The sequence below is a fragment of the Rhodamnia argentea genome, chromosome 4, assembly GCF_020921035.1.
Source record: "Rhodamnia argentea isolate NSW1041297 chromosome 4, ASM2092103v1, whole genome shotgun sequence".
NCBI lineage: Eukaryota > Viridiplantae > Streptophyta > Magnoliopsida > Myrtales > Myrtaceae > Rhodamnia > Rhodamnia argentea.
In genome coordinates, this window is record NC_063153.1 from 30,622,073 (window position 1) to 30,694,161 (window position 72,089).

At 41.1% G+C, this 72,089-nt stretch overlaps 5 protein-coding genes across 5 annotated transcripts; 1 reads left to right on the plus strand and 4 right to left on the minus strand.

The window, feature by feature from the left end:
- Positions 1-3,048: 3,048 nt before the first annotated feature.
- On the minus strand, positions 3,049-5,876 carry LOC115756154 (cytosolic sulfotransferase 13-like). Its single transcript, XM_030695840.2, has 2 exons — positions 5,704-5,876; positions 3,049-4,281 (listed from the first exon to the last, which is right to left on the minus strand). Exon 2 carries the CDS (start codon positions 4,190-4,192, stop codon positions 3,128-3,130), a length of 1,065 nt encoding a protein of 354 aa, XP_030551700.1. The 5' UTR covers positions 4,193-4,281; positions 5,704-5,876; the 3' UTR covers positions 3,049-3,127.
- Positions 5,877-22,872: 16,996 nt separating this feature from the next.
- Positions 22,873-23,364, plus strand: LOC115756138 (uncharacterized mitochondrial protein AtMg00810-like). Its single transcript, XM_030695826.2, has one exon. The coding sequence runs from the start codon at positions 22,873-22,875 to the stop codon at positions 23,362-23,364; it is 492 nt and encodes a 163-aa protein (XP_030551686.2).
- Positions 23,365-29,970: 6,606 nt separating this feature from the next.
- On the minus strand, positions 29,971-31,086 carry LOC125314720. Its single transcript, XM_048277653.1, has 3 exons — positions 30,961-31,086; positions 30,826-30,882; positions 29,971-30,748 (listed from the first exon to the last, which is right to left on the minus strand). Exons 1-3 carry the CDS (start codon positions 31,048-31,050, stop codon positions 30,581-30,583), a joined length of 315 nt encoding a protein of 104 aa, XP_048133610.1. The 5' UTR covers positions 31,051-31,086; the 3' UTR covers positions 29,971-30,580.
- Positions 31,087-31,351: 265 nt separating this feature from the next.
- LOC115756139 lies at positions 31,352-31,990 on the minus strand. Its single transcript, XM_030695827.2, has one exon. It carries the CDS (start codon positions 31,988-31,990, stop codon positions 31,352-31,354), a length of 639 nt encoding a protein of 212 aa, XP_030551687.2.
- A 25,673-nt stretch (positions 31,991-57,663) lies between these two features.
- LOC115756155 (uncharacterized oxidoreductase At4g09670-like) lies at positions 57,664-60,344 on the minus strand. The gene is made up of 2 exons (XM_030695841.2): positions 59,847-60,344; positions 57,664-58,576 (listed from the first exon to the last, which is right to left on the minus strand). Exons 1-2 carry the CDS (start codon positions 60,306-60,308, stop codon positions 57,953-57,955), a joined length of 1,086 nt encoding a protein of 361 aa, XP_030551701.1. The 5' UTR covers positions 60,309-60,344; the 3' UTR covers positions 57,664-57,952.
- Between the last annotated feature and the right edge of the window lie 11,745 nt (positions 60,345-72,089).

Genomic DNA, 72,089 nt, shown 5'->3' on the forward strand with positions numbered 1-72,089 from the left:
AATGTTCTTATGTTGCCTTGAACGATGCACTAATCCTTTGAATCCGGTACCAACGGGTATCATCCCCCCTATAACAACGTTCTCTTTTAGGCCTTTCAACCAATCGATACGGCCCCGGAGAGCAGCTTTGGCTAAAACTCGAGCAGTTTCTTGAAAACTCGCTTCCGATATGAAACTTTGAGTATTCAAAGATGCCCTTGTTATTCCCAATAGGATGGCCCGGTAACAGATCGATTCTTCCAAAGCGCGCCCCGTTCGCGCCGCTCGCAACAATCCAATTAGTTCTCCAGGTAAAAAAACATTAGACATTCCATCCTCTGAAACCAACACCTTTGATGTTATTTGGCGTACAATAATTTCTATGTGCCTATTATGGATTTGCACCCCCTGGGATCGATAAACCTTTTGGATCTTATTAACCAAAGATATACGACTTTGCACTATAGTTAGCTCAGCCCCAATCAAGGACCCCCAAGGAATTCCAAGAATTTTTTTTATATGCTCGTTCCAACCCTCAATTCTTTTTTCTAGGTTCATCGATATTGAATCGATTGAACGCATTTCTAACACTTGTTCCACTTTTGGAAGACCCTGGGTTATATCACCGGATCTCGATTTTTCATATATAAATGTAACTAATGTACCTCCTTCGTAAAGGATTTCTCCATAATGACCATGAACAGTTGCTCCTGGAGTGGCCAAATAAGGCTTGGCGGATCTTATTACTACAGAATCCACTTGAACAATCAAAACTTGACCCGATTTGAGATGGGGTTCGTTTTTGGCTAGACATACATTTTCACAAATAAACTGTCCAAGACTAATTATTGTGGATCTTTCTTCCAAATAATTATGATGGAGAAAATACCAATTCAAATTGAATGAATTCAAAACGATGTTACTGCATGAATCGGGATTCAAAATTCTCCCATTTTCATCCATTAAATAATAGTTAATTACTTGAAAAGTCTGTTTTAAATTTTCAAGTTGCAAATATTTAGTTACCAAAATAGGATTATGAGTTATTAAATAGTAAAATGAATAAAAATTCACAAATTGAAGGACTGTTCCTAAAGGGCCAATCAAATTCCTAATTTGAATTATAGGATCTTTTTTAATTGATTCTTTTATCACATTGTGATATTTTCCAGCGTTGAATGGACCCATTCGGAAACAATTAGATGATGACAAAATTATCAAAGATGGGCATTCCTTATTTTTTTTATTTTTATTTAATAACGTGCGAATAGTTCCTTGATTTTGGCTAAATGATTGTTGCATTTTTGTCTTGGAATAAAAGGGATTGCTATTGGTGTGATCTGACACATTATCTGAATCTGAGATCAATCCTGAGCCGGAGGGATCATTCCTTTTTCTGAGATACGAAATAGGGAATTTCACTAAGTCAATTCTTAGGAAATCTCGAATCAGACCATTTGTACTTACTTCAACAAAGGAAGTATGAGTCTCTTCTATAGAAGAACTTTTTTTGTCTTGGTCCCAATTCAAAATTAAACAAGTCCGAACTAATTGAATACTTGTATCAGAAATTTCCCGAATTGGTTTGCCATTTCTGTAAACAATATAATTGACAACTCGAAGTTGCATATTATCCCTTTCTTGTAACAGATCCGGGGGGAAGAGTGTTGCTAAACTTATACTGTCCGATATTTCATATGTCACTACGGGTCGAACTAAAACAAAATACTTTTTCTTAGTAGGTGTGATCCGTTGGACATAGATCCAATTTTTCAATTTTTTGGATTCCTTAGAATTTGTTTTTCCTGTTCCTGGGGGTATCAAGATGCCACTGTGTCGGGATATCTTATCTGTCTCTCCAGGAAAATGGATATCTCCAGAAAAGATTTTCAGTTCAATCCTTTTTTTTTTTCTCTCCACTCGGACTAATCCGCCCACTCGGCTTCTTGTATTTAAAGCGATTCGTGTATCTACTCCAATCAGACTATTGTTCCGTACCATTATCGAAGAAGATTCAGGTAAAATATGCACTTCTTCGGGAATGAAAAAAAATCGATTTAGTTTCATTTGGTATTTTTGGTTAAATTCTTTGATTCCTCGATACTCAATCAAATCCTCTTTTTTAACGATTGAATGAACCTCTAGAGTCCCATATTTAGTAATTCCCGAACTCTTTCTTCTGTATCGAGGATCATCGAAATAAGCAAGAATACTATTTCTGCGTAAAATGCCATTTATCGGTAGTTCAATCGAGATACCTGAATGGGGCAGTGGAATGAGAAATCGATTTCTTCGCCTTTTTGCCAAGAAATCAGAATTCTCGTGGAAAGTAGTAGGATATTTGAGATTACAATGAACAATCGATGTAATTCGATTAAGTTCTGAATAATCCGGAATCCTATCTTCTTTTGGTTTACCAGAAAAAGAAGAACTACATAATTCGTATCTCATTTGATCATTATTCATTGAGAGACTCGAAATATATCTTCGTTTGACAGAAAGAGAACGAAGATTCGTTTGGTCTTGATCCTTGTAGAGTGAAAAAGGGACTCCACTGGATCTGCACGAACCCCCTGATAATATCCATAAATGGCTTGTTTTTGGTAAAAGATGGACATTACTATATGTAAATTCAGGTGCATGGTACACATCGGTACTCCAGTGCATTTCTCCCTCCGATTCAGAATAAATATGTTTTCGAACCCGCTCTTTCAAATTGAAAGTGTATGTTCCCGCGCGAATTTCAGCAATCACTTGTTCTGATTCTACATATTGATTATTTTGAACCAAAAGAAAACTTTTTGGTGGAATAGTCACGTTATGTAGAATATCTTCACTCTCAATAGTTACATACAAGTCTATAGAACATAGAAAGGCAGGATGCCCATGACGCGTACGTGTGGGATGAACCAAATCCTCATTGAATTTGATTTTTCCATTAGAGGGGGCTCGTACATGTTCGGCAGTAGAGGTGGTAATTTTTTATCAACTTAACGACACATGTACATTTGTTTTTTTTACCCCACAAAAGTCCGACATTAGAGGCACATTTCAACTATGGCTTTTACTCCTCTCTGTCTAAATTTTGGCTCTATACTAAATTAATAGCAAAGCAAAGTTTTATTACCTGCCTCAAAAGCTTAATCAGCTATAAAGAAAACTCCAAATCAGGGCCACCAAACCTTTCCTTGGTTATCTTGTTTAGACTCTCCGCCATTGTTGGAGTGAGATGGTTCCTCCAATCTCCAATCTGCCCTTTCCTAAAGAAATTGCTATTTGGCACCATGAACTGAGCAGTGAATTGCTGTACCCCACTCTTGTTCACTTCCAACCTGCTCAAATTCTCAAAGCTACACAAGCTCACCATCCTCTCCACCACTCCTCCGCTCTCTTCCTCCGGGTCAAGAGGGTGGCCAACGAAGTCAGCCAATCTCTTGATATTGAATGCTGGATCCGTCATCATGGCTTCGTAAGTCAATACCATCACCTTCTGAGGTGACTCTTGACTAGCCCCGTAATATCCCAGGGCATGGTCCCAAAAGGGTCCAAAATGCGAGACCCCATCACAGAACAATCCAAACGCTTCTTCGAGCGGCAAAGGTGGCATTTCTTTTGGCCTTAGTCTTTTCAGGTACTGCCATTGGGAAATGAGCGCGTCTTTCGGGTCACGGCACACGTACACTATTCGGCAACAAGAGGTTTTGACGGAATTTGGTAGCAAGGAGTACGGCATATGAGTTGAAAGCAACCTCGAAGATGAAATGCCGTCCTTAACGGGACTTGCTGTAGGAGCTTGATCGAACATGGCTTCTATGAAGAGTACTAAATCATGGGGATTGGTGGTAAGTAGAGGGTGTGAGGAGAACTGGTAAATTCTTCTGTTCATGATTGTGAAGAGAAGTGCCTTGAACCATGTGGTTCCGGCTTTCGGAGAAGTGGATAAGATAATGTCGGTAGGTAAACACGTGAAGTGGTGTCTTGCAAGCATGACTCCTTTTAGACCTGAAGGGCTTAACCAAACTCCTTGGTATTGGACAAGATGATCGGCCATCCACCCTTTTTGCTTGGGCAGTGTTGGCAGTATGGCCTCCCATTCCATGCATATGTCCTTGTGATCAATTTCTTCTGGATCGTTTCCTTCCTCGTCCATTATCACCTCTCCGTTTGGTTTCGAAACGAGCAGTTGGTGAAAATCGCACGTCGTAGAGTCCATCGAGCGGAAACACAATGACAAGGACAGGCAAAGCTGCAATAAGAGGGAGTGATGAGATTCGAACACCTCACCTTAGCAATGATACCGTGCTGCAATGTTTGGACAGGAGATGTGTTTTCTTGTCTTTATCAGAATACACAAGGGAGATGTATAGTACACAGGCTAAATTAAAGAGGTAAATGAGTGATAGAACCAGTCTTGCCAAATCTTATGAGGCTAAGTATGAATCAATAAATCTTAAGGACGAATGTTACAATCCCGTCCAAACCCTTGCTTTAGCTAACAAAAAATCCCAACTAATTTATGGACAGGGTACTGATTAATTCTAAGACTGTATCACAAAACCACTTTTTGGATGCAGCCGGAATGGAATGAATCAAACTATCAGTAACTTGATGCCAGAATGAGTGATAGAACCAGTCTTGCCAAATCTTATTAGGCTAAGTATGAATCAATAAATCTTAAGGACGAATGTCACAGTCCCGTCCAAACCCTTGCTTTAGCTAACAAAAAATCCCAACCAATTTATGAATAGGGTACCGATTAATTCTAAGACTATGTCACAAAACCACTTTTCGGATGCAATCGGAATGGAATGAATCAAACTATCAATAACTTGATGCCAAAATGAGTGATAGAGCCACTCTTGCCAAATCTTATTAGGCTAAGTATGAATCAATAGATCTTATGGACGAATGTTTCAGTGCCGTCCAAACCCTTGCCTTAGCTAACAAAAAATGACAATCAATTTATGAACAGTGTATCGATTAATTCTAAGACTGTGTCACAAAACCACTTTTCGGATGCATTCGGATTGGAATGAATCAAACTAGCACTAACTTGATATCAGAATGAGTGATAGAACTAGTCTTGCCAAATTTGATTAAGCTAAGTATGAATCAATAAATCTTATGGACAAATGTTTCAATCCAGTCCAAACCCCTGCTTTAGCTAACAAAAAATCACAACCAATTTATGAACGGGGTACTGATTAATTCCAAGACTGTCTCACAAAACCACTTTTCTAATGCAATCGGATTGGAATGATTCAAACTATCAATAACTTGATGCCATAATGAGTGATAGAACTAGTCTTGCCAAATCTTATGGACAAATATTTCAATCCTGTCCAAACCCTTGCTTTAGCAAACAAAAAATCCAAACCAATTTATGAATGGGGTACTGATCAACTGTAAAACTATGTCACAAAATCACTTTTCAGATGCAGTCGGATTGGAATGAATCAAACTATCAGTAACTTGATGCCAGATATTACATTCTAGACCATCACAGTCAATTCTAGTTGACTTACCAAAAACTTATCAAAAAAAGGAACAATAAAATTGAAAAATCAGCATATAATCAGTTTTTATTCATGCATTCATCCAGTTTGTCAAATAAACACAGATATGATCAATACAAAATCCGTGAAGAAAGTATACCGCTTGACTTAATTGCAGTTAACATCACTTACAAGCTGCTCAAAGTCAAAAGAGGTGAATTGAGATTACCTGTAGAGTTCAGACCTGTATCAAATGAGTCACCGCCGGATGAAATCCATGTCTAACTTTCCCCAGTTGCAGGCGTTCGCAAGGTTGAAGATGGTTTCGAAGTGTTTCCTTTTCAGGATGTCATCTTCAGAATATAATTTGACTATTTCAGCTAGTTGCGAGTTTGAGCCAGGGGCTCGATAACAAAATATGAAATACAAAAAGTTTTGGCCACACGAAGGTTAGGATATTTCTCTAGGATATTTCTCTGTACCAGAGACAACTAGGCTATTTTCCTATATTAGAGGAAAAGGATCCTTTAGTTGGTTGTCCGGGTTCCTCAAGATTGTGCATGTGTTGTCCATTCATTGTGCTTATGTCAATTGATGAATTATCCTAGATAGCCGTCTAATAAAACCTACAAATAGGTTCATATTCTTCTTCAAAATATACGAAGATATACAGAAATTTTGTATTTTTATTTTCCGCATACCTTTTGTTATACTTGTGCACTAATAGGCAATAAATGGTCAATCGTCACAACTGGAGTTATGAACAAAATATGTCGAACCAGACTTGATTGACAACGGCGGGCTCGGGTGCTCATCAATATGAGATGAGCTATTGTCATCGAGGGTCATTGCTTGTGGGCGCATCTGCGAAGTGCGCGTTGGAATGCTTGTTGCGATAGCTTCCCAATGAGCCTAATATTTCTAGGTCAAATCAAGAAATCATGAGGTCGAGTTTTTGAGCATAAATTGGAGAAATTTTTTTTCGCTTTGGAAGTCTATACCAATTTTGAATTCTGGCACCTATTTCGACAATTGGAAGATCCAACCGAATTTTTTTTTTCTTTTTCGAAATGAAAATCTTCATTCCATATGAAAGAGAGGTACATAACTTTAACATAAAGATGCAAGCTCCACAAAGCAGCTAAAACAAGTAAATCTGAAAAGTACCAAGTTGGTCCAACTGAAATTGGCCAGTGATTACTTACCCATCTAACAGCCAATTGACCCAATTGCATGAAGTGCAATTGAAATCCGGAGATCGCATACTTCCTGACACTGTGAAAAAGGATTAAAAAAAAAAAAATTGGCAGTTGAATTCCGGTCTTAAAATGGGCATCAAAATAATAATTTTTACGAGCATAATAAGCCAATTTTTTTTTATCTTTATAAAACATAATGGAGTGGAAGAGCGCTTTCAGGACTCAAATGATGGAGTATATGAATGGACCATGACGTGGACTTGCCTTTCAAGTGTTCCGGGCACCTTAATCTGATAGCTAGCTAGATTTCCCTTTCTCTCTCTCTCTCTCTCTCTCTCTCTCTCTTTTCGGTTATGTTATAACTTTCACTTTTGTCATACTTTGGAATCATATTTCAGCCGGAGTTCAGATTGCAATTAACTTAGCGATTAACTCCAGTCAAGTATAGTTTGAGCTTGAACATTCATACTCGTTGAAATCGAAACATTGTGTATGTCCGGTTTGTGTTTGGTGTCCAATGTGGGGTTTCTCTTATTTTTTTCACTATGCTTTCGTTTGGCGAAACATGCTAAAAACAACGATGGGATGACCTATCAATAGCGTGATTGGGACATAAGAATTAGGGTAGGAACTTCTTTGATAGCTCTCGTCTAAATTCAAAGTGCGGTCTAACTTATCTTTCTGGATGAGGACGTAAGGTTGAAATTGATGGTGTCAGCTATCAAGTGTTTGGTATTTTGATGGTTCCTTTCTCTCTCACTCCTTGCATGGCCTACTTTCCCACCAAATTTCCAAATAATCTAGAGAGAGAGAAGGCAACCCGATGCAAATATATGATCTTCTTGGCAGGAAATCTTCCCATAGATCATTCTGATCGGGTTGCTTTCAGTGTCATGTCACCTATCCAAGGGGAAAAGTACACTAGAAGTGCCATAACTTTTGTACGGCGTTCACTTAAGTGCCATAACTTTCAAAAATCGTTTACTTGAGTGCCATGTTGACGTGGCAGTCGGAAAAGCTGACGTGGCATGCCGGAAAAGTTACTGTAGTACTCAAGTGAACGATTTTGCTCCGACATAGCACTTAAGTGAACGATTTTGAAAGTTATGGCACATAAGTGAACGTTTTGAAAGTTATGGCACTCAAGCGAACGCCGTACACAAGTTATGACACTTCTAGTATACTTTTCCCCCTGTCCAAAACAAAAGTTGGGTGATTAGTCATTCAGGCCTCCGGTCTCTGGCAAAGGCGATGAAACGATAGGGGTCGGTCCTGGTTTGTCCACGGGAGTTGTCCAACGTGACCTAGAAGACAAAAGCAAGAACGCAGCGTCCCTTTCTTGAAATGAATTAGGTCTTGATTTCTTCTCTCTCAAGATGTCAAGAAGCGAACTGCAAGCCATGCGCCGTGGTGGCTTTTTGAAACGTTCAAGTGATCACTTCACCTCGAGGGACGCCGGGAACTTGACGACGTCTCTCTAACACTTGAGATCAGGTGCTGCAAGATCTTATTGACTAAGCAAAGGCCGTAATCCGACCGTCTTAAGACTTGTTTAGAATGTATCTCGAACTTCAATTATCCAGGTCAATCTTGTACGGGAAAATCCTGTATTAGTATTGATATTCACGTCGAAAATACTCATTTAGACCGTCTTTCTCAGATGACTCGAAGAGTATCTTGAAAGGTTTCACTGCTATTTCTTTTTGCATGAGTGTATCTTTTGAAAAGATGTACTGCTTAACTTGGCATGAGGTTGACCCACATGAAAAATGAGCTTAGTGTTGCTGGAATCAGTGATGAATGGTGATTGGAGATGTTGCACGTCTTCGGTTCAGGGAACCGAAATTTTTAGGAGTCCCTGTAATCACTAGAAACCTAAAACAGAGCTGATGACAATGTACCATTTCATTTGCATCAATACCAAGCGAAGCTATATCATTTACCATCGATTCATTGCACAACCATTGTCATGAGGTTGATGAGATCTGTTGTGGCATTGATTTGATGAGATCTGTATCTGAAGGAAGGATAAGGGAGAACACACTATGCATCTGCAACAAGTGATCTCACCACTAAGATAGCAAAATTTCTTTGCTAATCTCAAGAAATGTCAATTTTTGACTGTGTGAAGTTGGTTATTAGACATTGCGCAAAGCACAGGCTGACATAGCAGGAAGCCGAAGCTTCCCGTTTATGATTCTAGGCCCGGAAGGCCACTACACCTGCCTACCCAACAATTGTCAGCTAAAACTGACCAGGGATCTACCTTCTCCCGTAAAAAACCCCCAAGTTCCCTGCAATTATTTTTCTTCCCTAAAGAGAGGAAATACATAAAGAACTTACGGGAAGATTCCTCCATCATATCGGGAAGTTCCTTTCCCTATCACCCCTTGAGCCTTTTTAGGTCCAGATCGGGTCTAGACTGGCGATTTCTCTTGGATATGTGGTGACTAGTGAGGGGATATGGATGGATCCCAACAAGATTTAAGCTATCCCATCTTGGCTAAAGTCTCAAACACGTGGTTCTCTAAGTTACTTGGAGCGACTATTTGTCAATGAAAGAGTTAAGCATCCGAGTTCTCAACGGAAGTCTAGTGTCCATTTATTTCATCGAAAATCTCTTGACAAAGAGAAATATTTTTCAAACAAATCATTTTCAATGAAAAGAATTATTTCTCATTTATTTAGTAATTTAGGTAAAAAAATTTCGTAAATCGATCATTTTTTTGTCATCGTAAACACCGAAAAGTCGAAAAATAATTTCTCCAAAACAATCTTCCTTCAAGCAAATGAATCCTTAATGACTCACAAGCAACTTGGAGTGAATTTTGTCAATCAATTATGTTTCTCCTCAAACATTGATTTGGCGCTTAGGATGTAGGTTGCATTTGGTTTAGCATTGAAAATGGACTTTGACACAATGCAAATGCATTCCGCCTTAGAAACTTTGAGGAAATGCAAATGATGTTTTGTAAAAAAAAAAAATATCCCTTGAAAAGCAACTTTGGATTAAGTAGTGTCCGGCAAAAAAAAAAAAAATTGTAAAGAACTTTGGCTGCATTATTTTTTTTATTAAAAAAACCAACCATTCACCGACTCTATCTTACGGCTCAACCCTCTGGCGAGGGTCGCTTGGGGTGCACGACCCAAGCGACCATAGCTCGGGGTCGAGTGACCCCAAGTGGCCTTCACTACCCATCGCCAACCGGATCCGCCCCCCTCAATCCCCCATGCTCAAGAAGGAAGATGTGATAAATACTGAAGAATATTTGAGAAATTCTATTATGTATTATTCACACTTGTGTGTATGTAATTATAGTACAATGAAGAAAGATGGAAATAGAAAGAAAATATACAAGATTACATTTACGAAACTAATCAGTCCATAATCGTAATCGGTATCACAATCAAATCCCTTCATATCTTTAGTCGTGTCCTTCATATCTTCAATCATATCTCCAACACTCCCCCTCAAGCTAGCGGCTTGTATATGTCAAAAATGCCTAGCTTGCTCAGTAGCTATGTATGTTGTCTCCGACATAGTGGTTTGGTGAAAATGTCTCGCAAGTTGTTCGAAGTCCCAATTCCTTTTGTCGTAAGTATCCCTTCTCGGATTTTATCTCAAGTGAAATGGCAATCAACCTCTATGTGCTTCGTTCTTTCATGGAAGACTGGGCTTGCTGCTAGCTTGAGTGCAGCATCATTGTCACAAAATAATTCGCTTGATCCATCAACTTCTACTCCAAAGTCCGAGAGTAAACCTCGTATCTAAACTATTTCACAAACGGTCTTCACCATTGCTCGATATTCTAATTCGATTGACAATAACAAGACAGTTGACTATTTCTTTGTGTTCCATGAAATCAATGATCTTCCCAATTTGATGCAAAAACCAATGATAGATCTTCTGGTCATTGGACAAGTGGCATAATTCGTATCACAATAGGCTCTCATCTTCATATCACAATCTTGAGATAAAAATATACCAAGTCTTGGACATCCCTTCAAGTACTTCATGACCTTTAGTGCCGTGTTCATATAAGATTGTTTCGGATTATGCATAAATTGATCGAGTATCTGCACCGCATAGCATATATAAGGTCTTGTGATGGTGAGATATATTAGTTTCCCAATGAGCCACCGATATTCTGACGGATCTTTTAGCAATGAGTCTCATGAGATGATGAACCTACATCATATTCATGCGTTGTTAATTTGACATTCTACTCAATCGATATAACAGCTGGCTTACACCCCGACAATCCAGCTTATGAGATAATTTCTAAAACGAATTTCCGCTGATTGAGACAAATTCCCTTGTTGGATCGAGCTATCTCAATGCCAATAAAATATTTGGGAAGTCCCAAATCCTTGATGCGAAAGGTAAAGTGCACATATTCTTTGAATTTTTCAATAGCAAGCTCATCATTTCCCATGATTAGTACGTCATCAACATATATCAATAAGTAAATTGGCAATGTACCTCTGGTCCACGTAAATAGAGCATAATCATATTTTGATGCTGGAACCCTGCATTTGTGAGTGCAGTAGTAAATTTGGCATACCATTGTCGAGAAGCTTGCTTGAGTCCGTATAGGGATTTATGGAGACGATACACTCGAGACTCACCCTGCTTGCGTAAGCACTATGGAAGCTCCATGTAGATTTCTTCATCCAAATCTCGATGTAAAAAAGCATTATGGACGTCCATTTGATGCATTTGCCAGTTGTGAAAAGTAGCAATAGATAAAAATGATAGACCAATTACTTCCTTGGCAACTAGAGAGAAAGTCTCGTGATAATCAAAACCTTCTCGTTGTGTGAATCCTTTAGCAACTAGGTGAGCCTTGTAGCGCTCAACAGAGCCATCTGCTTTGTTTTTTAACTTGTGTACCCACTTGCAGCCAATGAGTTTTCTATGTGAGGGTAATCGGACAATGTCCCAAGTATGATTTTCTACAAGAGCTTTTAACTTAGCTTCTATAGCATGTTGCCAACGTGGATCACGTGGTTCCTGTTCTCAGAAATGTGACTAATACAACGCATGTGTTTTGACGATAGTCGACTAAATGAAACGTATGAGGACACTGGATAGTGTGTACCTAAAGAATCCAATGTAGGACATATGTAATCTTTGGTTCATGTAGGAGGACGAACTCGATGTCCAGAATGGTGAGGTGGCTAAGTAATCATCTGTTCTAGAACTCCTGGAGAAGATTCATCAATAAGAGGTGGTGAAGATGCCATAAAAAAATTATTCTCCTTAGATAATAATCTGGGGATTCAATTGCTTGGTCCATTGAATCAACATTTACTGGCACAAGTGGCTCAGGTGCAACGAAGATGCATTGAGGAGCCACATATAGATCTTCTTCTGACAAAAAGGGCCTATAATCAGGGGACAAGAAGGATTTTTGTGATGAAGCTGTCATTTCTTGGAATGGGAACACATCTTCGTGGAAAATGATGTCCCGACTTACAAAAAAGCATCCTGAGGATATCTCCATGACTCGATATCCTTTCTGTAGAGAGAGGTATCCTATAAAAACACATTGAAGGGCACGAGGATCCATTTTATCCTGAGGGCCCACAGTCGTCACCTGACATAGACAGTCAAATACTCTTAGATGATCGATCTCGGGCTATTTCCCAAAAAGCATCTCAAAAGGAGTTCGTCCTTCAAGAATTCGAGTTGGCATGTGGTTGATTAAATAGGTTGTCGTGACCACACAATCTCCCCAAAAGGTTTCAGGAATTGAAGCTTGATATTTTAGTGCTCGAGCTACTTCCAAAAGATGTCGATGTTTGCGCCCAACAACCCCATTTTGTTAGGGATGTATGTGCAAGAGCTTTCATGGAGTATCCCATGAGAGGATAGAAAAGAATTGCATTTGCTAGTGAAAAACTCGCGCCCATTATTTGTACAAATTCTTTGGACAGGATTGTCGAACTTATTTTTAACTAAGGAAATGAAATTCAACAAATGTGAAAAAATTTGACTCTTTGATTGCATAAGAAAAATCCAAGTAGCTCGGGTATAGTCATCAACAATAGCGAGGAAAAAACGAGACTCATCACGATGTGGAGTGTGGTAGGGACCCCAAATATCTATATGAATCAATGAAAAAGGACTAGTAGCTCGAGTTGTACTAATCAGAAATGATGTTCACATTTGCTTAGCCAAAGGGTAGATTGGACATCTTGGATGAGGAAAACGAGCACTATGACCCAGAAGTTGATGAGAAACAAGATTTTTATTAATGGTGATAGAATTACAAGAGACATTCTTATCGAAGAATTTCAAAAAATTGGTCCAGAAATATAATCCTTGTGCGATACTACCCGAGCCCATCATTTTGCCAGTCGAATGGTCCTAAAAGAAGCAATTTTCAGAATTGAATGTGGCGCAACAAAAATTATCCTCATAGATTTTGGACACAGAGATGAGATTGAATTCAAAATTAGGAATATAAAGAACATTTTTTAGAATGATGTATGGGCTGAGATGAGCCGTACCAATTTTACTAACATGAGTGGTGTTTCCATTTGGAAGACGAACTGACATAGAAGAGTGAGGTCTTTTGTGAACATGAGAAAGAATTTCTCATTGCAAACTATGTGACCACTGGCACCCGAATCAATTATCCATGCATCAACCGAAATTGGATTACTTTTTGAGAAAAGAGTACCTGAAAAAACTCCCAGTCTTGTCGGTAATTTTCAACTAACTATGGGCTTTCATAATATTCTAGTACTGATCTTGGGAAATTGTTTGGTGTACTCTTTCGGTCCCTTGTGCTGAAACCTGATAAATTGAAAAAAATTTCTCTTTCTTTTCTTTTTCACTTGGCTTTCCATGTAATTTCCAGCAAGAATAGATAGTATGATGTGGACATTTGCAATATTCAGTAAATTTACCTTTGCCTTTAGAGATTTGCCCACTCCCCCTTTGTGATGACGTCCTACCATGTAGAACATTGAATGGCTTAAAAAATGGGGATGACATGGCCTGATTAGATTCAGCCAATTGAACGGGCGTATAATGGCCGTTGAATCCATGTCTTTGATCTTGGCCTTCCAATGGAAACCCTTTAAGGTTTCGTTCTTCCTCCAGGTGCACATCTGCTGCTTGGTGAGGACCAAAATTCACGACACTCCCGAGGCTTCAATGTAGTGGTTCTATTGGAGCCATGAAGGCGGCGCCTTCTACGTGTGCGCGGTCAGCCATAGCCATACGCTGGCTCTCCTCTTGGACTACCAGTTGATAAATCCAGCCAAGCGGCGGTAATGGCTCTATTGCAAGAATCTATGACCGAAATATTGAGTAACTCCCATTTAGGGTTAGGAGAAATCGAGTCACCTTTTCTCGGTCTTTTATGGCTTTGTATTGTCGGAGAGTCGCCTCGGGTCCCTCGAGTGGTTCCTCCGCTGTTTCGAGTGCATTCCATAGGGCGGATAGCCGGTTGAAGCAAGCAGTAACCGAGAGGTTCTCTTGCTTCAATTCCGATAGGGCTTGAGTCAGTGAGAAGAGTTTGGCCTGGTCGAGTTTCCCATACATCTCGTGGATGTTGTCCAATATAGTCTTCGAATCCTCGATTGGTGGAAGTCCAGCCGTGACGTCTGGAGTTAAGCAATTCCCTATCCACGTGCGAACTAGCTGATTGCACTTGTGCCAGTGTCGCTGTAATTGATCATCGGTTGGAAAAGGGACGGTTCCGTCGAGGAATTCGTCTTTATCTTTTGTAACCAAGGCTTGCCGAAAATCTTGAGCCCAAATCGTATAGTTGTTTGCTCTGGTAAGTTGTAGATTGATGAGTCGTAGCTCGGGCCCATCAGCAGGCGATGTGTAGAGTGGGTCCCCGGGTTCTGGGCGACCGCTACTAGTTGAGATGGTGTATGGCGCAAGCCTGGGTTGATAAACCGGATAGGGATTCGTTCCCAAACCCGGAATTTCATGTCTTTGACTTGCTTCTTCTCCCGATGCGCCATGTTGAGTCCACGTCTGATTTGGCGTAGCTGTCCATTGGCCTTGAACCGGAAACCAGTGAACTGGTGACCACTGGACCAGAATGGGAATTTGAACTGGACCAAAAGTAGATCCAACAGGGTATTGGGCAAAAGAACGCTCATGTTGGGGCAGATCGTTTTGATCCGAGGTTTGATTTCGAAGTGAGTTTGACATTTCTTTCAATGAAGGGTCATGGATTTCACTGGAGTAGGTGTTTTGATTTGTTGTCATGGTATCGTAGGAGTGGATTCCTACTGGGTTGCTGACTTGTTTTGCAAATTGTAGGGTTGCAACAATAGATCAGAAAAACAAAAAACGGAGGCAATACTATAAGATATTTTGTGGAAGCTAGGCCGGGATATAGGACTCTGACACCATGACAAAAATTGAAGAATATTGGAGAAATTCTATTATGTATTACTCACACTTGTGTGTGTACGTAATTATAGTACAAGGAAGAAAGATGGAAATAGAAAGAAAATATACAAGATTGCGTTTACAAAACGGCTTAAGTACACTACAAGTGCCAAAATTTGTGTACGACGCTCACTTTAGTGTCAAAACTTTCAAAACGATCACTTAAGTGCCAAATTTTTTGAAAAACAATCACTTGAGTGCCAAAACTTTCAAAATGATCACTAATTTTTTTTAAAAAATGATCATTTAAGTGATAATTTTAAAAAAAAACGATCACTTCAGTGTCAACTTCACCGAGCCACGTCAGCTCAAATATTAATAATAAATAGTACGTGTTGGATTTCCGGCAAGCCACGTCAACTCAAATTAAAATTGGCACTAAAATGATCATTTTTAAAAGAAATTGACACTTAAATGATTGTTTTTTTTTAAAATTGGCACTTAAATGATCGTTTTGAAAGTTTTGACACTAAAGTGAGCGCCGTACACAAGTTTTGGCACTTCTAGTGTACTTTAGCCTTTACGAAACTAATCGATCTGTAATCATAATCGGTATCACAATCAAATCCCTTCATATCTTCAATCATATCTCTAACAAGATGAACAATAGATCTATTGTTTTACTTTTTAAAATGAGAAAATTAGATTTTTAGTGAGGTTTAGAGAGCAAAATAGGAAATTGACTCATTTTTATTAATAGGGCTTCAACATTCCGAAAATGCTGAAAACTGAATACTGGTTCCTACCATTATTGAGCTTTCAGCTTTCAACCCGAAGCCCTAGCGAATGGTTGCAAACACCCCAAATTTTCCCAAGGCATTTTCAAAATGCTGAACCACAGGTACCTTCTGTGGCAAAATGCTTTTGAATCATGGATATGGCCTTTTCTCTGCTAGGTAAATTAAGGCTGTCAGATTTGAAGCAATGAATGAGTCGTATGAAGAGGATCCAGATTTTGGGATCAAAATTCCACCAGCTGGAAATTGATAATAACTATGGCCAAGAGTCGCCCCTTCTCTAGAATGGATGAGGCACGATAATCCAATCTTTGGACGTTTAAAAATTCCCCAATAACCTATCTAAAGTGGATTGGATACTAAAAATTCAAGGTCTCCGGAGAAGTCGACCAAACTAATCCTAAACCTATTGTGCGGATGCTAATTTGGTATTAAACTTTTCAATTTTGCTAATTTAGGCCTAAATTAATATTATCCTTTCAATTATATTTTTTTTAAAAATCAGTAACATAGCGATCCGATAATCATGGTCATTTTACGTGGCATACTATCACGTCAACAATTCTTGGGGAAAATAACCCGGAATGACTATATTAGAATCCCGCGCAAATGTTCAAGACTGAATGGAAAAAATTAAAAAGTTTATGACTGAATTGAGATCCTTACAATATGTTTAGGCCGCTTGGACAATTTTCCCAAAGTCAACTAATCACCGTCACCACCTCTTCGGAAGTGAACAACCAAAAGGAAAGCTAATGAATTACTAAGATTATACTTAGCATGAACTTTCCCAAGCCTACACCAACTGCAACTTTGGGGTTTCAATTTAATTAGGAGTCTCTACTAATCTGTTATTGATAGGCTGATCAAACAATTAAATAAAGTGTGGGAGAAGATATTTATGAATACAAGAACTTAATTATGCTATATCAATCTAACATCCTTTCGACACATTTTCTCATTATTTTCAAATGCAGTTTGCAATTAGTCATGGTTAATTTTAAAGCCTAAACCACTAACAGACAAGAGTGATCATGGGGTGTGCACTCAATAATGGAAAGCGAAGCATAACCCTACCACGATTACTTATCAGGATCTGTTCATTTCGCGATGTCACTCATGACTCAAAATGGGAAACTTCCTAATTGAAGTTATGCCTAAAATCTCAAACAAATCAAGTAAGATTTGACTAATTCCAAATTAAGCAACGATATAATCAAATTATACCCGTTTTATGACGTTACTTTGTTTGGAAAATCTGCTACGAGCAAAGGACCGGTGAAGTAACGGGCATGCCGGGAAACCTGCTGTGACATCGCCGGGAGGTGGCCGTGGCCAAGGAGATTCCTAGTTGCTGCGAGTTTGCCGCCTGCAATAAGAAGAACAAACACAGCGCCAAGGGCTTGTCCCAGAGGCTGCAAGAGGATTGAAGTGCGACGGGGGCTCGTTGGGGCTGGCTTCGTGGCTGCTGGATGTGGGTACGATGGAACAGGAGCTAAGACACTAAGCGCTACCTGAAGTTGCGCAGAGAAGAGAGGGGTGGTGTCACAAAGTCATTGTTCTTCATAAGTGTCATGTGTTCTCCTCTATTCTTTCTCTCTCTTGCTTGAACGAGATAGGGAAAAGAAAACTGAAATTTCCCCGTGCTCCACCGTGGAAAGGATTCTAAATTAAGAGCAAACAATTTCCATCTCCATTTCTTTTTCCCTCTTGCACCTCTTCCTAGGGGTGAGCGGTTCCAGGTTCCTTGTAGGTTCCATTTGGAACCTGGAACCTACCCGTCATACCTTGGAACCTGGAACCAACCCTATCGCAGGTTCTAGGGTCGGTTCCAAGGTACCCGAGAACCTATCAATTTCTTTTATTTTCTTTTATTTTTTCATTTTTAGTTAAGCAAAATGAGAGTAAACGCTACAACATTTAAGAGAAAGTGGAGGTGAGTGATTGTAGACTATGTACAAGTTACATTGAGAACCTAAAACCAATCCATTGGAACACGTTTATCATTTTTTGGAACCCGAAACTTAAAAATTTGTTTGGCTCCAAATTATACACTCATTATTGGATGCCATCGAACATTGTATGATCATGCAAAAACATATACCAAGAAAAATGTAAAAATTTATTTCATAATTTAGGGTTCGGGTTCCAGGTTCTAGGTTCTAGGTAGTGGAACCTAGAACCTACCCATTGGAACAGGTTTCTCAATTTTTGGAACCTGGAACCTATCCCGCTTACCTTGGAATCTGGAACCAGATCGGATCCTACTGATTCCTGTTTCAGTTTCTTGGTTCTACCTTGGAACCATGCTCATCTCTACCTCTTCCCCTTTCTTTTTTTTTGTATAATTAATTTTTTTATTTCTCTCGTCTCCAATTTCCTTTCCCCTTTTTTCTTCTTCAATCAAATAGTTTTTTTGGCAGAAGGATACCTTAAGTGATAATATTTGTATACGGCGCTCACTTTGATGTCGAAAATTTTCACCGACTCACCTAAGTGTTAAATCGGAGGAGAAAATGATCACTTAAGTGTCAACGGCGAGAAATTCTAATCAAAATAAATACTTGGTATTTCTACTTAAAATAAAGGGTAATACCATAAAAAACCCCAAACTATACTCATTGTGACACATTTATCCTAAACTTTTTTTGTGACATGAAAAATCTCAAATTATGTCTATTGTGACACATTTTTTATTTGACATGGCTAAAACATTGGAGAACGTCGTTCTTAGGGCTTTGTCTGTCTTTCCCCCTTGCTCCATTGGAAGCTCTCCATGCTCGACTTCTCTCTGCCAAAGCTCCAATCTCTCTCTCACTTGGTCCATGTTTAAAGCTTTATTCTCCATCCTCGAGGGCTCTATCTGAAGCTCCATTTGTCCACACGAGCAACGTTGATATTCCCTCTCGTGATTGCCCCACAGAACTCGATTTGAGGCTTTAAGATTGGTATTCCACTCGATTCTCTCTTTCGAAGAAGCTCGATTTGCTCGAAGCTTGTTTTTTGGCTGATTGTGTGAAGGTGATTTGGGGCTTTAGGGTTTCGTACGCTGGTGGTTTCTTTTTGGGTTTTAGGATTCTTTATAAAATCTGGATGTGATGCAATAGAATGCCAAATTTATTGAAGATATTACTGCCTACTCTAGAATCTTCAATAGCGTGACTCTTCGTATTTTTATGGTTGTCGATAGACTTTTCGATTTTCGACGGTCGTCTATCCGACGCATGTGTTTAGTGTCATTATTGCTTTGTAGTTTTTTTAAGAGTCATTATTTATCGTGTGTCTCGAGTTAGTATTCCGATGTATAATTATTGCTATGTATCTAGACGTGTCTTTTCATGTACCTAGGGCATGTCGGGAGTCATGTTTTTATTCCTATTTATAGGCGAGTCTTGTAATCGTTTAAGTAAGGTGAAAGTAAGGTGAATGTAGAAAATTATGGGGTCCATCCATCTCCTCCCTTGAAAACTTCTCTTGTGTGAAGAGAATCTTTCACCTTCGATAGTTTTCGATCATCTTGAGGATCGAGACGTGCTTCGCAACTCTGAGTTTCAACATTTGGTATTAGAGCACGGTTATCGGGGATCGTGAATCAAGTCTTTTGGAGCGTGGTTCATGAAGACGGTGGTCAGCAACCATTGTTCGTGTGCAAGCGGTCGAGGACCGGAGTACATCAAAGTTCTGCCGGAGTACAGTCGGGGACTGTGATCAATTAATCGGGACCAAGCCGGACGGTTTTCTTTGATCGGATGGCTGACGTATCAAGTTTGACGAATGGTATTGAGAAGCTCAACAATTCCAATTATAATAATTGGAGTACCCGCATGCAATTTTATTTGCAAGGTCAAGATTTGTGGGATATTGTTGGCGGAAACAACATTACGTCACCCACAAACGATGGTGAGCCGAGGAGATGGAACATCAAAGCGGGTAAGGCTCTTTACGCTCTTGGTGTGACTGTTGAAGATGACCCGTTGCAGCATATAAAGAGTGCGCAGACTCCCACGGAGGCATGGGATAACTTGGCAGCGTTGTTCGCGAGGTCGAATGATGCCAAGTTGCAAAGGTTGAGAACGAGCTGTTGTCGATGTCACAGCAAAATATGACGGTGAGTCAGTATTTCTCCAAAGTTAAGTCTATTTGTGACGAAATTTCGAAGCTAGATTCGAATATTGCCATCTTTGAAACGAGAATGAGAAGGATTATTATTTACGGGTTAAAGCCGGAGTATAATGGTATTGTTACGGCTACTCGTGGATGGGCAACTCAATCGACTTTGACCGAACCGGAGAATATTTTGGCCAACCAAGAAACTTTAGATAATCAAATGTCTAAGCTTTCGATTAAGGGAGATGAGAGTGCCCTCTTCGGTGATAAAAAAGGGTTCAAGAGCCAAAGGAGAATCGGTGTTGACAACAGAGATTAACAACCGGGAAAAAGTCATGTGGAAAGGCAAAAGCAACCAGCTTGTGGAGAATGGAAAAAGCGTCTAGGAGAGACGAGCCTTCAATCGGGGAGAGCTTGGCGGAATCGCTATGGCAATGACAAAAGACGTAGTGGACGACGTTACGTTTGTGGCAAAGAAGGTCATTTCGCCAGAGATTATCGAGCAAAGAGAGTTGAAGGAAATGTCGCAGGATCATCGAAGAGGAATGATTTCGATGACAATGTGGAATGAGATTTTCATGCGTCTGTTGCAACGGAGGTGTAAGACGAGCTCGCTGCCTCGTCTATTGCCGAGTTAAACCATTCGATGGCTTTAATCACTGTAAGTGATAAGTTGATTAATTATGATATTGACTAGGTTGTTGATTCGGGGTGTTCAAATCACACGACCGGATATCAAAGCAAGTTGTCGAATACGCTTGATTATACCGGTGGACGTGTATTCATTACTGCAGACGGCTCGAGGTTGCCAATTTCTCATATTGGTGAGACGGTGATAACTCCTCGATTCAATTCACAGCAGGTTGAATTGAAAAATGTGTATCACGTGCCGGGGATGAAGAAAAATTTATTGTCTGTGTCCCAGCTCATAGACTCGAGTAATTATGTTATATTCGGTCTACAAGAGGTTAATGTGTACCGAAGTGTGAAGCCCACTAGTCGACCAATCATGGAGGGACGTCGATCGGAGTCCGTTTATGTGATGTCTGCTCAAACGACATACATAAACAAAACCCGGAGGAATGATACACCCGATTTGTGGCATGCGCGGCTTGGGCATGTAAGTTATCACAAGTTAAAAGTGATGATGTAGAAGAATATGCTGAAAGGCCTCCCCCAGTTGGAAGTTCAAGAAGATGTGATTTGTGCCGGATGCCGGTATGGAAAGGCACATCAGCCTCCTTGCAAGGAATTATCATTCAAAGCTCGTACGCCTCTCGAGCTCATTCACTCAGATGTGTTTGGTCCAAGAAAGCAATCGTCTATTGGTGGATCATAGTATATGATCACATTTATAGATGACTTCTCTAGGTATGTTTGGGTTGATTTTATGAAAGATAAATTTGAGGCATTTATCAAATTTAAGGAGTTTAAGGAGAAGGTAGAAAGTGAAGTGGGCAAGAAGATTCTTTGCCTTTGTATCGATAACGGGGGAGAATATACTTCTAATGAATTCACGAAGTATTTACGAGAATGCAAGATACGTCGACAGTTTACTTGTCCATATACGCCACAGCAAAATGGAGTTGCTGAGAGGAAGAATCGGCATCTAGCGGAGACATGCAGAAGCATGCTACATGCGAAGAATGTTCCACCTAAATTTTGGGCTAAGTGTATGAAGACATTAGTACATGTGATTAACAGATTACCTCAAGCAAGGCTCAGCTTTGCTGCACGATATGAGAAGTTATGGAAGTGCAAGCCTGTGGTAAGTCATTTCAGAGTCTTTGGATGTGTACGTTATGCATTTGTGCCGTAACACCTTCGCAGCAAATTCGATAAGAAGGCGGTTCGATGTATTTTCGTGGGCTATGATGATCAACGTAAAGGGTAGAAGTGCTGTGACCTTACAACGGGGAGGTGCTATATTTCGAGGAATGTAGTGTTCGACGAATTATCGTCATGGTGGTCATCTCAAGCTGCCGAATTGCCAGATTCACAGCATATCGAAGAAGAGTTTCAAGAAAGGCTGAAAGAATTCGATGAGGATCAGCCTATTGAAAAAGATATCGAAAAGGATGTCGAAGCACGGTCACAAGGTTCGATAAGTTCATCGGGTGAGCATCAAATAGTAACGGAAGAATTTTGACCAAGTCGGGTAGAGGAACTTGAAGAAGAGGAGCCTCGACTTCGGAGATCACGGAGGCAGAGGAGGCTAAACCCCAAGTATGCCAATGTAGCGTTGATCGAAGATGTTGGCGTAGTAGAGCCGTCGACATATGAGGAAGCATCGAAGGATGCAGAGTGGAGGAAAGCCATGGAGGAAGAGATTCTCACACTAAAGAAGAATGAGACATGAAACTTGGTGCTGAAACCCGAAGAGGTACGTCTTATATCTTACAAATGGGTTTATATTGAAAACTTGACCAAAAGGGTCGATAGAGAGATATAAAGCACGTCTAGTCGCTCGAGGTTTCTCGCAAAAGTATAGCGTTAATCATGAAGAAACCTTTAGCCTAGTGGCCAAAGTTACTACTATTCAAGTTCTGTTAACACTTGTAGCAAGCAAGTCATAGAATCTATGGCAGATGGATGTGAAAAATCCTTTTCTTCATGGAGAGCTTGATCGAGAAATATACATGGAGCAACTGGATGGTTTCAAGTGTAGAAATCATCCAGAATATGTCCGCAAGCTAAAGAAAGCATTGTATGGCTTGAAGCAAGCCCCAAGAGCATGGTATGGGAAGATCGTGGAATTTTTATTGAAAAGCGGTTATTCCGTAGCCTCAGCAGAGTCAAGCTTGTTCGTGAAAGCGTAAGATGGAAAAAAAGCAGATGTGTTGGTTTATGAGGATGATCTCATCATTACTGGAGATGATGAAGATGAGATATGTCGAATTGGAGCCAATCTCTCTGTCCGTTTTTAGATGATGGAGCTTGGAGAGCTGAAACACTTTTCGGGCCTCAAGATTGATCGGACAAAGGAAGGATTATTCCTATGTCAACGTAAGTATGCACGAGATCTCTTGAAGAAGTTCGGGATGCTCGGTTGCAAGCCTATATCTACTCCATTGGATGGGAATGCAAAGCTATGTGTTGATGAAGGTCGAGAGTTAGAAGATTCGACCATGTACAAGCAACCGGTAGGTAGTCTAATTTACCTTACCATAACTCGACCCGATATCGCTTTTGCAGGGGGAGTAGTAAGTCGATTTATGGAGAAGCCACGGAAGCCTCACTTGGATGCAGCCAAGCGTATCCCGAGGTATGTAAAGAAGACGTTTGATTTTGGCCTTTTGTACAAGAAAGTCTCATCGGGTAAGTTGGTCGGTTCTTGCAATGTCGACTTTGCTGGAGATCAATACACAAGGCGCTCGACTACTGGATACTCATTTAATCTTGGATCAGCAGTAGTATCCTGATGCAGTAAAAGACAGCCGACCGTGTTTCTATCGACGACGTAAGCTGAATATAGAGCAGCAGCAATGGCAGCTCAAGAGAGTACGTGGCTAGTGTAGTTATTGGATGATCTTCATCATTCGATAGATTATTCGAAAACATTGTTTTGTGATAATCTATCTGCTATAAGCTTGGCAGAAAATCCAGTTTTTCATGCTAGAACAAAGCATGTGGAAGTACTGTCACGACCCGAACCCTTCGAACCGTCGACATCTCACCTGGCCTCGCTTGCGTACGGTTCTCCAGGATCCTCAGGCCAACAAAATTAAACAACACATACGGAAGCAACAACAATCCCCGTATAGAAAACCAACAAAACTACGATAACTTGGGATGGTAAAAACACACATATGTACATATATACATAGTTGTTACAAACTATCAAACCTAAGGCTTCAGGGGCCACCGCACAAGCCCGTGACCACCTATAACAAAAGGCACGTGGTCGAAGCCCGCTACACTACCAAAATACAACACTCCACAAAAACCGAGAGGCCGACTATCCTAAGCCTCATACTACTCGGGAGGCTGCTCCGCATCGGAAGGCTCCACAACGTCCCCATCCTCTTTAGGCGCCACGACTTCTGGGCTAGGCTCCACGTCATCGGGACCAGCATCCGGGTGAACCACTACATCGTCTAGAGGGGGAGTGCTAGTAGGGTCCCACTCCCCAACACCGTCATAGGGGATGTTAAAGCCTGTCAATGGTCCCACTAGCAAATCCCCGTGGCGGTACGTCCACGCCACGTACGTATGAGTCTTCCAAAAAGGCTCTCCGGTATCCACCAATATCGTAGTCACGTGCCGAAAATACACCTTGCCCTCCCCTACTGGGTACTCTGTCACCACAGTTTCCATGTCTTGTAGGATCCCGAACCTTTGAGGCGGGTCATTCATGGCCGAGGCGGAAGGTCCGAAAAACAATGGACCCATGACGGGGTGAGATAAAATCTCGGTAGGAAAATCTCTAACTCTAGATCGGGCCACTAGTGCCTCCAGACACAATCTAGGCGAGCAACAATTTTCAACAACTCTTTCTTTCTTACCCAAAAATTCCCCAATTAAATTCCAAAAAATTCTATTCTTTCTCCGAAAATTCTCACACCTTATCAAATATTCTACGTTACTCCCATTTCAGCGTTCCACGCCTCGGTCCGACAATAAAATATTCTACGTGCTCTGGGGCCCGTGTTTAACGTATTAGGCCTACTATAAACATCCACATTACTCCAAAAATTTCCACGTTACTCCGAAAATATCCAGGCTACTCCAGAATATTCCACGTTACTCCAAAAATATTCCACGTTACTCCAAAAATATTCCATGCTACTCCAGAATATTCCACGTTACTCCACCGCCATCAAATAAGTTCATAACACTGAGCCTCGGACCTTTGTGGAACACGACTCTATATATATAACGGGGTCTCAGACACATAGGAATACGACCCACAAATCTCGGTCTCGGACACATAGGAACACGACCGGATTAAGTCTCGGACAATTAGTCGAACACGACTCACTTTGGTCTCAGACGACTTAATTGAACACGACTTTTATACTTTCTCGGTCTCGGACAATCGGACGAATATGGCTCACTTTGGCCTCGGACGACTTGATTGAATACGACCCTCACATTTTCTCGGTCTCGCACAATCAGACGAATACGGCTCACTTTGGCCTCGGACGACTTCATTGAATACGACCCTAACCTTTTTCTCGGAATAGTGCGGGACCACATGATTCACTCACGTTAGAGAATTAATAATTCGGGATCACCCGATTAATTCACACTAATCCAAATATTAATTTAGACTACCCGATCAATTAATACTACCATAGTATCCAATCCACGCCATGCGACCATACTATGCTAACGTGGCAATTTATAAATCACTTGCCATTAAAATTATACTAACGTGGAAATTTACCACGGCCGAACAATAATAATTTTCTAACGTATAATTAATTTACGACTATAGTACTAAACTATAGTAATCATGCCACATTTAATTGGTACCATGGCATAACAACTTTATGTCACATAAAAGTAACCCTAGTTAATATTTAAACTAACCATGGTTCAAATTAACTAGAGTCAAATACTAACCTAACTATGATTAATAAATAGCATAAAGCAACCATAGTTGAACAAAAAGTAACTAGGGTTGGTAGAGTAACCATGGTCAAATTTTGACCAAACAAATATCCTCTTGCAATTACTATTCATCTCAAGAACAAGCTTCCTCTCTCCTCCATGGAATTTTCGGCCAGCCCCTCCTCAAGCTCAAATCCAACAATTTTCTTCATCAAAAATTCACAATTTCATGGTCTTTTAGCAGCCTAGTCACCTAATTTAGGTTTAAAAACAATCCTACCTCAAAACTCGCAAAACGTCCGTTGAACGGTTGAGGAAAAGATCGAACCAAGCGACGGTTCCGGCAATCCTTGCACGGCTGGCGACTCGTCGACAATCTAGCAACTTCAAGTGGTCCAAAGCGACTCCGGTGAGAGCTCGAAGAATTTTCGGCAATGGAGGGTGAGAGAGAGGGTGTTCGGCCAAGTGAGGGAGAGAGAGAGAGTGAGGTAGAGAGAAAGTGAGCTAGAGAGGGAGTGGGTTCTTGGATAATGAAAAAGAAGAGGGCCAATATAATAATTAATATAGGTTAATAATAATTAATTATGCCCACAAAGTCAAGAGGGAAAAATAATTTTCTCCCCACATTGACTAGTCAATCTCGGCCAAAAGGAAAAATGGCCAAAATACCCTTCGTTCCAAGTGAAAAATGGGATATTTTTCGAGGGCAAATGGGTCCTTTCCCGTATCCAGTCCAAATATACTTTTCCCGAACCTCTTTGGGGCGAACCGCGAAGGAATTTCACACAGGATGAGGAAACGTCCAAAATTTTATTTATTGAAACCCCCGAAGGTCCGACGTCAAATTCTCAAGCTCGATTCGCGATCAATCTCGATCAATAGAATTTTCAGCGTATCTCAAACTAACGGGCGGCTTTTAGGAGTTACGCGTATCGACCCGTGATTAAAATCACGTTTAAGAATTACTCAAGCCCCGGCGACCTTGGTTGTCATTCAATTGCGAGGGTCAATCACTAGTCCCGATGGACACGATCGTTACAAAATAATTCGGGGACGTTCGGAACCCACACGAGGTCGAACGGAATCACCCGTGATCCAAGCATAGGGTATTACCCAAATCGTTCCTTAATTATTCTAGGATCGACCTATATTGGTCCAAAATATTCCCTCGACAATTTTCATGGCCAAAGAGTCAGTCCATGATCAAGTTCTTAGGTCTACGTACTTGATTTTCCTAGGTAGCCATTCTCATTTGGTTAGTCTGCTCGAGAGGAATCAATTCCGAGTGAGATTCGATCGAAATACATCGATGAGACTTTTCATTTATTCAAGGCTTCAAAACGAGCCGGATTACAGGATGTTACAGGTACACTATCATTTTCTCCGAGAAAAGGTCTTACAGGGCGAGATCAAAAAGGAATACACCAAGACAGGTGATCAAGTTGCTGATATCTTCACCAAAGGTCTTGGAGTAGCAAAGTTCGATGAGTTTAGAACTCAGCTTGGTATGGTCGCGAGATCTATCCTAAGAGAGAGTACTCGATGAGGGGGAGTATTGAAGATATCACCGCCTACTCTAGAATCTTCAATAGCGTGACTCTTCGTATTTTTATGGTTGTTGATAGACTTTTCGATTTTCAACAATCGTCTATCCGACGCGTGTGTTTAGTGTCATTATTACTTTGTAGTTTTTTTTAAGAGTCATTATTTGTCGTGTGTCTCGAGAGTCTTTTAGTATTCCGATGTATAATTATTGCTATGTATTTAGATGTGTCTTTTCATGTACCTAGGGCATGTTAGGAGTTATGTTTTTACGCCTATATATAGGCGAGTCTTGTAATCGTTTAAGTAAGGTGAAAGCAAGGTGAATATAGAAAATTATAGAGTCCATCCATCTCCTCCCTTGAAAACTTCTCGTGTGAAGAGAATCTTTCACTTTCGATAGTCTTCGATCATCTTGAGAATCGAGACGTGCTTTATAACTCCGAGTTTCAACAAACTTAAGGCTGAGCGAATTGCATTAATGATTTAGCTTTACAATTCTCGGGAAAAAGTACACTAGAAGTGCTATAACTTTTGTATAGTGTTCACTTGAATGCCATAACTTTCAAAAACGTTCACTTAAGTGTCATAACTTTCAAAAATCGTTCACTTGAGTGCCATGTTGACGTGGACGCTGGAAAAGCTGACGTGACACTCCGGAAAAGTTACCGTAGCACTCAAGTGAACGATTTTTGAAAGTTATGGTACTTAAATGAATGTTTTAAAAGTTATGGCACTCAAGTGAAAGCCGTACACAAGTTATGGCACTTTTAGTGTACTTTTCCCCAATTCCTGTGTCTAGTTAGGTAGATGGAGTAAGATGTTAGGTGGCATTGAAGGTTCCACAAAATGTCTACAACTTTTGTTGTTGATGATGATGGACTGATCAAATATATGCTCAATGAATGGTCATGAACTTACTAAAAGAAGACATGTGCCCCATACAAGGATTGTGATGATACCCTTTGCTGGTCTAAGGAGCTCCATTCGCGACTGAAGCGAAAGTGCTCTCTGCCTCTCCTTCGATTGCTCCTTAAGAACTCCACAAGAACTCAATCCGTAGCTGAACTCTATTCGTGACCGAATTGTCACTTTTTGCTCGTCTCGGAAGTTCAATTTGGTTGTTCAAAGTCATCAATTCTCGGAGCTAGATTCACCAACTGTCTGCGCTTGAATGTAAATTGGTAACAATCTTGCGGATGGCAATAATTGTTTTTTAGGGTCTTTTTCAATTCACAATTTCCATGTTCTTCTTAACAGAAATGAACAATGTGTTGCCATTGAGTCTGCACTAGTGGGACATTGAGAGATTTTCATCCTAAATACTTATTGAGATCTCATGAGAGTTGGCTCTGTGTGCGTGATTTGTCACTTAAATCAATTAGCTAGATTGAAGGAATGATTTCAACCATCATTCCATTTATCTTTTATTTTTGTTGGTACAGTTAATCAATGGATTCAATTGGCAGTAAACAAGTGTTTGATGCTTTTGTGATCCATATTGCTGTCCTCTTACAACTGCGCACTGTGTGGGTGTAGTATTCTTTATTAGATTCTCTTATGGCTAGCTGCGTCCCGGAAGAAATGATGCAGTGGCAATATTTTGATTTTACGGGGAATATTTGTATCTCATCACGTTTCAATCGTACCTCTATTGCACTTCAGAAGCTACGACAACATTTACAGGCTGGATGGATGCAAGACCTCAACTCGGACATTTCTGTAGTAACCCAAGAATAGATAGATAGAATTTGAAGGTGAGTGCCTTGCTAGAGGATACATTGTATAATCTATTTGCTGGGATATAAATCTGTATCCCTCTCTTTTCTCTTGTGGACTTGTAGAGATAAGAAAAACTATAGGGAAATGCAGTTGCAAGAATGTTATTGCTAAGTTTATTTTTCGCCCGGTACATGTACATAAAATGTTGGTGCAGATGTGTCGTAATATATGTTGTTGAATAGTTTTAGCAATTGAACTATTAACGATCTCCAAACTGCTTGGGTGATTATATCAACTTATTATTTTGAAATATTAGAAAGATGAATGTTGACACATTACTCAAATTACTTCACTATCAGTTCTACTACGGTTTCTTCCTTAACTTTTGTGCGATTAGCTTTTTACAAGGTAAACGAAAGATCTCTTTCTTCTGCTTATAAAACCTTAATATTGCATGTTCTAGAAGTTGAATCTTACTTCTTCTCAATATAAGAAGTTGTGTTAAGACTCCTATGAATGATTCTTGTTGGGCTTTGACCGAAGCTAATGTTTCCTCTTGTGTTTGTCGAGCATTCAAATTATTTCTTTGGATTTGTTATTGCAGAGGAGATAATCTCAAGGGTGCATTGACTTGATGGTCAAGAGTGACACCAGTAATTAGGATGGAGTAAAGAGGGTGTGAGAGGATAGCTAGGATAAAACCTGTGTCTTGGTTATGGTCACTTGCTTATGTTCAAACATTTCTATTAAATATGTCTTAAATTTTATGAACCAAACTTATGTACCCAGTTTGGTTTATCACCCGACCAGACATATTTTTGTGTGGCTCAAAAGTGGAGAAAAAATTGAGATTTAATTCATGACGTAGAGAGTTGCGCCGATAGGCCCAACTCGAAGCTAGCAAATAAATTTCTATTGCGGTACGAATAGATTTCTATGGGGGTTTGGGGGCAATGCCCCCGAGAAATTTCTTTTGGGCTCTATTTATACTGTGGCTAGGTTTTTTCGTTTGGTATTGAGAATTTTCTTTACATGATATACTTGTGAGTCGTGTGCTTTTGTTCGATCGATAAGACCGACTTACGTAATCTGTATTCTCTTTGATTATAGTAGAATCTTTTTTTGCCTCGCCCGTTGACGTAAATCACCTTGATTGAACCACGTAAATCCTTGTGTTTTGTGTTCGCTTTTGCCTTTCCTACAACAATTTCAAGAAGTTAAATAAAAAATAAAACGGAAAAATATTTGCATGAATAGTTAGAAGAAATTTTTCAAACATAATGAGCAAATCCTCCTCTGGACTATCCTCTGATCAGCTACACTTGCATTAATAGAAAGGCCAATAGCAGATGGTATTCTGTAAGAAAATAGCAACTAAATTATCTTCATAACAGCAACATTATCCAACTGATAGATTTATCTGAAATAGCCTAAGCCAGGAAAGTGATTATTCCAACATAAGCCTTGTTAGAACATTAATCTCTCATAGAAGTGAACCAACATTTAATAGGATTAGTCTAAAGCACATTCATTCATGGCAGCCCACAATTTATTTAGCAATCATTCATCCTTGTACGTTCAGACTTAGCGGACTTAGCGTATTGTGCAACCAGCAAGCACTCATCCTTGTAGCAGCATTTCTAAATTGTACATTTCTCCTTCCTACCAAACCAAGCACAATGTACCCAATGACACAACTACATTACATGATCAATAGATGGTATACCCGTAATAGCTCAAACAAAACAATCATGTTTAGCCAACAACCACCAATAACAATGTTCAACCAGCATAATTCACGGAACTTACACATGCAAATCAGTGCGAGGCACGGCTTGTAGATTCTTGACTTCCACATGGTCCACAAGCTTGGGTTGAGACATGGTCTGTCCAACTTGTAGAGGCTCTTATCTGCCTTGTAGAGGCTCCAGGAGCCTCATTTGCATTATTAATGTTAATTTCATGGATTATGTCACTTCCAGTCCAAAAACTGCCAAAGAGACAACTTGTGATCATGAATGTCCCAGTTTATGAAAACACCTTAAACTTTGACAAGTTATTACCCTAAAATATGAGTTTCCAGTGGATTCTAAGACATATAATCCGTATCCTTGTCGAACCTGTATATGATAAACAATAAGCACGTTATTCTTGTAACAATGCTAAGTTATGATGTGTTCTTGTGAATGGCTACTCACTCTTCTTTTCTCAGCTCTGATAACATTGGAATGGGTCCCACGAGTTGCAGTTCTTGTTTCTCCTTGTCTGGTGGATGTCCCTTCCACCATGGCTGGTTTCGGATGTTTTCTTGGTCTCCCCTTTTTAACATGCATAGAAAAACATAGATAATTTACCATGAATCTCAACTGAGAAACATATAAAAATATTTGTAATTTTCCTTACCGGAGGTTTAATTTGTGTGGGTGCTAGAGGCTTGGGGCATGTTTTCTTGTTGTGTGCTGAGTTGTGACAATTTGAGCATAAGATGATTACCCCAATTTTTGTCTATTTATTTGGATCGGCAATTGGATTGACTTTGGCCTTCCTTTTTCTTGTCCTTTTCGCCGGATTCTCCACTTGCTTATTGCGTTATTTCTTGAGTCTCCCTAGAAGTTTTCTAAATGGCGGAGGCAATATTGGCTCATCAATGGACATTGGCCATATTTTCTTCCCATTCAATGTCGGCAATGGAAGTTGGTAGCATCTTTCGTATGCATCCTTCTTGAAATAATCATCCACATAATGATTAACCTCATACTTCATGTAATTTATACATGAAATTGCATGGCTACAAGGTACATCGGATATATCCCACTGCCTATAAGCACATGTCCTCCCTTTGAGATCCACCACAAATTTATCATCATCCAGTTCAACTTCAATTTTTTTCCCAGTACATGGTTTTGCAACACAAAACCTAGACTTCGTCTTTGCTTCCTCTACCTTTACCCTAATTCTTGGGCATAATTCATCTCTAGAACCTACCATCAGCTGACTTCTCTCATACGTTCTCACCATCAATGTTGTTTTCATCCCCTCTAGCATATCAACAATTGGCATCTCTCTTTGCTTGCGAATATACGCATTGAAAGTCTTGCTCAAATTGTTCTCGAAGGTATCACGGTTTCGACCAGCCGTTATGAATGCCCTATAGAAGTGCTCCGGCCCTTGTCTCATGAAGTCTTCATAGGCATCAGTAGACTCCTTCTTCATTCCTTCAATTGCCATGTTGAATTCAGCCTTGTGTGTGGCATATGCAGCTCTCCAGAAGTAATTTTAAAACATTTCTCCTTTGTATAGTTTTTTTCCAATTACCATAAATATGCTTTGAACAATTTCTATGTGATGCACAAAGAGACAATGAAGAAACTACATTGACAAGGCCCTACAAGACATAATTAAAATGTATTAATAAGGCCCAACAAGATATAATTCAACTACTATTATGAAGGAATTAAAGAACATGGAGACTAATTCTACCTTTTCAGCCCTTCAAAGCCCACATAGAATCATTTGAACATATTGGATGGGTGTCTAAGGACAATATCAAATGTGTTGTTCTTACTAGATTGCTTTAATTGAGCTTCATATGATGTTAACAACTTATATTTCTAGGCAAATGGACCTCTAATGGTGTTAAGAGCAATTGCTCTCTAATAGGTTCTTTTGTTGAGTGTGAGTCCCCACATCTCCATTGCATCTCCCTGCAGTTGTGCTGCCGTATATTTCAGATTAGCACTGATTTTAGGCAATATATAAGATGCTTGTTTGTTTCTCATGCTTCTAGGGCAGGTCTTGATAACAAAAGTTTTCTCTTTCTTTAACCAACTCCCGTAAAGGGACCAATTACATCTAGACACAAACTTCACATACATCTTTGTAAATTCACTCTTTTTCCAACAAATGTTGTAGCCATTTATGATTGCATATTTCTACACTGCTCTCTTAAACTCAGTATGAGACTCGAATCTCATGCCTAAATGAAACTGTAATTGGGTATGGTCACAATTAGGTTTGTATCTAATAATCAAAGATCTTGTTTGGTCACACACTTCCTCATCTCTACAGCTAGGAGAACTGAGATCTTCATATATTTCGATATCCTCATCATCTTCACCCTCATTCATGTCTTCTTCTATTGTCCCATTTCCCGTACTTGAAAGTAGTCCTCATTTTCAGATTGGATGCGGTCATCGTCACTCTTGCTTAATGCATCAATCTCACCATCATCACTCTCAACATCATTGCTTTCAAAGTATGGGCGATCATCACTCTCACTGTATTCACTTTGGCTGGCAACCCAGCACCAGCTCTAGCCCTAACCCCAACTTCGGATACCTCAAATAAACTTTCTTCATCAACCTAGAAATATCAAAGTACGTTTTCCAATAGCTATGCATATGAAGAAAGCGATCTCTATTCTGGGAAGTAAAACTTAGAGAATTTAACATGAACAGATCAAATAAAAGAAGTTGCATAGTCTATGTACATAGCATTAGTTCTTGATCAAAATGGGTAAAATGGATCCAGCCATCCTCTATTGTCCGACTTATGCCAAGTTAAGCATTATTTTACACATCTTTCTTTATTATAAAAATACAGGCCATAAAAAGTAGAAATAGAACATAAGTGTCACTTGTCAAATAACATTGATGATGCAAAGCATAGTGGCGAGGCAAGAAATCGATCAGCCTAAACACTGAAACTAACCAAAAAGAAAGCATCCCTTGATAAACCTGAAATGTACAAGAAGGTCAAAACAAATTTGTATGGCATAGAATCTAGTAGCACAGGGTGCGGAGACGCGATTATCAAGGGTAGAACATTTCCTTTGTTTTGTCACTAAAATCAACGGAATGAAATATACATCCGTAGAATATGCAAGTCATCAATTTCCTGCAGCTTTGCACCAAGCTACAATCAACAGTATCATCACAATCCTTGTATGGGACACAAGTCATTTTTTAGTAAATACATGACCAATCATTGAGCATATACTTCACCAATGCATCGTCAACAACTGGGCTCATGAATTGTAAGACTTATGACTCAATTGGTACCAATACAATATGTCTAAAACTTTTTTTGGTTCTTTTCCCGTAAAGCGAGCCAAACTGAAAATTTCTCCTTGTGTTACGCCCCGACCCTCGGGTACGTAATATCCCTACCAAGTCGCCTCGGGTCATAATGATAACGTCCCGGGTATGCTATCGACCCACGATAACATATGGCACATGCGGAAACGAACAAACTCCCAACCATACAAAGCAACGGGGATAGTCAAACATAACACCCGTTAAAGTAGGATATCAAAATACATATCTATTAGATAATAGCTAGCCCTATAGAGCTATAAACAAGGCAAGGTCAATTCCTCATCTACTCCAAAAAGAATCAACGGCTCCCAACCTACGACCTTCATCAATTCGGACCTGAAAATGTACCCACAAAGGGGTGAGATAAAAATCCCAACGAGTCAACGCCTAAGCCTCGACTAGGGCGATGATTCGTCTAGATACCATATCGGGCAATCACATATTCATATCAATCACATGCAACGTACTTGACATTAAGTCACACAAATGTGCACCATGAATATAACGTGAGACCATGTCAACTCGAGACGATCATCAAGGCAATCAAGAACCATGGTACACTCAAACATAAAGCAACATTGGACATCACATGTAGTCCATTTATTAATGATGATTTTCGTGAATGAAATTCTTTGGATCCATACAACGCAATGCTGGGGTCCATTAATTCGACCCGCACAACACAATGTCGGAATCGACTTCTGATAAACAGGCATCGTCTCGACTCCTTTCGGCGACAACAACTACAAGCGATAACTCAATATCTCAAGTAGGCATTCCCCTAAAGGGCTTCGGTTCGCCACAAGCTGCGGCCGGCAACCGATAATCCATGACTCAACATGGAAGGTCGGGCAACCGACAAGTCGTGTGATCTGTACAAAAAGATACGATACGAACTTGACAGGCCACGAATCATCATCCATCATGTGATCACTCAATTCATCCATTAGTCATTCCACTTACTTTATTTAAGTTATAACCGGATGCCCAAAACTTGACCACGGGCCATTTTCATGCTACATGCATCACAAATGACAATTGAATGCATATCGCTATCTACCGGCTTTTGCAAGTAAATACAGGATAAACAGTTATCAAACGATCATGCAATCATGACAGTCAATAGCATTCTATTTATAGGCAATCCATGCTAATAAGTCAAGTTAAATATAAACCCAATTCGACTATGTCAACTAAAATCCATAACAACAAAATTATCGCTAATCAATTATTAACTAATCAATCGCTCTTGGCTAATCAATCCTTCGCTCACTATCAAGCAAGGCCAAGTACAAAATAAGCAATCTCAAATCAGATGACCATAAATATGACTAACCCAACCGATTAGGGCCATTTAACCTAAATCTGCTTTCTCGCCTAGCCGGCTCTAATTGAACTACCTAAATGCCTAATAATATAGGAACACTAATCCAAACGTAATTAAAGACCTAATCAAGGATTAGAGGTCAACTCACAATCAAATACTCGAGTTGAGATTGGCGGCGGTCCTCGAAAAATTCTTTGATGCGAGCCTCGAACTCGAACGATCCATGAACCTTGGTTTCTGTCCAACAAGTCCAATTCTTTAATTTCTTTGGCCCACGGGCCCAATTCAAGGCCCAACTTCGAAGCCCAACAAGGTAAGACAGAGCCCAAATCAAAATGGGCTTCGGCCCCACTCAATAGGCCCAAATAATCTCGGCCCAAGCCCAAAACAGGGCACCCAAGCCTAGAAAACAGGGGAGGCCGAGATCGTTTGGGGTTGGAACGACGGCTATGGGTGACGGTTGGAGCTAGGGTCGGCGGCCAAAGGTCGGGGAAGGTCAGAGGGTGTCGTCGGTGGTGGTCGGAGCAGCGGCAGTACGGCGGCGGCCAACGGCAAACTGGGTTGGTCGCGGGAAAACGGGGCAAGCCGAAACAGGGGAGGGTATTCCGGTTCTATTTTTTGGTCATTTGGGGCGGTGGCCGGCGGGATTGAGGGCGGCGGCGGGTGGAACACATCCAAGGGTGTCTGAGGAGGTTGCGGGTGGCCAGAGACGGAAGCCGGAGGTGGCGGAACCGGCGAGCTTGAGCTCACACGTAACCGGCCCCAAAATAGGGGAACCGGGCTGAGCTTCTGGTATTCCGACTCTCCGGCAAGCCGCGACGGTGACGGGCGGTTGGCAACAGACGAGGGAGTCCCGAGGGGTGGTGGTGGTGGTGGGCGTCGGTGGCGGCCGGAACGCCGCCGCAGCTCCCAAAACGCAACAGCAACAAACTCAACCAAAAAAGAGCAGGGGGAGGTTTTCTTAAAAACCTACGTAGAGAGAGAGAGAGAGAGAGAGAGAGAGAGGCGGTGGAGAGAGAGAAAGTCAAAGATGACTTTTGACCCAAGAGAATTCTAGAGAAAAGGTAGGGCCCACCTACATTATAAACTTTGTCTTTTAATCCATAAAACCCTAGGGGCAAAATCATAATTTTCCAAAATTTCGGGGGCATTTTGGTAATTTGACATATGAGGGTAGATTGGACATTTGGCCGTTCAATCGAGGATAATTCAAGATTCTCGAGGGTCGGCTCGACCAATTTTAAGGCTCGAACTCGAGAAATTTCAATCTCAAATTGAATTGACTAATCGGTCGTATTTCGATTCTATTCAACAAACTATTCCAAAAACTAATCGATTTTCGATTTCCAAATTCTCAAAATATAATTTTGAGAGACAAACGAAATTCACGATCATTCTATAGTCCGAATTTCACTAATTACGTAAGACGAGTTTCAGGGCGTCACACCTTGTCTTATATCTTTCAATTAGGCCTAGTATGATCAAATCGTAGAATCATTGAGAAGTATTTCAAATGGAATCTCGATGTATAGACCGAAGTAGATATTAAATCACACCCACATCATGATTCCACAATGATATCGTATTTAGGCCTAGCCCTACAAGTATCGATCAACCAAGAACCGAAGTTGTGCTTGAACCTCGATCTACACAAGACAGAGGGCTTGACCCGGGACACTTTTACCATTCTCCATTTGATGGCACAATTTTTTTGTTTTTGGTCGAAAATGGCACAAGTTGACGTACTTGAATTCTAATGCTAAACGTAAATTTATAGTGAAAAATCAATCTAAATGCCAACCGTAAGCTTATAAGCTTCATACGAGTAACATGTAAGTTCACAAGTTGTAGACATTTTATAGAAGGCTTTTGGTTTCGAAGAATAGCGAGAGAATACCATTTTGTGGAACCTATAATGCCACTCGATATCTTACCCCATCTACCCAACTAGACACGGGAATTGCAAAGCTAAATCATTAATGCAATTCGTTCGGCCTCAAGTTGGTATTCTATTCCGTCATATCCAGATTTTATAGAGAATCTTAAAACCCAAGAAGAAACAACCAACACATGAAACCCTAGAGCCCCAAATCGCCTTGAGATTTTTGGTGTCACAAAAAAGGTTTAGGGTAAATGTATCACAGAGGGCATAGTTTGAGATTTTTCTTGTGAAAAAAAATATTCATGGTAAGTATGTCATAGTGGGTATAGTTTGGGGTTTTTGGTGGTATTAAGCGTCACGCCCCGACTCTCGAGCCCGCGACATCCCTACCAAATCGCCACGAGGTCACGAAGGATAACGTCCCGGGCGCGTTATCGACCTTTCAATTATATACGCATGCGGAAACGGTTTACTCCCGGACAACATAAAAACAAACGGGGATAGCATAGCGGGAAATACATACCAAGGCGGATAAACAAAAGGTAACATATACAATCACCAAACAGGAGATGAGCCTTAACCCTACTGAGCTACGGAAAGATATACAACCCCATACTTCGGGACGGCTCACTAGACCTCAAAAGGTCACTAGGTCGGATAAGGTTAACTTCTCATCTACTCCAAAAGACTACCCTCATAACTTGGCCTTGGTGTCCGCAAAGCTCCATCACTTGGGACCCGAAAGTGGTTCCCACAACGGGGTGAGATATAAATCTCGGTGAATCAAGCCTAAGCTCGGTTAGGACACCGATTCACCTAAAACATCCTAACCACGAGGATTATAACACCACGATATAACCATATATCCAACAATCATATCACATGACAATAATCACCCACATGCATACTTACCAACCTTCAGCCACACATAATGCAATGCTTGACTCCACTCAACAGCCACATCAGACAACCATCCGAACACGCATCACACTCACAAGTATGCACCGGACACCACACAAGTCCATTTATTAACGATGATCGCGCCCTTGGCGCCACGGTGATGAGGATCCACGCGACCGGCGCGATCGACTCTCACAATTAATGCGATCCCGCATTCTTCCGGCGGGGAGACCGGGCTACGTTCCTTTTCCCTCTCGGCAACGGCTACTACAAGCGGTGTATCCAGTGCACCCCGCACGGCACGGCAAGTAGGCATCCCTATACGGGGCTTCGGTCCATCACAAGCTGCGATCGGCATCCGATAATCCCTTAAAACCGTACGTACCATACGGGGCATGAATTATCGTGCTTCTAGCAAGTCGTGTGGTTCCATAAAAATGGTCCGGTGTGTACTATGTGTACAAGACGAACTTGCTAGGGGAAACCCATCATCGTTCCGTCATATGACCATACAAAGACACCCGACACATCAATCAATTTATTCTCTTTGATTTAGGCCGGATGCTCACACAAACGTGCTCAAAGACTCGGCCCCAAGGCCATTTTCATGCTAAAATATGTCTTTGATCTTGCACACGGTCATATGCATATGCAGACGCCAATTCACTCAACGAGCATCCGGGATGCTCAAATCAACATTTCAAGGTGGCGATCCGCCCAAACAAAGTCATCAATTCAACACGAATAAACCAATTCAATTAGGCCACATAAGGACTCAATTTCGTGCCAGAGTCATTAATTAGCCAATTTGATTTAAAATCGCCAATCGATCGCTCGTCCTTAACCTATCGCTCGCTCGCGATCAAATCACAATATACGAGTCAAATTCATCTAACAACAATTAGCCACGAGACAATTCTAATTTAATCGATTATGGTCATTTACCCTAATCCGGGTTTCTAACTAATCCGACCATAATCAAATCTACCTAATTGCCCTACCGACTAGCTAACTAATTCTAGGCGCAATTAGCGCCCTAACCAAGGATTAGGGTCAACTCACGGTTTTAACTAGCTCGGGCGGTCTCAACTCGAGCGGCGGTGACACGAACTCGGCCCCACGCGCGACGATTATTGGCGATCTTTGAAAATTCCTCGGCACGAACTCCGAGACCGGTGTCGAAAAATACCGATCACCGCGGAGTTACTGTTCACGGCCGGCCGGCGGCACTATTCACGCCGGGTACTATTCACGAGCACTGTTCACCGATCACTTGTTCACCCGGCATCGTTTCACTGTCACTTTGTTCGCGAAATACTGTTCACCCGAACACTTGTTCACGGCACTGTTCACCCGAACGGAAAATCTTGGCTCCACGCTCTCGGGGACGACGACGACGAGGCTGCGATTCCGGTGGCGGAACACCCGGATCTAGTGGGTCTCGGGCGAGGAACAAAGGAGGCCGAGGTGAGGGGGCTCGATCGGCGTCGGGTGAGGTCTCGGGTCCTCGGATCTCGCGGCTTGAGCGATGGTGGCGGCTCACGGTGGGACGGTCGCGACGACGACGCGGTGCGGTGGAGGAGCGGCGTGAAGCTACGAGGCCGAGAGGGAGGGATGAAGTCGCGGGGTCTCGGCGATCGGCCGTCGCGGCGTCCGGCCTTGGTTCTTGGTGGGGCGGCGACGCAAGGCGGAGCTGCGGTGGTGGCCGGTGGGCGACGAAGTGGCGCGGCGATGGAGTTGGCCGGGCGAAGCAGCTGCAGCTTCGGTTCTTGGTGGGGGGCGTCGCACGTAAACCAGAGAAGAAGAGGAAGAAGAAAGTGAACAGGAGGAGGAGGGGGTGGTCTGGTCGCAAAAGGAGAAGAAGAAGAAGAAGAAAAGGAAAAGTCAAGTGGGGGAAAAAGGGGTCGATCACACGGCAGAAAGAAAGGAAAAAGGGGGAAAGAAAGGGAGAGAGAGAGAGAGAGATCACGTGGGAGGTGGGGGAGGAAAAAGGAAGAGAGAGAAGATGATGGTGATGGGTTGGTGAAGACTTGACCAAAGGGGCCCACCATGGATTTGAATAAATTTTGTCTCACATGCATTATTGGTGGGGCAAAATGGTAATTCGATAACTCGGGACCGATCGGATTTTTGGCTCAATCGGTAGAAAATAAATTTGGATTTCTACGGACTAGGGTTGGTCCGGGAAATGGTCTAGGCACGACGAATAAAAATCCTAAGTCGCGATGACCACGATTTCGAGACCCAATCGAAATCGAACGACAAATCGGGAAACGTCCAAAAATCGTCACTTACGTCCTTTTGATCCGAAATTTTATACCAACTAGAATTCCACAATAATCCTTTTTATTGAACTCGGTCTCTTAACAAACTACGAAATTCCAGGGCGTCACAACTCTCCCCACCTTAGGAAATTTCGTCCTCGAAATTAAGCCTCTGCACAACCTCGAAAAGATAAGGATACCGCCGTCTCGTAACATCTCCGCCTCTTGCCATCTAACACTCACTTCATTCTAATCCATATCTCAACTTAGCACGCAATTGCCGCGATGCGACCATCAATATACGTTGTCAGATTCAAGCCCACGATTCTCAATTACCCACCCGCCACAATTCCATATCAACCATTTGTCTAGATAAGTTAAATTGTCCAATTCCGGGAATTCAACCTAAGTTGCCACCCTTTGAACTTGCTGTTCACCCAAACTCTTAATTGCCCTATAGAAATCAGCTATTCTTACCTATCGATCGACATTCCTCAACCGGCAAATGCACGTAAGTTGTTACTATTTTTTTTTTTTTTCCTACCGGACTCAATTACATTCTACAACGTATCACCTCGCGTCCGATTAATCCTTCCAGATCGGCCATCCACCCGCGGATGGTAGATCGTATCAAAGCTAGCCTTCGTTTCCAATGTAGCCCTACGGACTCTTCCCAAAAAGTGGTAGTGAACCCGGAATCGCGATTTGAAGCGATCAACACTAGCACTCCATAAGGACGTACTATCTGTAGTGCATATAGCTCAACATATCTGTCCAAAGTAAAACCTTTTCGCGCTACTACAAAATGAGCAGACTTCGTCAATTTATCCATTACAATCCAAATCAAATAATTTCCCTTTGACTTCTTGGCAAGCCCATGACACTTCCATCATAATACGCTCCCAACTTCACTCTAAGATTCCCAATGGTCAGCAGCTAGCCCGCGGACTTACAATACCGCACTTTGACTTACCAGTATGTCTAACGCTTCATTACGTTTTTGGCTACGTCGGCCATCAAATCAATCCACTAAAAGCATTGCCACAGATTTTTATATATATTCGTGCTAACAAGAGCGATACTATAGCTACTACGATTGATTTCTGACAAGATTTCTGCCTTAACCAAAACAAGACCCTCATGGTCATTAACTCAAGAATTTACATGGCCTTATTACGCTTCCGTTGCGCACCCCGGTCACGTGCCTTTCTTAATTGCCACATATCGCAATTTTAATCTTATTCTAGGCCATCACCATTCTTAATAACTCATTTATTTATCTAGAACACCCTGTTGTATCCTCCACTCTTAGCTTGCCATCACGAAATTTTCATTGCTCGTTCCCACGGCCTCCATTCCACGTATTTGCCTAAAGTCCCATTGGTTACGGTCCTTAAACAAGATCCACTCTGTCGCGACCTTATTGGGTTGCTGGTTAACTAGCTCATATGGATCTCAAATCATTCTTAGGCTACTCCAACCACATAGCACGGGGTTCTCTCTCCGATTCACATGCGGAGGCATAATAGACCTTTACCAATACCCCCAAGCATAAAAGTATTACTTATTTGAGATATCTCGATCTACTCATAATCTTTCGTCCATTATTCAAAATATACTACTATGCACCTTCAAACATATTTTCACTTTGAGAACCAACTTTAAACGAGAAAAGTGCATGATCGTCCTCACTACCCATCAAATATCGCTTGACTTCACTTCGATCTTTATCAATCTGGACTTCTTAACTCCACAGGCGATCATCCCATCTCAAGCTCCATTGCCTAGTTTCAACCTATAACTTCATGTCCGATCGCGGTCTAAACAACTCTCATAAGTATTCAATCACGCCGGCCATTGGTCCAAACGTTGGTCGTTCACTTTTTTTTGTGAATCTTTTCTCATCAATCGGGGCCGTCAATAAATTCGACAACTTAAACCATCAAAGTGTTACACCAATTCGGACCTGTAATCCGCAATTATCAATCACCATAATTTTTTTTTTTTTTTTGGTTGATCGAGAACATCGACAAAGTTAGTGACTTAAACCACCAAGTTGCCACACAATTTCAAACCTATAGTCTACAATATCGGTCACCACAATTCCATATCGGCAATCACTCCCAAAGGCTAATCATCGAACTCTAATGATTTAAAGCCAAATCTTCGCTTTCTGAAATTATTGCCCAATTCACTGTCGACCACAATATTACATCCTCAAGTTTAGTCATTGGCAATTCAAGATTACGATCATACAATCTAACTAACTATTTGTCCAAGCATTCCTTGTTCGCTTCCCGAACCTCACATTGTCAATTAATTAGGGCCTTTACACAACAATCGGTATCTAAAATAATCAGAAACCAACACAATTTCAAACCTATGACCCTCCAAAATTACTCCTCGAACTTCACATCCGGCGCCATTGATAGGTCATTCCTATCTCGACTTATCGTTCATAGCTAACTCATTAAACCTCAAGCATATTCATCGGTTCCACCCTATGCATAACATTTCCAGTTCTCGTTTGCTTCTTTGCTACTCTCCACCTTGTCGCTATTCATAGCCATCGATAAAAGTCGATAACTAGAACCATTAGCATATCATACCAATCCAAACTTATATAATCCACCAACACTAGTCGCCTCACTCCAAACTTCATCATCACAAGTTAAGCTTGTTAATAAGTCCTTTCCATTTCAACTTATCGTCCTTCTTCAGGATTGCATCAAGGGCATGGTTACTACGTATAACTTTTCCACAAAATGTCTGTACTAATCCGCTAGACCCAAGAAACTTCGAACTCCTATCACCCTCGATGGCCTCGGCAAATCCGTGACCGCTCTTATCTTAGACGGATCCATAGTTATCCCTTCATCAGAAACCATGTAGTCTAGGAATGACACACGAGCCGACCGTAACTCGTACTTATTGAACTTAGCATACAACCGGTATTCTCTATGGATACTCAAGACCGTCCTCGAAGGTCACTCCCGATTCCCTTAATTCCTCAAGTACACCAAGGTATCGTCTACGAACACCATCACCGACTAATCCAAGTATTCCTTAATCACTCCTTTCGTCAAATCCACAATGCAAAGCAAGGGCACTTGTCGATCCAATAGCGTCATGGGGAGCTCCTAACGTCCATAACGCATTCTAGATGGAGCTTTTAGTATATCCCATTTCTTAATCCTCACTAATGATATTGCATTCGTAGCTCAATCTTGAGAAACATCGAAGCTCCTTGTAGTTGGTCTAGTACATCATCTATTTCCAACAACGAATACACGTTCTTGTTCATCACTTGGTTAAGGGATTTGTAGTCGACGCATAATCCCAATTATCCATTTTTTTTTTTTTTTTTTTTTTGCGAACACACGGGTGCTCCCTACTACTGGGCATTGGAGTGGATAAGTCCTTTATCTACACTTCATACATCCGCATTTAAGCCCTCAAGCTCCGACAACACCATCCTATAAAGTGCCTTAAAGATCGGCTCCACCCCGTGGGTCAACTCTACCATAAACTCTGTTTTCCTTGTTTTGGTAGTACCTTGGCGATTCTTGAGAAAAGACGTCCAAAAATCCACATTAACTACGTACGCTAAGTAACCTCGACGACCACTATTCGGCAGACGAATCGCCTCAAGCGACGAAGCTAACAAAGTTGAGGTTCCTCCTCGATTACCATCAAACTCAAAACTAATCCCACTCAACGGGTTAAACCACCTCGCCTTTTGACAACATCCACCGTAGCTCTCGGACAATCCACACTAGTCGTTATCGTAAACCAAATTTCCCCTGCACAATCGAATCTATCTTCTCCACCCGACCACGTATAATCAACTTACACTCATAACATCATACCACGGATACTACCATATCCTTTAGCGACGTTGAAGTCCCGAAGACCGATCTCAGTAGTTCCAAACTTAACTCAACCGGTTTAGCAAACTACTCAACCAACAGGTACCTTACGAGGCCCCGTTCACCCCAAAACATTAACGAAAACTCGGGCATACAGCCTTAAAACTTAAGTTGCAAACACATGCATAGAATTTTCAATCTTACTAACTATCCCAAATCCCAACGCTCCTTATCACTCCAAACCAATGACCGGATGGATCAGGCCGACCTTGCTCTGATACCACCTTGGGCGGGGATGTCACGCCCCGACTCTCGAGCCCGCGACATCCCTACCAAATCGCCACGAGGTCACGAAGGATAACGTCCCGGGCGCGTTATCGACCTTTCAATTATATACGCATGCGGAAACGGTTTACTCCCGGACAACATAAAAACAAACGGGGATAGCATAGCGAGAAATACATACCAAGGCGGATAAACAAAAGGTAACATATACGATCACCAAACAAACGAGATGAGCCTTAACCCTACTCGAGCTACAGAAAGATATACAACCCCATACTTCGGGGCGGCTCACTAGACCTCAAAAGGTCACTAGGTCGGATAAGGTTAACTTCTCATCTACTCCAAAAGACTACCCTCATAACCTGGCCTTGGTGTCCGCAAAGCTCCATCACTTGGGACCCGAAAGTGGTTCCCACAACGGGGTGAGATATAAATCTCGGTGAATCAAGCCTAAGCTCGGTTAGGACACCGATTCACCTAAAACATCCTAACCACGAGGATTATAACACCACGATATAACCATATATCCAACAATCATATCACATGACAATAATCACCCACATGCATACTTACCGACCTTGACCACACATAATGCAATGCTTGACTCCACTCAACGACCCACATCGGACAACCATCCGAACACGCATCACACTCACAAGTATGCACTTTGGACACCACACAAGTCCATTTATTAACGATGATCGCGCCCTTGGCGCCACGGTGATGAGGATCCACGCGACCGGCGCGATCGACTCTCACAATTAATGCGATCCCGCATTCTTCAGAGCGGGCCAAGGCTCACGTTCCTTTTCCCTCTCGGCAACGGCTACTACAAGCGGTGTATCCAGTGCACTCGCACGGCACGGCAAGTAGGCATCCCTATACGGGGCTTCGGTCCATCACAAGCTGCGACCGGCATCCGATGATCCCTTAAAACCGTACGTACCATACGGGGCATGAATTATCGTGCTTCTAGCAAGTCGTGTGGTTCCATAAAAATGGTCCGGTGTGTACTATGTGTACGATACGAACTTGCTAGGGAAACCCATCATCGTTCCGTCATATGACCATACAAAGACACCCGACACATCAATCAATTTATTCTCTTTGATTTAGGTCGGATGCTCACACAAACGTGCTCAAAGACTCGGCCCCAAGGCCATTTTCATGCTAAAATATGTCTTTGATCTTGCACACGGTCATATGCATATGCAGACGCCAATTCACTCAACGAGCATCCGGGATGCTCAAATCAACATTTCAAGGTGGCGATCCGCCCAAACAAAGTCATCAATTCAACACGAATAAACCAATTCAATTAGGCCACATAAGGACTCAATTTCGTGCCGTAGTCATTAATTAGCCAATTTGATTTAAAATCGCCAATCGATCGCTCGTCCTTAACCTATCGCTCGCTCGCGATCAAATCACAATATACAGTCAAATTCATCTAACAACAATTAGCCACAGACAATTCTAATTTAATCGATTATGGTCATTTACCCTAATCCGGGTTTCTAACTAATCCGACCATAATCAAATCTACCTAATTGCCCTACCGACTAGCTAACTAATTCTAGGCGCAATTAGCGCCCTAACCAAGGATTAGGGTCAACTCACGGTTTTAACTAGCTCGGGCGGTCTCAACTCGAGCGGCGGTGACACGAACTCGGCCCCACGCGCGACGATTATTGGCGATCTTTGAAAATTCCTCGGCACGAACTCTGAGACCGGTGTCGAAAAATACTGATCACCGCGGAGTTACTGTTCACGGCCGGCCGGCGGCACTATTCACGCCGGGTACTATTCACGAGCACTGTTCACCGATCACTGTTCACCCGGTACTGTTCACTGTCACTGTTCGCGAAATACTGTTCACCCGAACACTGTTCACGGCACTGTTCACCCGAACGGAAAATCTTGGCTCCACGCTCTCGGGACGACGACGAGGCTGCGATTCCGGTGGCGGAACACCCGGATCTAGTGGGTCTCGGGCGAGGAACAAAGGAGGCCGAGGTGAGGGGGCTCGATCGGCGTCGGGTGAGGTCTCGGGTCCTCGGATCTCGCGGCTTGAGCGATGGTGGCGGCTCACGGTGGGACGGTCGACGACGACGCGGTGCGGTGGAGGAGCGGCGTGAAGCTACGAGGCCGAGAGGGAGGGATGAAGTCGCGGGGTCTCGGCGATTCGGCCGTCGCGGCGTCCAGCTTGGTTGCTGGTGGGGCGGCGACGCAAGGCGGAGCTGCGGTGGTGGCTGGTGGGCGACGAAGTGGCGCGGCGATGGAGTTGGCCGGGCGAAGCAGCTGCAGCTTCGGTTCTTGGTGGGGGGCGTCGCACAGAAACCAGAGAAGAAGAGGAAGAAGAAAGTGAACAGGAGGAGGGGGGGTGGTCTGGTCGCAAAAGGAGAAGAAGAAGAAGAAGAAAAGGAAAAGTCAAGTGGGGGAAAAAGGGGTCTGATCACACGGCAGAAAGAAAGGAAAAAGGGGGAAAGAAAGGGAGAGAGAGAGAGAGAGATCACGTGGGAGGTGGGGGAGGAAAAAGGAAGAGAGAGAAGATGATGGTGATGGGTTGGTGAAGACTTGACCAAAGGGGCCCACCATGGATTTGAATAAATTTTGTCTCACATGCATTATTGGTGGGGCAAAATGGTAATTCGATAACTCGGGACCGATCGGATTTTTGGCTCAATCGGTAGAAAATAAATTTGGATTTCTACGGACTAGGGTTGGTCCGGGAAATGGTCTAGGCACGACGAATAAAAATCCTAAGTCGCGATGACCACGATTTCGAGACCCAATCGAAATCGAACGACAAATCGGGAAACGTCCAAAAATCGTCACTTACGTCCTTTTGATCCGAAATTTTATACCAACTAGAATTCCACAATAATCCTTTTTATTGAACTCGGTCTCTTAACAAACTACGAAATTCCAGGGCGTCACATTAACCCTTAAAATAATTTAGTGACATGGCATTTTTAATTCAAACAATTTAGTAACATGGCTTTTTTTAAATAAAAAATTAGTTCCACTTGTGCAAAGAGAATGACGTTGCTCGGTCTTAGTGGCTAGGATGTCTTAAACTTATAGCACTTAAGTGATCACTTTCGGAAAAAACACGGCACTCAAAACGACCATAATTTACAACTTATGGCACTAAAAGCCGCTCCGCGAAATTGGCTAAACGACAACGTTTGTGCTTTGCAAGTCGACTAGGATCTCTAGTGAGCCATGTATGATCGATTAGTTAATAAAGAATTGCCACGTATGATTTCCGGCCCGGGCTCATCGAGTTAACATTGAAATAACCATTTTTCAAAAAGATTGGTACTTAAGTGATTTGGAAATGCACTACAAAAAAACAAGGATTTGGCCACGAAAAATTGACCAAAATTCGTTGCTAAACTAATTTGCGATGAAAATTAGCGACGGACAAATATTCGTAGCCAATTTGGCGTCGCAAAATTTAGCAACGAAAAACAAAATTCGTGACTAATTAGCGACGAATTTTGCGACGAATACCTATCCGTGGCTAATTAGCGAGGAATAAGTTTCATCGCTAATTGGCCACGAATTTTGTGACGAATTACCCTCAGTGGCAAATTAACGATGAAACTTATTCATTGTTAATTAGTCACGAATTTTCCCACGAAAACACAATGTTTCGTCGCTAAATTTGGCGACGCCGGATTAGCCACGAATTTTTTTTTTGGTAAAATTTGTCGTAAAACCCAATTTAACGACGAAATTTTATTTTTTTCATATGATAAAATCATTTCTTTTACCTTTCGATTTTATATTTAATTAAAAGAAAAATTAATTTCTGCAATTTATATTTAACATTGATTAAGCACTTAATAATATCACGATTCCGTAGGAGTCGGCGGGTTCCTCGGGTTGGGTCAACTTAACGGGTTCGGGTCGCAAGGCTCACGGTTCCACGATCGCCAGCGGCGGGTCGACGGCGCCACGGACGGCTAGGGCTCGGGTAGTGGGCCGGACAGCGGCGCCGGTCCGTTGGGGAAGATGGCGTGGCACGGCGGGGCCGCTAGCTCGTGGGTCGGTACTTGGGCCTCGTGGATCCGAAAGCTCCCGAGCTTAACTAGGCTCGCGAGCGACGGCTCGAGCTCGTGGCGTCATGGTGATGGTGGCCGGAGAGGTGCGGCTAAGCCGTGAGCCGAGGGTCTCGGGTTGCAAGTTTCAAGTGGCGGCCAAGCTTAGCATTGGCTACGGTGGTTCAAGTGGGCGTCGGGTTCACGAGCGGGGAGCTCAAATCATCGTCGCGGCGGGCTCGTCGTCGGATCTATGGGTCTCGGCCAGCTCACGTGGCCGGAGGTGGCCGGGTAACGATGATCGGTGGCGGCAGAGCTCGGGTGGAGAAGGGTCGTGGGCGAAGGTCCCGGGTTTACGGCGACGATCTCGGTTGGTTATAGCTCGCACGAGGCCGGTTGGCCATGAGGAGTGGTTGGCGACGGGAGTGGACGGAGGGTGGTGGTGCAGGCCGTAGTGGTCGGGTGGAGGTAGGTCACTTGGTTGAACCCGAAAAATAAAGCAAGAACAAGAAGAAGGAGGAAATGAAGAAGATGCAAAAGCGAAGAAGAAGATGAAGACATCGTACAAGCGGGAGAGAGAGAGAGAGAGAGCGGGAGGCTTTTAGAAAATAACGTCAAAAGAAAGATTAAATAAGATAGGAGAGAGAAATCTAGAGACGAAAAAAATAATTTGTGGCTTATTTAGCGACAAACAAAACAATTCGTTGCTAATTTAGCAACGAAAAAGTTAATTCGTCGCTAAATTAGTGATGGAAAAAAAATTCATCGCTAATATTTTCTTTTTTATTTATATTTATATCATATTAGTGACGAATAATACATTTCGTCACTAAATTAGTATCGAAAAAATTATTTTCGTCGCTAAATTGAAATATTTTCTTTTTTATTTTTATTCACAGTGCTAATTTTGCGATGAAAAAAATTGTTCGTCACTAAATTAGCAATGAAAAAGCTAATTCGTCACTAATTTTAATATTTTATTTTTTACTTTTATTTTTATTTATAGCATATTAGCGACGACAAAGTTAATTCGTCACTAAATTGAATATTTCCTTTATATATATATATATATATATATATATAAAATTAGCGACGAAAAATGTGATTCACCGCTAATTTTAATATTTTCTTTCTTATTTTTATTCATAGTGCTAATTTTGTGACGAAATCAACGTTCGTCGCTAATTAGCGACGAATGGCAATTTTCATCGCTAAGTTTTAAGAAGAGAATTTGCAACAAATTAGTGACGAAAAACGTGGTTTGTCGCAAATTAGTGACGAAATAGGTTTTCATCGCTAAATGATAGCAAAAAATTTGTGACGAAATTTGGTTTTCGTTGCTAATTAGCGACCAAAAACATTGCTCGTCGCTAATTATTTTTTATTTTTATTGTGATTTTTATTTATATCGTATTAACGACGGAAAATAAATTCCGTCGCTATCATAGCGACCAAAAAGCTAATTCGTTGCTAAATTAAACATTTTCTTTTTTATTTTTATTTCTATCATATTAGCGACGAATAATACATTTCGTCGCTAAAATTAGCGACGAAAATAATGATTCGTCGGTAATTTTAATATTTTCTTTGTTATTTTTATTCAAAGTGCTAATTTTGCGACGAAAATAAAAGTTCGTCGCTAATTAACGACGAACGTTGATTTTCGTTGCTAACTTTTAAGAGAAGAATTTGCGACAAAAAAAGATATTTGTCGCTAATTGGCGACGAAGCCTATTGTCGTCGCAAAGGAGATTGCGATGAAATATTTTTAGTAGCTATTTTCGTCACAAATTAGTGACAAATTACTTTTCGTGGCTATATTCATCGCTAATTAGCGACGAATTTTTTTTCGTGGCTATATTTGTTGCTAATTAGCGACGAATTTTTTTTAGTGGCTATATTTGTGGCTAATTAGCGACTAATGTTTTTGTCGCTATTTTTGTCGCAAATAACGACGAATATTCATTTTGCCGCTATTTTCGTCGGAAATTAGCAACGAATTTTTTTCGTCACAAATTTTTCGTGGCTAAATCCGTGTTTTTTTGTAGTGAAGAATTTTGGAACCAAAATGAGCACCGTACATGAATATTGTAACTTGTGTCATTCTAACAGTTTTTTTCCCTCTTTGTTTACCCAAGTGGACATACCAACACATGAGAGAGATCTTTAGAACAAAAAAAATAATCTTCCCATCTCTCACATACAAGAGTATTTTGAAATATCCCGCTGATTACTTTAAGCTGCCGCGTGACCGAAATTTTGGTATCGTAATAGAGTTTAATTAGTTTTTCTAAATTGAACACTCCATTGTGTATATCACATGAGAAATAAATGAGAAATGCATGCCAAGGGGCCCCAATTGCTCAGAAAGGGCTGAATTTTTCTTGAAAAGGCCGATAATTGCTGAAGAGGGATTCAAACTGGCTGGAATGTGTGTAGGTCTGGCCCATTCTTGCGCCCAAATGGCACTGGTTCAAGGCCAGGCCAACGTTGGGCCTCGCATGGGCCAGCAACGGTCAGCACTAGGAAGCCTGGGCCCCACGTGGCACTGCCCAGCTGTAACTAGAAGTGCCACGAGGCTTGTGCCCTATGGGTCCCGCAGCCAGTTCCTAGATTGCCAAGTCAGCACCAATGCACTGGCGTAGAATTTTTCTTTTTGTTGTTTAATTTTTACATAGTTTGACCAATCTTTGTTCGTGTATTTCTCCTCACTGGGACCTCCGATTCACCCGATTCTTGCACTTATGGAAAGCTCACGGCTTGAACTTTCGAAAAATACGATTCGATTTTCATCACTTAACTCATGAAAATCGCAATTTTTCCGAGTCCATTGAGATTGACGAGTCTAATTAGAAGTTGCGAAGTCTAGTGATACAAGTGTCCGATGTGGTTTCCCGATTTCTTGAGAATGTGGAGTATGGTTGTGATGTTTATCGAAAAGATTTGATTATCGATGCCGGTATGAGTTTCTGATCTGGTTGAATCGGTCTCGGAATTTGAGCGCCAATGGAACCCCATTACTCTTTAGTCGACTCTACCCCCACTGTATAAGCTCCCCCCTCTCTCCTCCCTATCATTTTCCCCCTCCTCCTTCGTGGAACACCCCTCCCCAGCCCCTCCCCCTCGAGCGCTCTCTCTCTCCCTCGTCCACTCTGCCTGAGCGATACCACGCCTCGCCTCACAATCCTTCCCTCGACGGCGACGGTAGCGACAACCACCATCTCGAGTCCCTCATCTCACTAGTCTCGACCTGGGCCTCACTCTCTTCTAGCACTCACTCCCTTTGCTTAAAGCCATTCTCCCTTGCTCTCGGACCCGCGACGGTGGGAGGAGGAAAATGAAGAGCCGAGTTCCTTCGGCCACAATTCGACTTGAGTTTTGTTTCATACATAGTCTAAAACAAGCGAAGCCTTTAACTTCTATGCTCAACTATTAAATCGTCGCTACATTGAGTGCGATGCGATGATTTAGGTTTTGGGTATGCTTAAACAAAGAAGATAGGGTTGCATGCATTAGAAATTCGATTTGCATGTTGAATGTATTGCTTGAATTAGAGTTTGTTGATCTTGGGCAAGATGAATCCATGGGCTGATCATTCTATTTGTCGTCGAGATGGTACGAATTAGAGTTGTCTTGTTGTGGGTGTTCGGCTCTGAGGCCGCGTGAGGAGTGTGGTGTGCTCAAGTCTTGTCTGCTGAAATCGACGAAGCATATGGTGTCTTATAGTCTTGGAAAGTTCTATTGTGGTGTCGGATTGCATTGCATGTAAGTATCATAGCATGAGTTGTGTGTTTGACTGGGAGAGTGGGCTGTCGAGTACGCAAAGCTGAGTTGTCTTGTCTTCTGTGTGTCGAATGGTGGCGTTCTTGTAAGTCGTATGTTTCATGACTTGCTTGCAAATGAGGTTGAGTAAATTTAATGAATAAATTCTATATCCTACCGGCCTATGTCCAGACAAGGACGTTTTGATATCCGCTTATGTCCGAATGATACCCCTTGAGAGTCGGAAGGAAATCGGAAAGTCCACAGCCTGTATCCTATGGAAGCCTGATGCCTGTGTCCCTTGGAAGCCTTGGAGTGAGGGAGTACCCATGGCCGGTGTTCTATGGATGGTAAGCTTAGGCGTTTATCTCTCAAAATTGAGGCTTGTGTCCCTCGGATATTAAGGCATGTGTTCCTCAAATAACCATAGCTTGTGTCCCATGGATAAATGGTTAAGAATTGAAAACTAGAAATTAACAATGAACCATGTGTGTGTCCATGTGTGTGACATCTAGGAATTAGGTTGAGAATCCTGTTTATGGCATGTGATCTCATTGTCGAGTCTCATACATGCTTGTGGTTGGTATTCGGTCTTGCTTGATTGAGTGATGAATGGATGGTTTAGTACGTCGAGTTAGTTGTTTCACTAGCTGAGCTTTTAGATCACTGTTGTTTGTTGAACTGTTTTCAGACTAGCTCTAGGTATGTCGATTCTTCTCGCCATTCCCGCCCTTTGCTGTGGTGCTTTAGTTGACTTTGGTCACATGTGGGAGGATTATCATGACTCTGAGTTTCCCTCGGTGCAATTCTGGTCGTTGATTTCGATTATGTGGGTAGATATAGGAATACCTACTAAAAGGATCTCGATACGGTTTGTGTCACTTTTTGTGAGGGATTCGTCTGGTCAGCTATCGAGCCACTGCCCTATGTACTTTTCAAGGACGACAGTGACAATTACAATGGTGCGGAGTAGCAGTGGAGCTCATGATTGGTGGACGACAAGTGCACAGGCAGGCTTTTGAGGGTGGCGTTGCGGCATACACTATTCGAGTGAGGGCCATAGTGTAGATATGACTTTGGTTTTGGGTGGTAGCGATGGAGGATGACATAGTTATAGTAGGGAGGTAATGGCATGCTTTTGTTGCTTTCCCATTTTAACCTTTTAAGACTCTGATGTGTATAAAACTGATTATAAATATGTGAGTACGAGAAGTCATATGAATTTGGTATGTGTGGATGATATTATTGCATGACAGTTGTCAGTTATACGCGAGGGAAACTCATAAAGGCCATGCTCGTGAGAAGCGCGCGTTTGTTCTCTCGGTTGTTCCTGTTGTGGCCTTGTGAATGGTTTTTATTATGTCTTCCGTATGCGCCGTGTTATATTTATGTATTAAAAGATTAAAGCATAGGGTAATTAGTATGGTGGCGAGCCAAGGGCGTCACATCCGATTGATGCGAATCGGGTGTCGTTACAAAGCTCTTGCGGAGCAGGACCTAGTTTTGCTCCATCATAGTTTTAACAAGGCTGAGTTTTGGTCACGATCTGGTCAAATCCCCGTGAAAAATTATGTGTCTACAAGGGTTTTATGTTCAAGGCAAAAGTTTTTGTGCAGGCTGAAGTTTTTGGGCCATGATATTCTGCTAGCTGGTCACTTTTGGTTGCGACAAAACATTGGCGATTTTTAGGGAGAATCATCAGTGGCAGAGAGAGAGAGAGAGAGAGAGAGAGAGATAGAGATATTATGCCGCATATCGAGTGATGCAAAATTTGCAACATCATCTTTTTTTATTTGTGCAAATTCATTGATTAATCCTGATTTATTACAATTAGTATTAGGGGTGTCAAAAAAACCCACACCATACAAGGTTGGCCTCGCGGATCCGACCCGGCCCGAAAATTCACTTAATTTTCAGACCTTTTCGGGCCGGGTTTGGTACTCGCGTTGGGTCGGACCGGGCCGGCCCGCCGCCCGACTTTTTTTAACACAAATGTTTTCTTTTTAATTTAATTTATTTTTTATTTTTATATTCTTTCATTTGATGGGTTTGTTAATTGATTTTGATTCCAAAAAAAGAAGAAAAAGAAGAATCAAACCACAATCCGGCCCGGGTTTGGCCAAGTCGAGCTCGATGCTGTTCTGTTTCGGGCCGGGCCGAGACCCGGCCCGTTGACACCCCTAATTAGTACTACGATATCCCATTACTTTAGTTGAACTTTTCTTCTCGTCGTCAGTCCTCGGCTGCCGTCCGTCAGTCGCCCCTCGTCTGCCTTTTAGGGGAGCTGTGGAAGAAAGGGTTCAGGAAATCAAAGCAGTCACACCAGGAATTTGGCTAATTTCTTTTAAAGAAGACCGACAAGCATTGCCATCAAGCAAACAATTTGGGGAACGGATCTTGTTAGGATTCATTTGAAGAAAGAAGAAAGAAGAAAGATATGATCCTGCTTGATCGTGGTTATCTCCTCAAGCACATGGGCCTTCTCAAGTTTCGGAGCGCATTAATGGCAATGCCTGCAAAATTAAACTTTCTAGTTGAGAATATTTCTGATTCTTATTTGAAAATTTCATGTTTAACTCGTATTATTTTAATAACAGGGACTGTTTTATCTCTTCTTAATTTGTACGTCCTTTCTTTGAATTTCTACAGGATTCCTCTTACCAGGATTAGGATCCTGATAATAATAATAAAAAGTAACTAATCAATTATTAGAAAAAAGGAATGTGATGGAGCTTAGGAGGAAAGACGAGGGAAAATATATTTTCCATGAGTTCAAAATATTTTCATTGGCTCATTTATTTTCCAAACATAATCCGAAAATTAATTTCCTGAAATATTTTTTTTTTCGCGAAACAAACGAAAGCGATTGGATGGGAAAATTACCAAAAAAGTTCTAAATTGATTGCAATTGTGTAAATTCAATCCTACATTTTTTTGGGCTAATTGAGTCCCAAACCTTTTGTAATTATATTAATTCAATCCACTTTACTAGTTGTCGTTGACGTTGGCATTTTTTTCTCTTTCTTTTTAATTTCTTTCCTACTACTACTGTGGCCCATGAGGGTCGCCAAAGTTCGCCGGCCGTTAGGCCGGGGCTTCGCAATGCCAGGTTTGCCTTGCCATGGCCGCGTTCGCTTGCGGTTGGTAAGGCCCTAGCAAGGCCGGCAACGCCTCATGAAACCCTCACGAAGTGCGGCCGTGGGCGAGGCTAGCCTCGCAGATAGTGGGCGAAGGTTGCCATGGCCTTGCCATCCACTAGCAAAGCCGGTCGGCGGCCGATGAGGGCTTCACAGCCTTCCTCTAGTGGCTAGCGAGCTCCGGCGACCCTTGCCGATCATAAACAAAAAAAGAAAGGAAGAACAAAAAAAGTAAATGAAAATAAATTTTTAAAAAAAATTTAAAATATTATTAAAAAAATAAAAAAATAGGCCACATCGGCGCCGATCGGCCAAATGGATTGAATTGGTACATATGCAAAAGGTTTATGATTGAATTGATTAAAAAAAAAAAATCTAAGACTGAATTGAAACAATTGCAATAGGTTTATGACTGTTTTGGTAACTAACCCTTGATTGGATCTATTTACCATATGATACGTCTCAGCGTTAGATACGGTCAGTTGGCTTTAGCGTCTTTAAATAAGTCCATCTCTTCGCCAGTTGAATGCATACAACGCAATAGGACAACAAATAGAAAACAAGAGGGTGTTTGGGACAGGCTGACTTCTCAACGAACCCGTCCCAAACCCATCCTTCGTTTCGAAATAAAATCCTAAATCCGCCTCGTTAGAATTGCCCGTACCAGTTAGGCACTCGCACCCACTGTAATACCTTTTCAGTAACCAAATATCTAGTAACTAGTACATAGATGCCACAAATCCCCCCAAAGTTTTAACATCAATGATAACAAAAAATGTAAAATTACCATCCTAAAACGAGAGCCAAACTCTAGAAAGTGGTTAGACTATGGTGAATTTTGTTTTGGGTTTCTGAATAATTTTCTCCGTTCACTAGATTGAATAAGGACCATACATGAGATATGGGCCTTTTAGTAATTAACATTCATCATGGTCGGTTATCGGGCTTTTCAACATTAAAATGCCTCTCCAAACCCATCCCTCTACCAAAAACCCCTTTCTATATTCTTTCGGGGTCTGGGCGTTGCAGGAGCCTGATTGTCTTTGCCCTCCCCCCCTCCCCTCCCCTCCCCTTTTTTCTGTCTGTTCTATCTTTTAATCTCATCTTTCTGACTTTTGTTCTGTCTCTTTGCAAAACGTGGGAATCGAACCTCACACCTATGATACTAATGTCCCTACTCTCTCCCAATCTCTTTACCAGCAGTATGCGTCCTCCTTTCATCCCTAACAAAGACTTGGAGAATCGCGCTAGACCAAATTTGAATCGATTTCATTACGGGCTAGCTCACTCATATGAGTTGCAAAATTCATGCAAGAAGAATTTTCACCGAAGTACGGGGACCACGCACGAAGTTCTAGCAAATGCGAGGAAATTGCTGAAGAAGCAACCAATAACCAGGCAAAAATCAGGGTGGATTTAGTCCTTTTTCCCCTCTTTAAAAGCAGCAGACCAAAAAGCCTTATTTTCTTACAGCAAGCACGAGGGTTTTGTCCCGGGAGAGACTTGAAAAGTTGCAAACAAAGCAACTTTTTAGGGTTCAACGAGGTATGCGTTTTAGCAGAGAAAAACATTTACATGTGTGCGAGACACCTTGATGCAGTTGCATGAATCAAAAGGCACGTCCTCGGTTCTCCGAAGTGACAAAGCACAAGAAAATTTAAGACATCATGTTCTCCAATAGGAAGGTAAAAACACCTGCCTAGTGCTTGGCGAAAAGGGATTAGATTACTATGCTTTTTGGATAAATTAAGAAAGATATTACACCCCAACTCGTTATTCTTCTTGTCCTAGTGGATGCACAAACCTCTATAAGGGACGTGTGACAAGTTGGTGTTGAAATTTTGCTTTGAGGTTCAGCTTGGCCAAAAAAAAAAAAAACAATGAATGAGGCAAGAATATAGTAGCAACTGTTGGACAATATAAATATTAAACCAAGTCTTCTTCTAACAGTTTAAACTTCTAGAACAATTGGCTGTGGTCTCATAAAATCTTTCATGGTAATAGAGCCACGAGGTCCCGAGTTCAAATCTCCTTTCCAATGAATATGTCCACGCCTAGTACGCGAACTAACTTTCATTTTTCTTTTTACGAAAAATGATATATTTGAAAAATATTTTTAGTTTATTCAATTTTTGTAAGAGATACAAAAATTAATTTTTTAAAAAAATGATAATCGAATTAGTTATTTTCGTGAACATTTTACGGAGTCTTAAGTATTACCTGAATCATTTGTACTGTGGGTCTCATCACAGGCTCACATAACTAGCGGCTCAGATGGCATTATTCTACATATGACATACTTAATCCAGCGATAGAGAGTGAGCCCGAATTTTCTCGTTGACTTTGATTGCACGATCGATTCAATTATCATTGGCTAGCATTTTTTTAGCAAACATTGACCTACAAAGAAAACACCCCAAAATCAAAATAGTAAATAACATGAAAGCCATACTTAACAGTATGCTAATTACACATGTTAATCTGAACCGGGCGATCATCAGGAGCCGTCCGAGCTTCAGGGTTCAATGGCGCCGCACTTCGATTCAACGGTCGCTAGCTCCCGAGGTCAACGGTACTCTTTGTCCCCGCGCGAGCAGTGGTGACGGAGAAATCTCAGGCTCATTCAACTAGCTCGACGGCCTGGAAACCCTTCTCCATGGAGGCCTTCACTGCGTCCATCACCAGCTGAGTCTTTCTACTCATGTTTGCCCACTTCCTATCCGGCTTCAAGCCCTCCCCTTTGATCTTCCCGACCGACTTTGCGAATTCGTTCACCATAAGGACCTCCTGAGGAACCTCTGATCCGACACGGTGCTCCCTCGGCATGGGTGCCCACCGCCCCGGCTCCAGCTGGGCAAAATCAGACTCGGAAATCGAGCTGAAAGACCCGTAACTTTCTTGGAAGGGGCTGACGAGGTCGTTGACCCTGAGCGCACCTTTGGTCCCGAGGACGGTGAGGTCGAACGTCATGTGAGACAAGAAGGAGCAATAGAAAGTTGCAACTTTACCATCTTCCCAGGATAGTGAAGCTCCTGTGGAGAGAATCACTCCTGAATCGTTGTAGACGGGCTTGTGCATGGCCACCACCGTTTTGGGGAGCTCATAGTCAACTGCCCAGAGGATTGACCTGATGCAATACCATCCGATGTCTCCTAGGGCTCCGAGAGCATCCAAGTCCGGTTTGACCCTAATGTCATTCTTTAGAAAGTCTGGACCGGCATTGTAGGCGAGCACACTGTGTATCTGTTCAAAATTGAGAGGAAAAATTGAAAAGCTTACTCGTATGAAGACCATTCTAATATATATATTTTTTTTTTGGGATTGATCGTGCATGGTTACGAATGTATGTTTACATTCTTAATGGGAGCAAGAAATACAAATTGGAAATGGTTTTCTTGCTCGCCGGGAACCCAAAATTTCAGAAAGAGTACATTGGATGTTAGACAAATCAATAGTTAGAGCGAGACAATCCAAGTATGTACAGCTTAAATTGATAAAAGTGAAATATCAAAAGATAGTGTGCGTTCTCTAGTATTGCATCTCTATTCATCCAAATCAATCATCACAGATCAAGTGCCATGCGCGTTGCTGTTTTATCTTGAATAAATGAAACTCGACACTCTATAATTAGTTTGGATAGATAAGGGTATCGTACTATTTCGGTGCTCCAAAAAGCCTATCCCATGAGACAAAATGTAATGTCTAGGGCAAGAAAGATTCACAATCAAATAATATCAGCTTTCATTATTAAAAGGATAACATATATTGTGTTAACTCACCATATTTCCCTAAATATGTTCCAGAGACGTGGTTCATTTGATTCTCCTTCTTTTCATTCACGATGATGACTTGCATGTTGAGTCCAAAAATTAGTTTCCGGCATAAGAAATTACAGCGGATTCTCTTAATTATAGAAAGGGTGGTTCCAGCTATATAATATCCCAGAGAAAAGTGCTGAAACTATGAATTAGCATCCAAGTCAAAGGTTAACATTTAACAAAGATTTCCCTGGCGAAGACAACAAAATTAGCACACACACCCGCTGTTGATCATGTGATCTCATAGAGTTCAATTCCCGTTCTTATCTTATAATCAATATGAGCTCAAAGTTTCCTTCATAGCATTCGAACTTGAGCTAAAATTTTAGTAAGTTCAGCGGAAATGAATCATTTACATGACAAGATCGCCCATGATTAGAAAGTCTTAGGTTGTCCCATCAAGCGCAGTGCTTCTCTCTCCATGAACCAATAATTAGTCGACTTCGATATGAACAGTCGGTCCAAAACGATCACAAGAAACGCAAAAATCAAAGCTCAAAATTTAAAAAATAAAGAGGCTAAACAAAGACAAAAGTGGACGTCGCTAACATGAGTAACCATCACGCATGTCATATGTATTTTCCCCAGAAAATAAAAAGTACATGAAAAGTGAATAATCACAAACAAAAGACCTATCCACCATGCATGACCCATTCCTGTGTTCAAGCATGTGTTCCAACAGTGAAGACACGTACCATCTTGAGTTGACCGAAACTCATCTCGTCCCTGAGCGCCTCCTTCATCCGCTCCGTCCGCGGGTGGTGCACCCACATCGTCCCGTCCATGAACTGCACGCCGTTCGACTCGCAGACCTCGAGGATCCGGTCGAGCCCCGCCACGTCCAGTGCGGCCGGCTTCTCCAAAAGCACGTGCTTCTTCTTCTCGGCGGCCGCCACCGCCCACTTCAAGTGCAGGGTGGTCGGCAGGGGGATGTAGACAGCGTCGACGTCGGGGTCGTCGAGGACCGCCCCGTACTCGCCATAGATCTTGACCGCCGAGGGGAGGCCGTTGTCGGCAGCAAACGTCCGGGCCTTCTCGATCGAGCGGCTGGCAACGGCGCAGAGGGCGGCGTCGGGCGACAGCGCGATGGCCCGGGAAAGCTGGCGCGCTATGTTGGCGCAGCCAAGGATGCCGAAGCGCACCGCCGTTTGAGCCATGTTTTTGCTGCGGGGGAAGTTGTGAGGAGGGGAGAGCCGTCGGTACTTATGGAGTTAGTTAACTGACGTTTTTATAATTGATAATGGCATCATGTTGTTTAATAAAGAAAGGCGAGCTTTGTGATGTACGTCACACATATTACAACAAAATTATGCTTTGTTATAAAAAAAAAAAAAATGGGGCAAGACTGCATTGACCTATTGGAATTTTCCCTTCAATACATGGGCTATGTTGTCCCACCAGACTCCTACTGGTCAGTCGCAAACAGGCATGTCACCAACATGTAAGTTCAATCGGAGAAAGCATACAAGCGACCACGCCGAAAAAGAACTAAGATGATTGATTATGTAACAGTTTTTGGATAAACATGTTCCACACATGTAAAAGGTAATCATGCATGGGTGCACCAGTAGTAAAACCGTAAATCAAGCAATAGTCAAGCGAGACTTAAGTACACCCCAAGTGCCATAAGTTGCGTATGGCGCTCACTTTAGTGCCAAAACTTTCAAATCGATCACTTTAGTGTTAATTTTTTGTAACTTCAATCACTTTAGTGCTAAGTGCATATGTGGCCGCCGAAAAGTGTACGTGGAGCCTATGTGGACTTTTTACATAAAAAAAGGAGGATGACGTGGCTCGCTGGAGGTCGATTCTGCATTTTGAAGAGCAATACGACGTCATTACAACCTATTTCACCCAACATAAACCCTAAATCCCCAAATTGAACCCCATAGAAACGCTACTCACAGCTGGGAGGGAAATTTGAGTCCCACATTTTGATTTCGCCCCAAAATTGACAGCCCCATGACGAAATGGAGGAAAGGAGCTTCAGTAGCAGCTCAAATTTAATTCGATGAACCGAAGATAATGGTGAGATTTACTGTTATTGTGGGTTATCGAGTCCAACAAGAACATCTTGGACTCGGTTGAATCCTGCGAGAAGATTCATGGAATGTGGCAGGTATAGAGACGGATCGAAGTACAAATATTTCAAATGGGTTGATAAAAAATACTCCGATCGAGCCACAGAAGTGATACGGGAGCTTCTTGAGAGACGGCATGAACCTCTACCTACATTCATGGACGAATTGGATGATATCGATTCAAAGGAAGCCGAGATGAAGGCAGTAACATCTCTGGCGAATCAATTGAAGGAGGAAGTGTCAACGATATGAAGACAAAGAAAGTATGATCAAGCCTTAATTATCATTTTATTATGTTGTGTAATCTATGTAATATTCAAGTGTAAGATATGTGATGAGAGGAACTTTCTCAGTCTTCCATAAGTGAAGTTGAGTTCGATATGTATTTGCATTGAATAATGTATAAGTAATGGATAATTTTTCTATGGATGAAGGAGCTTGCTGAAGTATTTTGTTGAAAATGGAAGGTTATAATGTAGTGTTTGCTTAGTTTTTGGTCAGTTTTTGGACTAGTTATGTATTGTCGATACTTTTTGCATAGTTTTTCGTTTAGTTGTTTGGTTTGTTGCAAAAGTGGCTAGTAGTTTGCTGCAGGTTTTTTATGTGTTTTTTTGATGGTGCTGTTGCATATAGTTAGGGAGGTTTTTGACATGTGTTTTTGCCGATACTTTGGTTCATATGTTGAGGTGAGTGATTTGCTTCACATGGAACTACAACCGCCGTCAGAATTGTTTCTCCATTTTTTGAAACCCGAAATCTATCTTGTGTTGTAACCATGCTCATTTGCTACAAAGTTTGGCTATTGCTTTGTTGGGAGCTAAATTTGCTGGAGCTCAAGGTTTGTTGTTGCATTTTTGGTTTGAGTTGAAGCAACTAGTATGTGAAGTTGTATTGGGGAGACATTTGTTTGCAAGCTTTCATATTTGAAGCTGTTTAAAGGTTGCAAACATCTTGTTGCAGGTAATTTTTTTATTGCTGCAAATGTTAGTTATCAATTATAATGTAAGTGCTATAAGTTGTACATGCTGATCACCTAAGTGCCGGTCGGAGTTAAAAAGTGATCACTTGATTGCCAACTTTTTGTAAAAGTGATCACTTAAGCGCCACTTTTTTTTTGAAAATTGATCACTTGAGTGCCAACTTGCTTTGAAAGCGATCACTTAAGTGCATTAACATTGCACTAGCAAATTACTGGTGCATCAAAACCTGCAGTTCCCAAATTCGTGTCAAAACAAAACCCCAACAATATAACCACCCACTACAACTAAATATAACCGCCAACAACTAGCAACAGTAACCGGTCGCCATTCACAAACAGCCAAACAATACAATAAGAAGTGGAATCACAGCAATGTAAATGCATAATTCAACAACAAGAAGCTCCATCGTCATTAAGCTTACAGTTTACATTAACAAAAAATACGAGTACGAGTTTCCAACAAAAAATGATAACACTAAACCGGTATGAGTTCCCAATAAAAAATGACAACACTAAATACAAGTTCCACTCCAATCCTATATTCATATCAATTAACATTAACAACCCCTCTAGCTTATTTTCCTTTCGATGGCTTTTTGACTTAGTTCATGATTCTAGCACTCTTTCTAACATGTGCGGGTTCTGGCTCTTCAAGTGTCGTATTCGGCACCGGTTAAGATAGAACTTTTGCTGACTTCTTCCTTGGTGGTGCCGCCGAGGCTGCAGCTTTTGTCCTCGTTTTTCGCAAACTCTTGTTTGGCGCAATCGTTGACTCTTGGGTTGGCCCACCTTCGACAATAAACATCTTCGAACTTCTCCCAGGCTACAACAACATAATAACCGAAGCAAATGATTCAGAAATTTTTAAATCTCTATCCTTAAATGGACAAGTCCTACGAAACTTACATACAAAATAGTCATTCCGGTGCATTGTACGTGAATATGTCATAACCATATTCATTCAACCTCTTTCCAAGAGCCCCTCTTGTTAGTCGGGGAAGTGGTGGCTGTGCAATAGGTTCTTTTGGCTCCGGAGGTGGTGGTGGTGGTGGCTGGATTATTCTCTAAGTTGGTCTTCATCGTACTCGAAATGTGGAAATAATGTTACACTATGAGCCATAAAGTAACACAAATAAAGAATGTACATCTTACTGAATATTTTCTCTTGGGAAAAGTACACTAAAAGTGCCATAACTTTTGTATGACGTTCATTTGAGTGCCATAACTTTCAAAACGTTCACTTAAGTGCCATAACTTTTAAAAATCGTTCACTTGAATGCCATGTTGACGTGGCAGCCGGAAAAGTTACTATAGCACGCCGGAAAAGGCGACGTGGCACACTGGAAAAGTTACTATAGCACTTAAGTGAACGATTTTCCTCTGATGTAGTACTCAAATGAATGATTTTTGAAAGTTATTTTACTTAAGTGAACGTTTTGAAAGTTATGGCACTCAAGTGAATGCCATACACAAATTATGGCACTTCTAGTGTACTTTTTCCTTTTCTCCTCATTTGCTCAACGGTAGATTTAGCGTGGTCTGGTGGAGGTGGCTAGGCTATTATTTGAGTTATTGGCACTTCAATTGGTTGTCCAATTTGTCCTTCCGTTGGCCCTTGAGGCGGTGTACAAACATGCCATGGGGCGCTTTGGTTAACTTTTGCCCTTCTTCTCACCTAAAATGTAGAAATGAGGTTGCACTATTGCACATCTTATAGGAAGACAGAGAAAACAAACAATGTAACATCTTATAGGATATTTTATCCTCGGTTGATGAATGGTTGACTCATTGTGCTCTTCCGGTGGCTCTTCGGTTGGCTGCACAGTGTGGCCTTCTAGTGGTTTTTATGTTGGATTTGTAGCAACCACTTGCCCTTTATATTGCTTCCTCACTTCACAGCCTTTCTTATTGTGCCCTAGCTTACGGCAATACGAGCACATCATCTTTTCACCAGCCTTGCTCATCCTTTGTCTTGAAATCTCTCCCTCTTGTAGCTTTCGTTTCCCATTTGGCCTTCTTACTTGCTTCTTTAATGGCAAAGGTGCATGGGCATCACGATTGGTTGGCTCCCAATATTTACTACTTCTAATAGGTTGCATCATGAACTTATATGCATCAAGATATGACCTTTTGTTGTAGCAATTAGCTAGGTAATATTTCGGGTTCTCTTCTTTGTGGTGGATGGCATAAATGGCATGTGCGCACGGAATTCTATTAAGTTGCCATACTCGACAAGAACACTTCCTCCTCCGGAGATGAACAACATATGTGTCTTCATTCTTCTTGATCTCAAACCCGTCATCGCCATTCCAAATTGGATGGTAGAATCTACTAGCAGCCACATTGTCATCTAATGTTTTTGCAATCCGAGGACTACATTCTTTAGTCTACTTTCCAGCATCATCTCTTTTATTGTGCAACCTAGTCATGACCATAAGTCGAATAACCTCAAGCATGGCAATGATTGGCTTGCACCTAGCGGCTAATATACTGCCATTGAAAGCTTCGCTAAGATTGTTGTTGATGATATCACACTTAAATTCTTCGCTAAAGAAAGCCCTCCATCAATGCTTCGCTTTAGTTTGGAATAGCGCTTCGAAACCATCCTTGGTCGGCTCAAGAAAACCCTGTTTTGCTATCCTAAAGTCAGCCATGTTTGAGCTCTTTGTAATTTGCCAGAATTGCTTTTGCAGCTTATCCCCTTTATACTTCTTCGCCCAATTTGCATATATATGCTTTGCACACATTCTATGCTCGGCATATACCATCAAGTCGCCTAATATAGGAACAAGCCCCTATAATATTAAACCAAGGAATAATTGTAAGAAAAGGAAAAATACAACATAATGATCTCATTTCAAAAGAATATATTGGTAATGGCTTTACCTTCCGTTGATCGCTCATGAAAGCCTAACTACTCCGTCGATAATCTCTAAGTCGCCCATCAAATTTTTCATGAACCAGGATCAAGTGTCCTTATTTTTTATCCTCACTACAGCCCAAGCTATATGAAACATTTGGTTATTGCCATCCCTACCAATTGCAGCCAACAATTCACCATTACATAAGCCTTTTAAAAAGCACTCATATAATCCTACTACTCTTCTACAACCAGATAAAAATCCCCGCTTGCATGCATCGAAGCACACGTAGAACCCGTTAAACATGGACCCTTCAGAGGGCAATGGCCTTTCCACAACCTCTGTATACACCCTACTTGTATGGTTTTGAAGCCTACATTCATAAGCACAATCCCGGATCCGGGTATATTCTTGCTTGTCTTGACCCAAGAGTGTTCTCATCACCTTATATTTAGCTCTCTTGCACCGATTCTCCGACACATTAATCTCTACCTGCTCTTTCACTAGCCGTATCAAGTGAAAACTCCTAATCTCCGGCATCGCCTTGATCGTGTTGAAGAACCGCTTCGACAATCACTTACTTGTTATCCTTTTGTTGTAAAAAACAAATGAACACGTATGTTCCTCTTGAAATGATCTAATTTGAAATGACTCGTTCCTCTTGCTTAGTGTTGCGTGGATCTTCCATCCACAATTACGTTGTGGATACCTAGCTCTCACATACTCTTTCGCATTTCGAAAAAACTCTAAAGTCCTTTAGTAAGCAATATAGCTCTTCGGAATAGCATCCTTAAACTATTTCGCATCCTCAAATTTCATTGCAAGGCTCAAAACGGGACTCGCTACGGTTGGATCATAGGAAGGGTACTTACTTTTCCTTCTACGCACAATTGTAGCTTGTTCTTCTTGTTACGGCTCGTCATAAGAAGTACCAACCCAGTTGTCACTGCCAATTTCCTCATCGTTACCGGTAGCTGTAGTAGGTGTAGGTTCTTCTTCATTTGCTGCTTCACCTCCTTCTAATTCTGTAAATGCTATGCATTTTCTCCTCGCAAAGTCCTTGCGGTTTTGCCTTGACCGTTGCAGCTCCTCATCATCATCGTCGTCTCCTATGAAGCTGACATTTCCCATAGCTTCATCATCATCGTCATCATCATTGGATTCCGCAACATCCCAATCTAATCCAGTGATTGCCTCATCAATTGTATTGCTTACTCTTCCCTCCTCCCTCTCCTCCCTCTCCTCATTATCCTCCCTCTCCTCACAATTCTACCTATTAGCCCAATCTTCCCTCTCTGCCCATTCTTCATACCCTTCTACAATAGTTTCACCTCCATGAGAAGTGGAATCAATGCCTACTTCTCTTGTTTCAGTTATGTCTTCATCCCGAGCATCATCATCACTATTACTGTCTACATACACTTTTGCTTCGTTGCCATGGAGATAGTGATAAATCACATCTTTAAACCCGCTCTCACCCTACAAGTCTCTCGGACCATCCCTCAAATGCTTCCTAGGAAGACAATAGAGTAATTTACCTACTTTGCAGCCGTATAAGTGCACTATATCCCTCATGAAAGAAACATATGACGACGTCCCGACATCGAGAAAAATTGTTCCTTCATTTCCACCTTCGTAGTCCCACTCGTCGGTGCCAATGACAAAATTTCTGCTATAACAAATAATGACAATAACAAAATTCTTGTCTATGTCTGCATGAAAAGAGAAAATAAATCTGTGAAGGTATCATCTTTTGGGACCACAGTGAGCAAATGCATATGGAGGTCCCCACAGGCCCGCTTTTGATTAAAGACTCATTATTTGTTGTCTAGTATCAACAAAGCAACATGGTAGACAACCAAAGCACGATATTTTAGATTCCACATTTTGAGATCCATTGGCATTCAGTTCACTAGTTCCTAGCAAATAAAAAGCAATTTTACATTGCAAAGGTGTCATAGGTTTTATTAAACAAGTGGACCAAAAGGGATGCGAAAAATACAAATTTGAAAGGGACCGAAGGGATCTCGAAGGCCCCTATTTTTCTTTATCAAGAAACCGAAGACAGAGGATGTGATTAAAGTAGTATACATCCCCAACGCATTAATCTCGAGCTTTCATTTTACCATATTTGCCCCTAATTTTTCCCTTAACCCTAATTTTCCCCTCGAACCCCTAATTTCACATTAATTTTGCCCTAATTTCAACTTGGGTCTAACCGAGAGGGGTACAGAGGACGGGGACGCATACCTCACGATGGCGAGCGGGTGACGGCGGCGGCCGATGGAAGACGAACGGTGGCCGGCGACCGACGGTTGTGACTCCACGAGCGACGACCGCGACTAGATTTCACACGAGTCCCTCGGCCCCTTCGCACAACACCTAAGAAGATAACACTCAATGATGTCATTTATCTAAATATATAAACGATGTCATTCTACATTTCTGCCCTTTTAAGCTACGTTGGATTCCACCGTGGCAGCCACTTCTAAAAATTCGCAACGTAAGATAATGAAAATCAATTATAAAATCCACATAATTCATTTCGCCGGGACTTTGGTCAGAATGGCATCGAAGTGCACGATTTTATCCGAAATTAGCATTGAAGTGATCGAAGTTACAAAAACTTAGCACTAAAGTAATCGATTTGAAAGTTTTGGTACTAAAGTGAGTGACGTACGCAACTTATGGCACTTGGGTGTACTTAAGCCATCAAGCGACAATCAAGCAATATCAACGTAAATGCTGAAAAACAAGAAACTCGAGCTGCATTGGGTAAAAATTAACAAAGCTTTGTTATTAAACTGGACCCCGAGCTATAAATGGCAATTCTTGATAGGTACAATGCTCAAACAGAGAAGTGAATATATGATGTACGATTTCTATCTACTAAATAAATTGGTTTCCTAGGATTGACTATCGTATATGGAAATAAAATCTAATGGATGCAATCTAAACGTATCGCAATCTAATTGTGAATATCTCAACTTCCCTAGATACACTCCCAAATATATATTTATTTATTTATTTCAATGAAGTGGCGATCTATCTATTTTCTTTTCTTTTTATACTTTATGTATTCTTTTATTTTAGTAAAAACGAAATTAAATCAACTGAAAAAATAATTATGTACTAAAACAAATACGAACTAAAGTCTACATTCATGAATCGAATCTACATGTCAAATGCAACACATAATTTGAACACCGAAACTATATGTTGTAATTCTGAAAATATATATATTTATAGACACACACACTTTGTAACATGACCATGTATATATGGAAATTCGCTTAACGAGCCATTGTTCTAAGTTTGAGACAATTCAATCTTAGTCTTCCTACTAAATTGATATAATGCTGGAAATTGAAGGAAGATTGGATCGAACATTATATAAACATGCCACATGATGAAAAAATATGCAAACCCAATGTTTTGTGGAAAATGAGATGCTTTTCTGGAAAATATTTTTTTTCTATTGTTTAGCTGAAACCCGAAAAAGAACCGAAAAATATTTTCCACTGTTCTGTATGGTAAATCGATGTGATTTTCCTTCGGGTTCTAATTTTAATTATTTTTATTTTTATTCACTTTTATTTACTCTTATTTTTTATTTTTTAAATTCTTAATTTTTCTCTTTTCTCTTTCTTCTTTCTTCTTTTTTTTTCTTTTTTTTTTTTTTTTTTTTTCTCTTTTCCCCTCTCCTTCAGAGGGTTGCTGGACGTTGGCGACCGGCCGCAAGTGACGTTTGGCCTCACTCGCTTGAGGCAAGGCCTCATGTAGCGTCTCGATCCGCCACACCTAAGGCTTACCAAACTTGCTCTCTTTTTTAATCTTTCATTATACGATGGCGCATGTGGAAGACTAAATTAAAAGTCAAACAGGGCGGCCATACGTAACTAGTGCATGACAAAAAACAATACCAACGGCAGGCATGCCTAATTAAGGGTATGGCCTTATATAATTTCACTAACCGGATAATACACATGTTTACAACAGTAAGATCATTCAGCAAATTGACTTACATAATTCATATTTTTATTAAATACAACACTTCTTTATTTACATAGATTAAACCGAGAGGATTTTTAAAGAAAGTAATCTACTCCCGATCCACCAACATCATCCCCATCCATGATCTTCACTTTCAATAATTATTTTTCCTTGCCAACTTGCTCATCAGAAAATGGTTAATCAACGGGAGTAAGCCGAAGCTCCTCAGCAAGTATGACTACTAGGTTGAACGACTAAACCAGCTATAGAATCGTAGGATTACAATCAAAGTCACCACGTCAGAATCCAAAATATACAAAGGGGATAATCTCATAATCGAACAATAATCCAAGAAGGACAGAATCTCTAAATCTCCGAATCTCTGCATCATTCAAATTGAAGTCATCACAACCAAGATAGATTAAAAAACAATGCTCACAATGGCGAGCCATAGTTAGTCTAGTAATAAGGACTAGAGATCTACTTGCCTTAGTTTCAAATTCGAAGAAAACGGAAGTAGAAATGACGAATGAACAATCTTGGTTTCACCTTGGCTACTATGGATTGGCACCACAAACCCTTAAGTCGACCTTTAACCCTCATGAATACGGCATAATGACGGTTTGGCGTAGTAACGGTGTGTCGAGGGAGTTTAAGAGAAGAAGAGAGGGTTGTTCTAACGAAAGAAAGACGAAATGAACCGATGAAAGAGGTTTATACAGGGGAAGCGGGAGAAAGGACGAGTCAGCACTTGAAGAACTACACGGTAACACATGCCATTAACACATGTTTGCCACGTGTCACCTTCGTGGTATCGCCTTGCCACGCATCCTGTGGCGGTGACATGTGGCCCTACATGTAGCCACGTATTGATACATGGCCTCTCATGTGTCCACATCATGTGTCCACGTGTGGCCATATGTTGCTCCCTACCTTCGGTTATCCCGATTTTGCACATATTTGACCCGTCAAGAGCTTAATTAAATACTTAGTGTCCCTAAAAATGTTATCGGGCCAAAAATAACTCCTCTTAACTTGTCTAATAATTGGAACCTGTTAATACTAATTCACCTTTTACTTAAGTAGGTGAAAGTTTGGGTCATCACACCTTAGCATAGGTCGGCGAGCTCAAGCCTCGCCATAGGCCGATGATTGGCCAAAGAAGAAAGGAAAATTATAAATAAAAAAAAAACAAAAGAGAAAAAAATAAAAATTTAGAATTTTTCGAACAAATAAAGAAAGAAACAAGAAAATGAAAATGAAAAATAAATAAAAATAAAAATATTGTGAAGGAGTGTAGGAAAGGAAAATGAGTAGTTGTTGGATTAAGAGTCAGAGTTTCGATCGACCAAGGGCATGCATGGTAATAATTATGGGTCATTGATTCTGTTCCTTGGAATAAAAAAGAATGAGAATCATGTTTGGTAATGTAAATAATTTCGATTCTGATTTTGTTCCCGGGAACATGTTTGGAGCAAAAACATGAACAAAAAAAAAGTTGGTTCTAGAAAAACAATCACTTCTGAGAATCACAAAATAGAACACATCTCTCACTTTTCCCTTTCAATTCTTTTATCACTTTTCACTCGACCTAAAACATAACAAGGTCTTGTTTTCAAAGAAAAATATATAAACTAATAAAATATAAAAATAAAAATTCTAAAAAATTCTAAAAAATTAGAAAAATTTCAGAAAATCCCTAAAAATAGAAGAAGCTTAGGTTAAGCTAGTTTGGCCTCATTTTTCATAAATTTGAGCCTAGATTCCCTAGATTTCATAGATTTTATTCTTCTTTAGGAAAATCATAAACACCTTTGAAATTAAACTCGAACGCCCTTAAGGCTTCATTGGGATTTTATGATGCAATTTATCAATGTTATGATTTCTTGATTGTGCGCTTGATTTCTTTGATTGTGATTTGCCTAGGTTTAAGTGCTTTATACTTAGTCTAGGTTTAGAAAATTTGAAAAAAGACAAAAACAACTTGCGTGAGCACTCAGCATTGGCTTACCTCATAGGTTTAAAAATGAATTAAAAATTTTCATGAAACATATTTAGAAAACAAATCAACTTCGGTGCCGAAAGGGCGTTGGTGGAAACACCGACATAAGTAAGTCCTTGGACTATAGATTTTTGTGGTTGCGTAGAATCGAATTATTTCTCCCTACCGTTTGATGAGGTTTTCGATCTACCTTCCTCAAAGACCGGTAGGGACTCCATATACATGTACACATACGCATGCCATCAATCACACTAAGATCAAATTTGATATTCCTTAGTTGTGATTTAGTATAGGCTTACAAGGGCCCGAACTAATCTAAAATTACACACTAACCCAACATGGTCTATCATTTTTTAAGCTTAAAATGATTCATTATGACATGACAATTAGATAGAATAGCACAAAAAATATTGTATGCAATATGCAATATGTTAGATAAGAGAATCAATATAAATTAATCTTCAATTAATTCAAAATTTAGGATGAAATTTCACAAAGTAACTACATAATTATTTGAGTTAAATGACAAAAATTGGGAAGAGAAACTATTTCTGGGAACAAAAATTTTGTGTAGTTACCAAGCACGGCTCTGTTCCAAGAGTAGAAATTTTGTACATTTGTCAAACATGTTTTGATTCTCTATAAATTATCTCGGGAATAGAATCAGAAAAAACAATTCTAATCGGAATCATTTTTTAAAATCAGAATCGCTGCCATGTAGGCCCCAAGACTTCCCTATTTTCATGTTGAATGGAAGAATGGTTTCTTGGGCTATTGAGCTTTTGGTATGCTGTAGTGCACCGTAGTCAATGTGCAACGTTTGTGCTTTTTGTGCGAGATGGTGAATTTCCATTAATCACATCCCGTCAAGTTTGAGTTCAACGAGAAAATTTTGTGGTAAGGATTTTTGTAACTTTCTGTGAGATCAAGTGATTATTTGGCGAGTAATTATGCAAGGCTAAACAATGTGAAATTATTGGCATAATTGAGAGTTGAGAAATACTGAGAATTTTTTAGTGACT

What these genes read in the sequence shown, in the direction of transcription:
- LOC115756154 (XM_030695840.2), bottom strand. Translation starts at nt 4,192, where the DNA reads ATGGACTCTACGACGTGCGATTTTCACCAACTGCTCGTTTCGAAACCA.
- LOC115756155 (XM_030695841.2), bottom strand. Translation starts at nt 60,308, where the DNA reads ATGGCTCAAACGGCGGTGCGCTTCGGCATCCTTGGCTGCGCCAACATA. An exon ending in GTTTCGGTCAACTCAAGATG is followed by an intron (nt 58,577 to 59,846) that starts GTACGTGTCTTC and finishes AATTTTGAACAG; the next exon opens with ATACACAGTGTGCTCGCCTA.
- LOC115756139 (XM_030695827.2), bottom strand. Translation starts at nt 31,990, where the DNA reads ATGGCAATTGAAGGAATGAAGAAGGAGTCTACTGATGCCTATGAAGAC.
- LOC115756138 (XM_030695826.2), top strand. Translation starts at nt 22,873, where the DNA reads ATGGAGCTTGGAGAGCTGAAACACTTTTCGGGCCTCAAGATTGATCGG.
- LOC125314720 (XM_048277653.1), bottom strand. Translation starts at nt 31,050, where the DNA reads ATGGTGGAAGGGACATCCACCAGACAAGGAGAAACAAGAACTGCAACT. An exon ending in TCAGAGCTGAGAAAAGAAGA is followed by an intron (nt 30,883 to 30,960) that starts GTGAGTAGCCAT and finishes TATCATATACAG; the next exon opens with GTTCGACAAGGATACGGATT. An exon ending in CTGGAAACTCATATTTTAGG is followed by an intron (nt 30,749 to 30,825) that starts GTAATAACTTGT and finishes TTTGGCAGTTTT; the next exon opens with TGGACTGGAAGTGACATAAT.